This window comes from Lotus japonicus, chromosome 3 (genome assembly GCF_012489685.1).
Source record: "Lotus japonicus ecotype B-129 chromosome 3, LjGifu_v1.2".
NCBI lineage: Eukaryota > Viridiplantae > Streptophyta > Magnoliopsida > Fabales > Fabaceae > Lotus > Lotus japonicus.
The window spans coordinates 34,710,782-34,782,870 of NC_080043.1; the positions used below are offsets into that span (position 1 = coordinate 34,710,782).

Below are 72,089 nucleotides of genomic sequence, written 5' to 3' on the forward strand. Positions count from 1 at the left end.
CATGAGATTTTCTTTAACATATTAAGAATTTAAGGAATTCAAATTACTAACCACCAAATATTTTGCTTCAGTTTTCAAATTGGCATTATAATTTTGAAATTGTATAAGGGAAACCCGTCATTCCACATATGAATATGACAATACTTACAAAGCATTACACTCATCAAGGCCAAATTCCACTCTACATGCTGAATTTTCCTTTCTAACTAGAGAAAACTTGTTCTAATTGCTCTTTTCTTTTCAATATGTCAAGATCAATGTCGATTAATCAAGTCACACAATGTTAATGTCCAAAATACACCAAACTTTATCTCTTTACATCTTGCTCTACAAACAACATTGTAAGCTAGTTTCATAACCATTTAAAGTCTAAAATAAATAGTAAAAAATTGAACTTCCAAAATAATATAATTTTCCACGTGTTCAATAGCCAATGCAAGAAGAGTTCATCAACCGGATCAACAGCTTATAACTGAAAATACAGTAACCACAATCCATAGTTAATTTGACTTTTAACTTAGTAAACATTCTAAATAGGAAGTATAAAATATGACTTAAATCACAACCAATGGGATTCAAACAAATTGAACATTGTTCAGTCACTGTATCACCCTATATGACAGACCTAATTTATGCATCCTTTCCTTAAATGAAAACAACCATGTAGGACAGAAATTCAATTGAACTTAACAATATTTAGCTCTTTAATTAAATGGGTATATGGAAACTCTTGATTAACAGATAACAACAGGTTAACTATAACAGTGTTCCATATTTTAAGTTACTTAAGCTGAATAAGACGACATAAAAGCATTCACTAGCAAACTCAATCTGATCAAAGGAACAAGCAATTAAGACATGGAGTTGGTTTGTTTTAGTTGAGTTGTATTATGTTGTATTTCAATTGCTATGGTGAGTGATTGAGAGAAAGTGAGAGGGGTCTCATATTTAGGGGGAGTCCTAAATAGAAATACATTGGTGGTATTAGGTAGGGAGGCTTTGAACAATGTTTGTTCATACAAGACCGGGTGTACCAATACTATTGATAGTGGATTTCCTTTCTCGGGTGAAAACCCTCCGGACATAGGTGGTGTTGCACCGAATTGGGTTATCAATCCTCTGTGTTCCTTGTTACTGTTTTCAGTTTTTACTGTGTTAATTTCTGTGGTTTAATTTTTGTCACACATTGTCTGAAACATTGTGTTTAACATATCTCCTGCATGAACGTGAATTTTCCTTAGGAACTTATCTTGTAAATATACCAGTACCTGGCAAATAAAAGAGAAACACTGAAGGAAGAGAAGTAAAAAAAATAAGCACGAACCAATCAGTTTAAAAACATTAGCAAACTCATTTCAAAGATGAAATACGCAGCATTATTTCAAAATATGTACTGTAACATGTCTGTTTCCATGAAACCAAACCAGATAGTAAGAAATTCCATAATGCAGGTGTGACCCATTTGTTCAAACATCCAGATTTACGCAAACAAGTTTAGATCAAACTACACTTTGGTCTTCACCAAGTTCATTACCGAATCAGCATATTCTTTAGGGAAAAAATATTGCAGCTATATTTTTCAAAAGTTGAACAAGCCATAGAAAGAATTAAGATAACCTATATTAAAGAAAGCAAGTTTAGTCAATAAAACTTGATATCGTGCTGTCACTTTACCATTTATGCAAAACATGTAATGCACAAGTAATAGTGAAAAACCCGTTATTAAACTACTTATGCATATTAAAATACATTGTCACATGCAAAATTGGAAACAATGTTTTCTCATGTGTAAATCACAAAGCAAGCAGCAGGGAAAAAAGGATACCCAGATCGGAAAAAAAGTTTCACATTCAAAAAGATAATTCTAGTAAGGATACGAATCAATCCCTAATCAACTACTAACCATTAAAAATAGGCAAGTTACGACAAGGAAAGATGGGACCTGAGACATAATTGTGGTTGCAATAGGGCAAAAACCTACATTCAAGTTGAGAAAGAGTCAACCGGTGCATTCAAACTCGATGCGAGGGATGTGAGTCAACGTTGTGCTCTGCCTTTTCTCATTTCTCTAGCTCTCCTGGTTGCTCATTAAATCACGCACCCAGAGGGGGAGAAGCGAGATCGAGGATAAGTGTCAAGCGGTCAAAGGAGCGATGTCAATGGGGAAGCTCTTCACGAAATCATGCCCACAAGAAGAAGAATGCCTCTGAACCTTCTATCTTCCTCCCCTTCACTTTTTCTCGATGTCGCACCACCTATAGACTCCATTCGCAGCTACATCAGGAAAGGAAGTGGTCCTCTTTTTCAATCATCTCATCCCAGCAAAGAGGTAGAAACAACTTTTTCAAGGCAATGATTCTTTTGTGGAAGTGGGGTTCGATTTACCGTTCCCTACCAACAACACCAATTGTTCCAGTATAGAAACAATAGTGAGTAAACCAGATCAGACCCTTACAGAGGTAGGAGAGCCTTAAGATTTAACTGCTCTATTATGTAGATGAACATGAAGATTACAAGAGGTTCCTCTCCGTTTTATAGGGGTGGGAGTTGTAAGACCCAAGATTTTAGAATTAAATAAATAATTAATTTCCAACTCACGCCTAGGATTATGTGTAAGCGTGAGAGGAACTTGACTTGTGTTTGATGGTTGGATTAGTATTATCAAGAAGAAAATTTAGGAAACGACATAGAATATTACTAAATTCGCTATAGGTTATAGCACGAGCTTATTCACTTCCGCCTTAGGGCGAAAACGTTAGTAAATGGCTAATTTGCTCTTAAAGCACTGTAGAAACGACATTCAAAAATATTCAGAGGAATATAAGAATTTCTCTTATTCCTTTCCACGACAAGTGTTTCGACACGAAACCCTGGAATGTACGAATGATCGATTTCGATTCTCGGAGGTTTGCCGAAACTGAATCCCCGATAACTCAAGAACCTTAAAGTAAACTGTCGATGAAGACTTTTTCTATTCGGAGCTTTAAATGAAGATTCCACACGCTCACACCCATTTCTTTCGATGTTTCCAATATTTCTTCAGAAGGAAGTTTTGTCATCCGACATCAACTGCAAAAAGTAACTTTTCGGGTTAAATCGATTAACACCGTTAGTGAATCGTTTGCTTAAATTCCAAGAAACCTGTTTCGAGTTCTGAAATTCTGTCGCCGGATTCTCTCTTATAATTCACAGAGGAATGTGCAGGAAAAATCGGAATCGCGAAATATTCATTTTCCCGCGTTTTTCATTTCCTATAAATAGCTTGAAAAAAAAAATCACCACCAACACACTCACACGGCCGAGAGCTTGAGGAGGAAGGAGGGGAGAATTGATTTTCGTTGATTCTTGTCTGATCGTCGCTCTGTTCGTTGCTACGCGTAGGCCTCGAGGTACTGATGCTTTTCCTTACCTCTGATCGTAAATTCTGTCGCTTTTCTCTATGTCTTTCTGTGCTCAAAGTTTTGAGCTTTTTGTAAACCTGTCCAAATAACTTGATTTCTCTGTCTAAACTTATTCCCTGCATGCCCAAGAGCGTGTTTAGCGGATTACATTTCGCCGAATCTCGTCGAATCGCCGCAGAACTTCAATTCTGCTCAAAATACCCATTTTATGCTGAGGTTCCGCTTTTTGAGTCAAAAACTCTCGAATGGGCTTAGCGTCAGTAGGATAAGTTGTCATAAACGTCGTGGGTATCGACCTCATCCAATTTATTTTTCGAAATTCTGATTTTGAGTTTCCGAGCAAAAAAATCTTGACCAAAATACCCCTGTTCTAGTTTTCGATCCGATAATTTTTCTGAGAGTTTCCCTGGCCTATATCGCCTAAGAATACCTAGGAATTGATTTAGATCGAAGAAAAAGTTCGGAAACCCTATTTTCTAAAGTGGCCGAAACCTATTTGTTAGGGTACCGTGTCCAAAAATAATTTTTGGGTCTCTATGACCTGAGCTATAGCGTAGCTCTTTCGATTGTCGAAATTTTGGCGTTGGTTTCGTGACATTCCGAGTTCTGTAGCTCAAGTTATGCGTGTTTTAGCAAATGAAGTTCTGTTGTCAATTTGTGCCTAAATAGGAACTCTGAAGCTTTAAAAGCTTTCTTTCTGGTTTCGATTAGTGTTATTAGATAGTGTTGTTTCTAGTGGGGCTTGTGTTGACGATTGTGTTTCCTTGCTCTAGGTTCGCAATTTCCATGCACAACTTCTATTCACGAAGGTAAGGGTAACTCGGTTTTAGAGTGTCTTTGAGTCTTGCATGCTTTTATCGCACTGCATGTGTTTGAGATGAAGATGTTTATATTGAGTGGCAGATGATTGTGATTAGTATGTTGAACAGGGAAAATGTTTTCTGGAGGCTTTGGCCGAGTGAACTTATTGAGACGTGTGTCTCCGTTTTCTGAGAGGCTTCGGCCGTTTACTGGTTTCTGTCATTACTGCTTTCTAGTTGATATGACAGGGTTATGTTTTCCAGCACTGAATTATTGATTCATTGCTCAATAGAGCTTGATGTGTTTGTGTGAATGTTGTGATTATGGATAACATGTGGTTACTCTGAATTGACTATTGGATTGGGAGTTGTTGTCTGACTTGGCATATAAGGCTTAAGGTGAAAGTGGCGATGAGGAGGTGTGGTCCTATCATTGTCCCGCACTGTGTGGTGATATAAGAGGCGATGAGGAGGTGTGGTCCTATCATTGTCCCGTCCATTGTGACGCTAAGTGGCGATCAGGAGGTGTGGTCCTATGATTGTCCCGTCTTGTGAGACGCTATAAGTGGCGATCAGGAGGTGTGGTCCTATGATTGTCCCATCTTGTGAGACGTTATAAGAGGCGATGAGGAGGTGTGGTCCTATCATTGTCCCGTCTTGAGAGACGATATTGATCGATCCATTTTGATAGCAGCATATAGTCGCATTATAGGACACTAACATTCGATGGTACATATGTTTGATTTAATGTTATATTGTTCAATGAGGTATTTGATTTAATGTTATATGGTTGAGGTTCTTGATATCTGATTTGATTTCATGTTGTTGGATATATGTCGTCATCTATCTTGAAATAAGTTGCTAGTTTATGTGCCACGAAATGCACTTAAATCTGAATAGCATGCTTTTCCCTTTTATACGTGGTAATTGCATGGAGTTAACCCTTTCTATTTGCTACTTGTTGTTTGGGCGCTTAATGTTATTAGGCGATGGAGATCCTTTCGCCGAAGCTTAGCTGCTCGAGTTGGAGATCGGGTTGCAGGCGGTGGAGTAGAGGTGTAAGAAGCAGCTTTGCTTCTCTTATTGTGGACTATGTTTGAGTCTCCTTTTCTATATGAGAACTCTATTATTAAAGCCTTGCTTCCGCCACTGTTAAAGTGCGCATGCTTATTCTGAACCTTACTTATGGTATTGTAAACTATTATTACTGTATATCGGGAAACAGGTTATTTAAATAAAGTTATGATGTGTTTCCAACCCTATGGTATTTAGTCATTTTCAAAAAAAAAAATGCCCTTGGATTTTAGGGATTGCAGAATAGTCCTTAGTCTTTGTTAGGTTACTTAATGTGATTCCTCAGTTGAGAAATTGGGGCGTTACAGGAGTGTAAACCCAGATACATGGATTTAGGTCTTGATGCTAAAAGGCTCATACAAACATAATTCAACCATAGAGGGGAAGGGTCTCCTAAGCCTATAAAGTGCATAGATCGCCAACATGGCGTAAACAATAGATGAACTGCCAACATGGCGTAAGAAATACATAAATGGTGTGGAACCTCCTATAAGATGAAGGAATCTTGATGGCTCGCCGGATAGGGACTCGCTCGCCAGGTGACAGGGTCACTCACCAGTTAATGATCTTCAGTCACGCCTCGCCTTCGCTCCTTGTAGCATCTTTATGGATCGTTTTTTTCTAAGCGGGTCCAATATTATTACGATGGGGTTCGCTCAGTCCATTATGCTACAAATTAGGAGGCATGGAACACAATTAGGTGGTTTAATTGTTTGCGTTTGGAGGTGTGTATCTTGCGGTCAAGAAGGAATTGTATGAATGGGTGGTGAGAAGTAGAAGTTCAGATCATAAAGCGAATCGAAAGGTGGTGGTGAGAAGCAGAAGTACATATGGGGTGAGTCATAATCAACAGAAGGGTATACTTTCACACAAGGAATGCAATTAGGTGGAATGATGTGATTTTGCATCTTTGAATGGTTTCGAAAGTATTGAGTGTCTCCATGACTTTTTTTGTTCTAGTGGGCTTTCAAATTTCAAGATGAAGATGCTTGGGGAAAAGGAAGTGGTTTTGGAGTTTCAATCTAAGGAAGAGTTGGAAAGCATGCTTGTAGATGCATATAGTTTTCTACGGGAGAGGGTTGATTATATTAAGCCATGTCATGATTCTTTAGTGGGGGCATGTTGGGGCTTGGTGAAGATTTTTTTTCGTAGAGCTGGGTAAACCTTTTGGGAAGCATGTGTGTACAGATTCAACTATAGAAAACAAAGAGAGGCTTGAATATGTGCAGATTCTAATTCTCGGGAAGATCCTTTCTTCTCAGTTTACTTCTACTATAATGAATTTTAATGGGAATGCCCTAATAGTGGTTGTGGAGTAGGAGATTTATTCTTTTCTAGACTTTCAGGATTGATGGAAGAGGAATGCAAGAACAGTGGTCTCTACGAAAAGTAAGGAAGATTAAGCTTCAGAGGGCTCAGAGACATGTGATGACCATAGAGAGACAGAGAGAGTGCGCATCAACATGGAAGAGGACGAGTATGAGAGTGGGTGCGATGGGGAACAAAAGCTTGAGGTTAAGGGTAGTGCGATGAGGATCAACAACTTAAGGATGAGGGGTTTCAAGGGGATGACGAACAAGTCTCTCACTAAGAAGGCAAGGTGCCTTCGGTTGCTTGCAAGACTTAGCAAAGGTTTTTCGGCAGAGGCAATGAACATGACTTAACACAAGAGGCATTTCTGCAATTGAGAGAAATTGCAATTGCTGAGTGATTGATTATATGAATCAATAAAGGGAGCTATAACTACTCCATAGCCGTAGAGGTAGGCACAATTTGTCGAACTGCGGGACCAAAGTTTTATGTGCTTGTTCTTATCGCTTTACGTTCTCGCTCTATTATTCAGGAAGCATGGTTATTCACAAGAACTTACTAAATCCATTGTTTAGACTCATAAAAAATTAAGATGGTCATGGTGGAGAGTCTTGAACATTTTATTGTGACGTGTTGAAGGAATAAACATTACCTTACGAGTTGTTTGTAAGAGTATCCGATTAAAATAAAATAAAATCCTACAAATTTTTCTTAATGTGTCATGTTATCTTGTTTGATAAATTTTTATAATTTTTTATTTAGTCCCAATATTTTAAATAATATACCGAAGGATATTAAACTCTCTCATTTTGAAAGGGTACCAAAGCAATGAAAAAATCCCCAAGTTAGCCCTGAAACCATCTTCTCATCCTTAATAAGGCTACCCAAAACTTACCGACCTGGTTCGAAACTGTGCAATCCGTGAGTTTTTTCATCACTTGGGTCAGGACGATTCAGTAGCTTGTTTACTTGGTTCAAGGGAGTGGGTTGGTTAGGGTTAATGTGGTTGGTTTTGGTTTGGACTCTTGCCCGACTAGAGCATCTGTGTAAAAAGAAATTACATCAGCCCAAGCACAATCATAAGGAAACCCAACAGCTTATAAAACAAAAAAAAAAACAAAAAAACCTAGCCTTTTAAACACTCCTATTTCCTTTCTAACCCTTGCGTCGTCACATACCTTCACTATCATCACTCACCACTATAACCCTAGCGGTGCCGGCTAGCGCCACTTCTCTTCAACCCTTCACTTCCCTTCGCATTGGTATCGTTCTCTTCAACAATTTACTTCTCTTCGCACCACCACTTCTCCTCTCTTCTCCAGATCTGAAATTACCTCTCACCTATGGATTAATTCGTATCATCGAGTTCTTCTCTTCATCTCCCACACTTTTATCTCCCTTCTATGTCGAAGAACATCCTTTATTGCATGCTTCACCATCATCAAGTTCGAAGGGGGAGCTGAACAAATATAAGGGGGAGCTGAAAGCCCAAATGGTTGAGCAACAAATAGAATATTTTTATCAGAAAGTTTCAATCTTTGTGTCTTTCTGGCGAGAAAGGTTAATTTCTCTCCCAAATGTTCTTCTTTTTCGTTTTCATTCCGAAAATGATCAACTTGCTTGCTCATTTGCATGGATCAAATGCCATCTTTGCAAGAATATGAGCAGATCGATAAAGGAAGCAGATCCCCAAAATGATTAAGAGCAAAGGATTGGCAATCACTACTACAGAAAAGGCTTTTCGCCACGGTTCCGCACGCCCTTTAGCCACGGTTTAACCGTGGCGATAGCTTGCGTGGCAATTGCTCAATTGCCTCGGTTCAAGGGCGAATCGTGGCAATTGATTCGCCTATTACCACAGTCGGTAAAGGATAACTGTGGCAATAGGGTCCACATATTGCCACGGTCAAGCACGTAACCGTGACAATATGAGGCTTTTGTACCACGGTTTTTTAACCGTGGCAATATGTTGTACACCTGGGCTGTGCAATTACCACGGCCAGATTTATGTTTTTTTTTTTATTTGATCTGGTCTATGCATAAATTGCAGTACATTTTTTCAAGAAAAATAAATTTCATAAAATCTCATGTTGAGAACAACATTCACATATTCTAACAGAATTACTCAAATATTCCAGCCTTGAATAACAAAACAATACTAAAATCCATGTCACTTTACTAATTTGTCTAAAACAATACTAATTGTTGTTGAGAACATACTCTCTCAAGAAATTAAAGCAAGCTACATCAGTTAAAAGCATGAATTAACAAAGTTTTGTTGGAATTAGAATCGGATCTAGCTGCATCCAGAAAGACACGAGTGAGAGTAGAGCATCTGCAACAACTTGCCATAATGCACACTGTAGCAGAAAAACAGCAGTCCATCACCAACAGCACAGCAGAAGCCGAAACAAAAATACTACAATGCCAAATTTCAACAGTGCAAACACAATTGAGCAACACTATGTCAAAGCCACTACTTTGTTTACATGCACTTTGATAAAGCTAAAAATTTTTTTTTTGAAAGCAGAAGTATTATTAGAAATAAAAGGTTCATGAGAACAAGCCTCTCATGAGAGCCATAAGACAAACCCACCCAAACTAGGATCTTTGTGTTCAAATACAATCAAAGGAATGGCCTCATCAAAACCTTCAGAGGAAAACCCAGTGGGAAAAACCAATGAAAGAAAAAGAGTACCCAAATCCAAGAAAGCAATCAAAACACCCAAAACATATATCCTACCCCATAGAGTACGGCAATATGAACATATAAACAATGGTCTGCAATTCTCAAAAATAACAAAACTAGCCTCTACAACCTTTCCTACATTCTCACCACTTGCAGCAGCAAACTCATATGCAATGTGTATTGCAATACGGCCACATGAATTCAGCAACTCCAATTCTCTTTACCTCACTAAAACTTGACAGAATTTCCTTCCATATAAGTCAAACTCACACCAGAAATTTTAGTCCCATATGCAGTACTATGCACGTCATAAATTTGGTACCAAAATGTCCTGCCAAAATACTAGCTAGGTCCACCACCCATTGTAATACCAAAGCACAAAAGCAAACAGCCCCATAGCAGTAAAAACCAAAGACCCTCAAACCATAATGCAGCACCACAAGTGACAAAACCGCAACCGAGTACACCAGGTCCCTAATAGTCCCAAATAGGCTGCGCTGATCTCTGTCAAATTCCTGATTCAACAGTAGCCTTGAGAAAACAAGCAAAAAGCCTTCCCCTTGAGCCACATGACATGGATAGCTAAACAAACGAAGCTATTAAGCCCTCCCCTGGCAGCTTCCCCGCAAAACGGCTAAGAACAGTTTTTCCAATGCAAGATAGCCTTCTTTACAGCCTCCTTCTTTGTCAAACCTCATAAACCACAGACGTTCCAAGTAATTCACAGCCCTGGCATCTCAACGGAGATGAGGATGGTTTTGTCGTATCTGAGCTTCCAAACCTCTAAGCATCAAGGCTTCCGAACCTCTTGGCTTCAAACCCAGCTGTTTTCCAATCAACCACGTTCGTTGTGCACGTGTCGTGACGCCGTCTTCTCCCGGAACTGGTTCCAAAAAATCAACTGGCATCGGCTGAGGCTTGTTCTTACTACCTTTTGGGCGACCCCGTTGAGAGCTGCTTTTTCGTGAAGAATTTGTATCTGGGGTAGAAATCAGTACTGGCAACACAGGAGTAACTGTTTCGTCGTAGACATGAGACGCACCTTGTTGCTGAACAGTCGTTTCTCTCTTCACAGCACACGCAGGGGAGGAAAAGCTTGTCGTATGCATCTCTTGCCTAATTATTTGGTGAGGAGAAGTACGAACAAACACCTGTTGTTGTTGGCGTGAAACTGTTTCTGTATTTCCAAACTCCTTACTTGCAAAAATAGGTTTATCCAAGCAAGACATCCCCTGATTAACGATTAAAGATTTTTGATAAGCTATTGGGGAAGCCAAACACATCCCTACACAATTCTGTTGATGAATAAGTCGTGGGTTCCATGGCTGCCAATTAAAATTTGAAGTCAGGAACATATCTTGAGTATTGAAAGAGTAACCAGTAACAGCACAATTTTGGGCAAAATCTTTGACACAATTCTGTTGCTCTTTACTCAATATTTGAAATTCCTTATCAGTTTTTTCCTGATTCATTAATGAATTTTTCCATTCCTCAATTTCCTCCACTGTATAACCTGAATAAATTAAATCTTTTAACTGTTTCCCCTCTTCCTCTCCTGCTTTCACATTAGATTTCAAACGTTGTAATTCCTCTGATGCTGAGAACGAAAAAGACTCCTCCTCCCCCACACGCGTTTTTGCTGAATTTCTCACCTCCTGCAATTTCTCCTGGTCTTCCGTTCCTGGATTGATGGCCGTTATTCCTGCGTTTAAAACTTTTAGACTCGGTTTCCAAAAATCCGCTGGCGACTCAGCCTCAATCTCCGCCACCCCGATAACATTCACGTGTGAATTCAAATTTTGAAACCCTTGGGATGGTGCTAGCATGACACGCGTGAAACCTGGAATTACCACCTTCTGTAACAGTTCCTGGTCTTTCGTCCCTGAATTGATGGCAGACGTATCTGAAACAAATGCTTTCTGAATCACATGCGAAAATTCCGCCTTGCCGTGGTCACTCGCCGGCGACCCAGCCAGCTTCACCACCTCCACGTGACCTTCCTCTGATACACCACCAGTCGCCCCTGCTTGAAGACAGCCAAGGCCCTCCATTCTATCATCCCTGTACACTTCATCTTCTTCCTCTGAATCAACGTCAATGGCAGACTCATAATCTTTGTCATGACCAAATTCTGGGGTGGTAACCACACCAACATTCACGGCATCAACATCTAAACCACCATCTGCATCATCGTCATCTGACACATAAATCTTCACCGGCGTTGACGGCATATCCTCGACGCTCCCATAATCATAAGTCGTGTCGTCCTTCTCAACCAAAATAATACATGAAGTCCCGCCGACGTCGACAGACATAGTGAAACATTGCAATAACGGATGATTCATACGAACTAAAATTCTGGCAAAATCAGCACGATGACGCGACGAAGTTGCAAAATCAGACGACATATAGGTCCCCAACCTATTTCCCACTGCCGTAAAAAAGGAATCAGTCCACAATCCCAGCGGAACTTGCCATAACCGAATCCAAACAAGATGTGTAGCCCCAAAAGTGAGCAGTGTACACGGTCTAACATCAGAGAGCTTTTGTTCCAAAAAATAACGACACTCTGTAATCGTGACCTGCATCTCATCCTTATTCTCAAATTCCAAAATCACTTCATTCGCTCCTAATGGGATGAGACGAAAATTAAACAAGCCGATCTTACTGAATTCCTCCTGCAACTCATCTAACGGCATAGCTGCAAGAGTATGTGCTTGAGCACATCTTTGAACCCACTCCTCATCCAAATCCGATGCCAAGAAACTCAACTGACTACTTTCAGACTTGTGATTAACCTCCTTTGGCTTATCTGGGATGTCTTTTTTCTTCATAGCTGCAACCTGTCCATTCGTAGGATGCTGAGCTTTTGGACTACGATTTCTCCCCTTGATTTCATATTGATATCCGCCCGGAGACGGAACCTTGAAACTCCGAGAAGGTCGCTGATACTTTGCTTTTTGTACCATTAGAAAGTTCCCTTCCAAACGCAATCCATTAAACATCTTGATCGCCCTCCAAGCTTCATCATCATGCTGAAAGCGCACAAAACCGAAGCGACAGCGCCGTTGGAGTTTGTTTTTCTGTTGAATGAAAACATCACGCAATCTCCCCGCTTTGCCAAAAATTGATCGAAGTTTTGCCAATGTAATTCGATCACCCAAGCCATCCACAAACACAGAGAAGGATACTTGCTGCTCATTCGAATCCTGCTGCTCATTCGAAACTTGTCGTACACCTCTATTTTGGACTGGTTTCCTTTGCTGCCTATGCCCTGAGTTCACGAAAAAAGCTCCTGGCCTTGAGGTGCGTTGAGATCCCCCATAACCAGAAGAGTTCCAATTCCAGTTCGGCACATCCCAACGTTGTTGGGGGCGCCAGCTCCCTGAGATCTCCGCCGATCGCCGGCGTGGCTGAAACCACCGTGCCGGAGGCTCCCTTCCAGAGCCTCTCTCTCTAACCTCTCTCTCCATCAGCAATTTATATATTTAATGATAAAGCTAAAAATAACCAAACCCTTTTTGTTCTAGGAAGAAACATGTAGCAAATAAATCATGGAAACGGGTCGTTTGAGAGGGAGGAATGTATATTAGTTAAATGCAAAGCACTAAGTAGTAAACCAGAAGTAACATGGAAAAAAAGGGAAATGCATGTCACCTGTTTAGGCCTTGTCATTATTGTAGGGCTATGAGTTGTATATCCTTGTGTTGCTACTTTGCTCTGTTTGAGTTGATTTTCCAAGGGACCAAGCCTTCAAAAAAGCAACACACGAGGTAAGAGGGAGGGAAGTTATGTATGTACATTTAGGAAAAGAAGGAGAAAAAAATGGTGAAGCAAGCAAGCAAACTGATTGACATGGTAGAAAAGCCATGAACCATGAGGAAAATGGGGGAAATGGCATGGCCAAGTTATTCCCTGACTATAGATTGTTTTTTCCATCTAAGAAATGATCCAATTGTAAACCACTACATACTTTCAATTCCCCGATGCCATGAATCATGTGGAAAATGGGGAAAATGGCATGGGCTCAAATTAAACACTGAAACAAATTATACATGAATAGGATAAAAAAAACACTAGTAAACTCCAAGACCCTGAAAGTTTTCACACCTCACAGTCATTTGTAAAACTGAATCACTATATCTCACTCAACAAAAATGAGAACATAAGACAAAATAAGCAACCAGTGGACTAAAATCAATAAGAAAATGACTCACAGAAGTCTCAGTTTCTTCATGGTTGGTAAATAATGAGGGATATTTTGGCTCAAATAATTGCAAGCCATGTTTTTGCAATAAAGAAGATTCATCAGAAAAACTCACTGCTGAAGACACAGGGTCACATAAACAAATAGAATTCACTGATGAAGGAAAAAATCATCAGAACAATAGGCTTACATATGTGTGGCATTGGGTGGCAAACTATATGGTATCTCACCAACTATGTTGTTAGAAATCACATCCCTAAATAAACAAGAATATGGAAACAAGTAAGTCACATATGTTTACAGTGAAACAGAACAACTTGAAATATATACACAATTACTTACATATGCTTTAAGTTTTGTAGATTGTGAAGCAAGCCTCCGAGATACCTAGTGATGTTCAATCCTTGAATTTTGCTGCATAAAGACAAAAAGTAGGTAATTAAGGGGTTCATTAATTAGTGGCAATGAAGGGTATATTATAAACCTTGTACAAGTTAATCTCTCAAAACAGAATTAGTTGGAGCATAATAACAAAATTAAACCAAACTGATCAACTAGCAGACTAACATGTAATAGCTTTCCTAACCAATTACATAACTGTGAAGACTAACTATATTACGTCCTCTAACACACTCCAAAGCACCATGATAACCTCCAAAAGCATATTCACTGCCATAATTTTCATAGTAGCCATATCCACTGTCAATGCAGTCATGACCAAGCTCAGAGCCATGGCCATGCTTAAGAGTATTTACTGATGTTGTTGTCATCATAGTTCCTATATACATCCTTCCTGCTGCCGTAGCCAACACCATGGTCAAACCCATGAGCATAGCCACTATCATAGGCTCATAGCCATCCCCATAGACCTTTTCTTACCCACCTTCACAGTTTTTTTTTCAGGCAGTTTCTGTTCCATCTTCTTAATGTCTTATGTTTGAGTCCTGTGTATAAATAAAAGTAAAACTCTAGCAAGGAGCGCTAGCTCTACTAGGATGTGAATGTACCCTGCTTAGATCTAACTGAACGTGATAATCATTTTAAGTACTTCAATTTTGAACACTTTTTGAGATGTAATATGAATATGATCACCTTGGTGTAGAAGTTTACCATGCTATCATCTTTTACATCATTGCAGAATCCAAATTAGAACCCTGCAACAGCAACCACACTTTTTAACAATCTCTGTCCCCTGTGAGAGACAACATTATGTGCTATGTCTGTTTCATGACTTTCATCTGTCCCTTGCCTTTCTCCATTTTGGACCTTCCTTCATCCGAATAGGCAAAAGAAACATATTATAAATAAATGCAAAATTTACTATGACATGCTAAAACTCAAAGCTTCCCCAACAACTAAAAAGCCAAAGCCATATCAAAGTGAAAAAAAAAACGAAAAACAAAAAATATGTTCTTGAATGAATCATTACCAGGACTGTGGGAAGAACTGATAGAACTGCCATTGAAGTTCTGACCCAGTTGCTTAAGAGCTTTAGCTTGCTGATTTAGGATCAAAGTGCACAATTGCAGCTCAAATAATTTCAAATAGAAATTCTTAAAATAAAATCAGACCACAAATATTTAAACTTTCATATTTGAAAACTCAAATGTTGGCAAATTTACAATAAAATAGACTAAGATTGGATGACTGAAAGCATGTTATTCTCAAGTTTTGAAACATGAAAACAAGAGCTGTTTTAGTACAGGACTTTAGACCATTCTATAGGAAATGGAACATGAGCACTCAGTATCCTGTGAGGAAAATGAAATGCTCAAGCAAGAGTTAGGGTGCTAGTTCTAAATGTAAGTATCTATAGTGTGAACAAGCAAGAGATCTGCTTTATATGGAAACAGAAGTCTAATGAAAACATGAGCAATGGGATAACGAAGACATGCCTTACTAGTAATGCTTTTGAACAAGTGGAGAGTTCTTACCCAAAGGTAGCACAAGTCTAATGAAAATCAGAAAGAGGTTACAAACATGAAATGTTCTTTACTAGTAAAGATAGAGACAATGTGCTTCAGAACAAAAGTCCAATGAAAATGAAAACAAACACAAGAGCACACCTAACTAGAAAATATTAGTCAATGTGATTCTGAACGGAAGTTTTTAAGAAAATGAGAACAAGAGGTTACACACAACGTGCTTCACCAGCAAAGATAAAGTCAAAATATTTCTGAACAAGTCACAGTTCTTCCCCAAAGGAAATGCAAGTTTGATGAATTAGAAACAATATAATTTGGCATGAGGACGAAGTTACAAAGTAAACTAGGAAACTCATAAAGCCCCACTTATTTGGCTGCTCCTTCAAACAAAATTTGGTTGATGACCCGATATTTCACATTAAATTTAGTTGGATGAAACCCAATATAGATAAAATTTAATTTGTCTACTCTACACTATAGAGTTGTTTGTTTCATTACAGGTGTATAACTGATGACCCAGAGCATGCTAAAGGACTCCACACAAGAATGGCAAATGAGCTCAGAACTTTGAAGTAATTTACCCAATCAACCAAACTATCCTCTTCATAATCACCAGTGTTGTCTACCAGCCGTCGTCCTGTAATGAGCTCCAATAGCATGATACCAAATGAGAAAACATCAGATTTCACAGTTAATTTGCCACTTGATGCATACTCAGGAGCCAAATACCTGTATAAGAAACCAAGTGATTAGACCAATTTGGTATTTGCAGACAGAAACATACACATATAATGATATAAAACTTTGTGAATTGTTTGGTTTATTAGTATTTTACCCAAATGTTCCCATCACACAAGTAGAAACATGTGTTAGTGTCTTGATTAAACTTTGCCAATCCAAAATCTGCCACCTGAATAGATAAAACCAATAATTACCAATAGGAATCAAGAGCCACAATTCTTAAAATATCTCTAGCTCATGAAATTTGATATACATACTTTGGCATCAAAGTTGTTTTCAATTAGAATGTTTGCACCCTTTATGTCTCGGTGAATGATGCGAGGGTGACCTGATTGATGTTTCCCATAAGTTAATAACAATGATTTCATCCTTTTAACAAAAAAAAAGTCTACACAAATTGATTATTTAAGAGAAGATAAGCATGCATATCACTTACAATCCTCATGTAAATAAGCAAGTCCTTTGGCTGATCCAATCGCAATTTTGAGCCTGGTGTCCCAGTCCATCAGTTATACACAAGGATCGCTACCATTCCATCCTTGAAGCTCTGGTTGGTAGTTCAAGGTTCTGTATAGGTCCTGGAGAGCAGCCACTACTCATAAAAAAGAAAATTACAAGAAATTGATTAGTAGTTTCAAAAATCAAACACTTTTCGACTGAATTGATTCAAAGAAATTCCCAAGTATATCTATGACATTCACACACTTCAACAATCGAATAAACACAGATACGAACCTATACAATCAATTTCAACTACTCATATCATCATATTCAAAAAAGATTACAAAATTTCCTTCACTCCTTCTCTAACCTTGGTCCCTTGAAACCCTAGCTAGCAAATAAAATAGCCGTGTGAGAGATAGAGGGAGGGAGAGAGTGTGAGAGACAGAAATGCATACCTAAAACGACTCTAGCATGACGATGATGGGCGATGGCGCGACGAAGAACAACCACAGAGAACGACGCGATGGAGAACAAAAGAACGAAGGAGGAAGACGCGACAGAGACCTGTAGATGATAGAGGAAGAGTAACGAGCTTGACCTCACGAAGAGGATAAGCGAGACCATGGTACCGTCGCCGTGAACAGAAGAGAGGCTGCGAGGTCGACCTCGAGAAGAGAGAGCTTGGGTCTACCGCCGTCGTTTTGAAGGGTTGGAGTGTGGAGAGTGGGATAGAGGGGAGAAGGTTTAGGGGTATCTATTGTCACGGTCCCTTAAAAAAATAATAAAATATTGTCCCCTATTACCACGGTTCCGCTTATAACCGTGACAATTGAGCTTTTGCCACGGTTCCGCCTATAACCGTGGCAATTGAGGCGTGGCAAAATGTCATTTCTGTAGTAGTGAATAGTCAGCAACGTCAAAATTGATTTTTTTTCTTGTTATAATTGTTATTTGTACTTTTTGAGATTAGCTTCATATAATTCTTAATTTTTGTGTGTTTTCCTTTCAAGTTTGAATCTTTTTATTTTGCATGGTTTTCATCTTGAAACCTCTTCAGTTGTCTTCCATCTAGTCCTTATCCGCCTTAATCTGCCCGGCCCTGTCCAAGACTCGTATACCCATAACCCATCGTAAGTGACAATGCCATCGAACAATTGATCGTCCTTTCAAATCTAACGTTGCGAACCAAACTCTCCTGTACCCAGTGATGGATCCACACCCATGTAAGTGGGACAATTTCCCCCACAAAATTTTAATATAAGATATGTATGTTAGTTTATATGCCAACCTGCCCCAGCAATTTTCGAAAATTGCCCCCACTAGCTTTAATGGGTGCTCCATAAAACATATGGTATGACCATGTATATTGTAGATAAAATTTCAAAAAGTGCAACCGTTGAAGATATGTGCCCCGTCAGCAGTAAATGCAAGCAACTACACTACCACTATGCCAGCACATAGAAATAAAAATACAAGTTTTGTATAACAAAATAATGGGGTTGTCTAAATGACCCATGATAAAGTTTGGGTTAAATAATCCATTATCCAATCATATTGGAGATAAGTGAGTTGGAAATAAATTAATAAATAAAATATAGAAATTCCACCTCACTTATCTTCAATATGATTGGATGATGAGTTATTTAACCCAAACTTTATCATGGGTCATTTAGACAACCCCCAAAATAATTTATGGAAAAAAGGAACAAGTATCCTTACTGAAGCTGCTGCTATTAGAGTAGTTATGAGCTTTATTCATTAATATCTTATTTTCTCTTTAATTTTATTTCCATCCACTTTTATTTCTTATATCTCGAATGAAAAAAAGAAGTGAACACTTTGCTGCTGAGGAATTTCTCATACTCGAAAGAGAAACGAAGCTTCGTGTTTGTGAGTCCCCTTTTTTTTAACTATATGAAATCCACACTTTGACACCTGAGATTCCGTAATGAGTAGATACTTCCACAGAAGCATAATCGATTTTCTAACAACTCTTTTTCTTGCTCTTTTGGTGTCCTTTAATTATATCTTGGCCCGTTGCGCCTGTTTGACCAATGAGAGTCCAGACTGGAGCTCATCTGATTCATTCTTTCGTCTCTTAATTTTTATCGGATTACATGTCTTATTTTCTATTTCTCTCTTCTCTTCTTATATAACTTAGGTTGAGTGGATTTAGATTGTTAAACAAGTCTTATTGCTTTTTTTTTTATAGGAAAATTTTAGTTGTTAGTAATGTTAGTAAATTAGTTCTCCTCAGGTTCGAACCCTGGACCTTTCACCCTTAATCCCACCTCTTATGTCCCTCACTCTTACTTGAGCTATCTTCGGGGACAACAAGTCTTATTGTTAGTTTTAATAAATAAAAAAGGTAGAACAAAGAGAAATCACTTCCAGACTATCAGATAAGAAGCTAGTAGCATGTTTGGGAGTCCAACAAAGACTCATTCTTGGGTATGCATGATCGGCTCCTATTGCAAGCGAGTTCAATTATGCCAACATAGCTCCAGGAGTGTCAAAAGATCTCACTGAAGAGGGTTGTCAACAAACTTAAATTTTACTGAGCAAAGAGAGATTCAAACACTCATCCTATAGGAGGACTATCAATGAAAAGTACAACAATAAGCTATGAATACATTTGACAATCAGATGCAAATCCATATAAGAGATCAATGGAAAAAATGAGAAGATCATTCAATGTTCTTAAAATGCGAAAACTCATAGAAAATCATTATGATGTATATTCATATTTTAAAAAGAGTTAAATATATACGCACTGACAGTGTAAAATTTGTTTACACAAACATTCAATTAAATCTCGCCAAATTAGAAAAAAAAAATTAATTAAAATTAAAAATGAATGTAACTCTTTCTCCTATGTGACATACATTAATTGGATGTCAGTGTAAAGTTATTTTACACTTATAATATATATTTGTTAAACTCTTTTAAAATAATACATATGCTCTATTTTTAATACTACATAATTTATCTATATACTTCCCTCCACAACATAAAAGTATTTGATCTGTCTCTGCTCGCACCCGTCAGGCCTAATCCTTAAGTTTTTCACAACATAAAATTAAAGTCCAAGACTTTGACTTTTATGTCACGAAGTGCTGCTCGAGGTTGACGGTGAAGGTGGTGAAGTTTTTGGCCCAATGTGCTGATCAAGGTCGTTTCCATCTTCTGATGGTGTGTTTTACCTGTTCTCCTCTACGCTCGCCTTCGTGTCGCCGTGCTCTGCTCTCTAGGTGCGGTTTTGGAGTCCCTTTTTTCTGCGTTGGCGTAAAGCCTGCTCTCTCTGACACCAAGTTACAGTGAGAGCTCTGACTGTGTTGGTAGATTTCCTCCTAAGGATCTTTGTTTGTTGCGATTGCGAACGTGGCATTGGGGTGGAGTCTTCGGTGCGTAGCCGAAAGTTGTTGGTTGCTGCCCATTTTATGTTTTCTTGCTTTGTTTCTTGTTTGTTGTTGTTCCCCTTAGGTTGTTTCCAGCTCTATGGAGCTTTGCTAGTTTTCTGTTGGCAGGGTTTTAGTTTCCTCGACTTGTTTTGGTTTCTATTCTGTAGGTGTCGGACAGCTTGATAGGATCCATTTGTTGGTTAATCCTGTCGTTGTCTTTCAACTTTTAATGGGATCCTTTCAAGTGGGTAACTATGTGGGGTTTATAGCAAACTTATGGGCTTGCGGTTTTATTGTGGTTTTTGGGAGGTTCTTGTCGTAGTGGCTGGCTAGGTTATTGTATTATGTTGAGAGGGATTGTTTCTCAAATTATATATTATATAATATATATTTTGTTTAAAAAAAAAATTGTTCACAAATTATCTTGGCGCAGGGATAATTAACATTTTTTTTTCAATAGACAAATATTAGTTGTTAGTAATATTAGTAAATTAGTCCCTCCTCGGGGTTCAAATCCTGGACCCTTCATCTCACTCAACCCTTATGTCTCTAACTCTTACCACTAAACTAACCATCGGGGACCGACGCAGGGATTAACGTGAAAAATATAAAGATGGTTCGTATACTACTTTTTGTATGAATTTTAGGTAGATGAGCGCCCTACTTTTCGTAAGAATTTGATACAACTTACAAGTACTAAGTTGAGAAAAATGTGTGAATATCATAAATGAAATGAATTAATGATGTACTCTAAAGCAAGTAAGAGCGAGGCGTTATATATGGCAGGTGAAGCTTGAATTGCGAGAGAAGGTAGCATTAAGGTTTTAGGTTAATGAAAGTAGAAAGTGCAGTGCAAATAAACAGAGGCGTCAGTGACAGCCAACACAGGCACATGCAATGCAATGCAGCACCGACAAATGGGAAACCTGCCAAGTTCAGCAATATTGCTTCTTCAATTCAGGATAGTTAGTTAGTTTGCGTCAATTTATGGATTTGGAATTTTGATTCTGCATTTATTGCTAGCAGCATTGTTAGTATTTCATTTCACATCATGCTTAAATATATAGTACTACTATGCTGTCAAACACACACATGACACATGAGAATTGAAGAATTAAGGCAGTGTTGATTTGTTCGGTTCTATCTATCACACCAAATGCATTAATTTGTGGAGAATCTCGTGTTAAGAGGAAATGAGAGGCCAGGCAATGTACATTATATTGAAAACCATAATAACCCTCCAAACTTACATGGCAAGGCAACTATATATCTGCAGTTTCAGCACTTGCTGGTCGCCACCACGGTGCTTTCTCAGCATGTTCGTTGGAATAATTTGCCGGATCATATGGAACTGAGAGTATTCCACATTTTGGGGAAACCGTATATTATGGAAACACTACTCCCTCCATTGCTTTGTTTAAAGTTATATTCACAGTAGTAATTGATATATAACTTGACTAAAACACGTTTATTTAAATTTGAGTTATATTAAACGGAGAGAATGATAGCTATTTATTAAGTAATTGATGAGAATTCTGATAAATAAAAAATAAAAAAGTTATAAATCTATACAAGATATGTAATATTAAATGATGGTGCAAATGAAAAATAATTTTGAATTTCTAAAAAAATAACCATTTAAAAAATAAATAAAGCACTTAATTAATTAACAAAGGTTTGAGAATGGAGAGTAATAAATAAGAAGGAATTGATGAGAGTATAGACTACACTAGTAAGGGTGTGTTTATATTTCAATTAGCGCTTATTTCAAGACAAACCAAATCTGACTCTTTGAGTCATTATATTGAATGTGATTTTGACTAATTAACTTGACTATAAATAAAATCACACACTTTATGCTATATTTGACTGAGTTTTTTTTTTCTTTTCTTAAAAGCTACTTTTAAATTAACGTTCAAAATAAGAGTTCTAAGAATAAAGTAAAAGTTGTTTAGCCAATTTTATTTTTTAAAATTATTTTTAATGTAAAATTTATTTGACAGTTTGTAAATTCACGATAATGGGTGATCGCGATGACAAAACGGTGCAAGGATCAAGTAGCAGTTGCGGTGGAGGTTGGTGTTACCTAGTGGTGGTGGAGGTGAGTGTTACTTGGTGGCGAGATGGTGAGCGGAGGTGGTAGTTGAGGGTGGCAGCAGTAGTGGTGGTGGAGTAGGCGGTGACAGTTGTGGTAGTGGCAACAATGGTGGCAGAGGCAGTGGCAATGGCAACAGTGGAAGTAGTGGTCGTGGATGTAGATTAGGTGGCAGTAGTGATGGCGGATGCGCAGTGGCAGCGTTGGTTGTAGAGTGGTGGCAACGTAGGCAACGATGGAGGAGGGTGTTACTTGATGGCGACAATGGTATAATGACGGTGGCAACAACAGTGGTAGTGATGATGGTAGAGGTGGTGGTGGTGGTGGTGGTGGTGGTTGTGGAGGGTAGAGATGATGACGAAGCCAACAGTGGAAACGATGGTAGCAACGGTGGTTGTGGTGGAGGGTGGAGACGACAGTGGTGGTAAAAGAGGTGTTAACAATGGTGGGGGTGGACGTGGAGGTGGTTGTAGCATCTAGAGACAGATCTAGGTTAAAGACCATGAGGGAAAGTGCCCTCACTTGGTTTTGAGAACAATCATTAGAAAAAAAAATTGAGTGGTAAAAGGTATGTGGTTTTTGTGGCTTATTTGATTGAAAAATGCCCTCACTTGTGTTCCACATTACTAAATGCTCTCACTTGAGTAGTAAAAGTATGTGGTTTTTTATGATTTCTTTGGTAAAAAATGTCATCACTTGTGTCCCCTTTGGTAAAAAAATATCCTCATTTATATTAATTTTTTTATGAATTTATATGTATATATTGTTGTCACAATATCAAATTTCTGGATCCGTTCCGGGTAGCAGCGACAGGGTGGGGGTGGAGAAGGGTGGTGGTGGGGGGAAGAAAGGTGGATCGGAAGGGAGGGGTGAATGGTGGGGAAGGAGGTGAAGGGACGAGTGGCGGTGATCAGGGAAGATGGTGGAATAGTAGGGAGAGAGGTGGGAGGAGGAGGGGTGGGAGAATGGTGGTAGTGGGGAGGGTGAAGGGAAAAGTTGGCCATTGAATCGCAGCGACCAAATTGTCAATCACATGGTCAAATTGACATTAATTAGCATTTAATTTGCCACATCAAACTCAACATTAGTGTGAGTTGATGTTTGCGACACCAAAGATTAAGGTGATCTACAATTTGCAACATTATAGACTAAAAATGTACTCCCTCCGGCCTCAATTGTAAGCAAAAAACATGGAAAAACTTTGGCCTCAAATATAAGCAAAAGTCATAAAATTCAACTCTATTTAATATTTTCTTTCCACAAATACCCTTACACATGCATTTTGTCATTTAATTTGTACAACTTCCTATATTTGTATTACCGAGCCGCTATAACTCATTTCCACACACATTCCCAAGTTAATTTATGCTTCCAAGTTTCTTACTAGTACTATAAAAAAAAAGACTTACTCCTACACTACTTAAAAATGGCAGCGTCACTTGTACCAAAAGAAAAATTGGCAGCACCACATAATTTGTTTAGCATGCCTTCATTTGACTTGGGCACTTGTGATGATGAGGATTTCTCACAATTAATTGTTGAAGATTCATTAGAAGTGGTTCATCTTTGTATGTTTTGATTTTTTACAAGGGAAACATCAAAAGGCATATTACTCTTCACGTTACTGCATTAAATATGTGAGACAATTAATAGTATCATAACGGAACCAAATGCACCCTGTTTAATTTCATTAAATTTTGGTGTTTAAAACTAGAAGGTTATTTTAGTACTTTTAACCCATAGTTTATACAAAATTGGCTTAATTGCACATTTGCTCCCTCATCTTTCACAATTGTGTGAAGTCACTCCCCCATGTTTAAAATGAGCAGATTCCCTCCCTCATGTTTCAATTTGTGCAGCCGTTAGCTTCCCATCCAATTTCTAACGGAGTTGCTATTTTCACCTCTTCCTTTTACTAACCACACCCCTCAATCAGAAATAAAAATAAAGAAAAAAAATAAAAGAAATAAGTTAAAAACAGAAAACAATATTTTTATAAAAGGAAAAAAAACTAAATTCATCTTCATCTCCTCCCCATGATCTTCATCTTCTTCATGGTAAAAAAACCCAAAAAAATAAAACTTAAAAATAAAACCCCACTCTTCCATCAAAATCTAACAAGTAACAATCCCAAATTCCAGATCTGACAAGTCATCACATTGCTCAGATTTTTATCTTCATCCATGAAGCAAGAAAAGGGAAGCAAGGAGAGTAACAAGATTTTCGGTTTTGCTGGCTGAAGAAGATGAAATTTGGGGGTGGGTAGATGGTGGTGGTGCGTGGGTTTGTAGGTTACGAGGTGGGTTGGGATGGGTTTCGGTTTTGCTGGCTGAAGAAGATGAGATTTGGGGTGGGATTGTGGTGGTGGTGCGTGGGTTTTCTTTTCCCCCTTTCTACTGGATTTTGGTGGTGCGTGGGTTTAAATGTCTACCATACAAATGCAAATCTGGTGGTGGTGCATGGGTTTGCATTTCTCACCTAACAACGTTGATGTTGCTGTTTTGTTTCTGTTTTGATTGTATGTTATATCTTTTGTTTTTTTTTAAAAGTGGGTTTAAATTGCTTTTATCAAGATTTATTGGGTTTATGATTTGAGGATTTTTGGATGGTGTTGTTTGCTACTTTTTATGAAGATGAGAAGATGATAGAAGAATGATGAAGATTTTAAAGATAGAGCAAGAAGATGAATAAATCTGGAAAAAAAATTGAGGTTTATATTTTTTGGATTGAAGAACTTTGAATTTCTGGAATTTTTTTAAAAAAGATGAAGATGATAATGATGGAAGAAGATGAAGTTGTGTATGAATATTTATGGATTTTCAGAAATAGTTAGTTTTTGAAGATAGAAATTTATAATTTAGTGTAGGTGGTGCAGATAGTATAAAGGGAGGGTGGAAATAGCAACTGTCGTTAGTAATTGGATGGAAAACTAACGGAGGGATCGAATTTTCACAAATTAAAACATGAGGGAGAGAATCTGCTCATTTTAAACATAGGGGAGGGACTTCGCACAATGGTAAAAGATGAGGGAGCAAATGTGTAATTAAGCCTACAAAATTAATACAAAAATTCAACTTCTTAATAAGTGTGCAAATGAGAATATTTGCTTACAATTGAGGCCAGAGGGAGTATTTTGTAAGTTTAGAGACTAACTTGACGAATAATCATGTTACAAATAAGTGATTAGTTAAATAATTAACAATTTATATTATTACTTATAGAAGGAAATCAATTTTAAAAAATGTCCACTTGAATTAATTTGAAACAAGGTCTTTTTTTTTTTTTGAAAGTAAAACAAGGTCATTCCTCACATTAGCGTATCCTCTACTCTTTCATCTTCACTTGTGCTGAAGAGAAATCAAAGAATCCAATTGAAGTTTTTGGCTATTCAACTAGGCAAAAAGTCATTGCGCATTAGCAAGAAAGCTTTTACAATGCATCTTCGTCCTCATCATAAGCTATAATTTTTATCAGTATATACGTGAGTTTTCCCTTTTTTCTTTGAATATATAATTCTCAAACTTATTAGCTATTGACATTATTGTATAACCATATATCAACATGCATGAGTCCATGATAATATGTTTTACTTATACAATATATCGATGAGTTCAATAACAAGTACATTAACCGTACAGGAAGAGTAAAGTTATATACTAGTATATGCTTAATCATTTTAAGTGTTTCTTTATCACATTTCACATTATGCGTTGGGCGCGCTATTTTCTCATTTAGGTACTTTATGTTTAATATGTTGTATAATATAAAACATAAGAATATTATATCTAATAGGATAAGATTTGATAAAAATATAACATTACACAACGTTTAGTCATATAAGATATAATTTTTTATATTGTTTAAAATCATACAATCAAATATTTAGTGGTTGTGGAGAGTGTTGGTGATGGTGGTATTGATGATAGCGACAGTGGTGGAAGTGGAGGGTAGTAGTTGATTTGGTAGTGGTGGACTGGTGGTGGCGGTAGTGGTAGTGGTCGCGGTGGTGGTAATGGTGATGGTGGTGGTGGAGGCGATTGCAATGGGGTGTTGGAGTTGGCTGTAACGGTGGTGGTGGCGATGGAGATAGTGGTGGTGGTTGTGGCAATGGTGGTCGTGAAAGTGCGATGGTAGCGAAAATAATGGAGGCGATGACCAAATGTAGTGATTGTGGCGGTAGTGTTGATTGCGGCAATGGTGGTGGTGGTGGCGGCAATGTTGTAGGGCGGTACGTGGTGGTGATGGAGTTGATGGTGGTGGTAGGCTGGTGGCAGGTGGTGGTTGTTGTGGTAGTGGCTTTGGACTGGGTGAGCTCTGAAGCCAATAAAAGGTCTCACCCAAGAGGCGAGCTTGTCCATAACGACACGATGAGAGGCGAACAAAGGTCACCAGACTATGACTAAAGTAGACACTTAAGATATTTTAGGGAGCGTTCGTCTAAGGGTGAGCTCATACTTCGTATGGACTCTCAGGCTGAAAGATTATGAGGTTCAAGAGTCCACTATAGAGATAGGCTTAGGATTTTGACCACGCACTATAAAAAGGAATGCCTAATCTTGTATGAGTGACTTTTTGACCATTTACATATAGCGATTAGGTTATTACAAGACCTTACTTCCACAAGGATTTTGGGTCTATGTTGTTCTTATTACTAACAAGCGTTAACAATTGGCGCAGTATGTGGTTGGATCGGGAAACACACTCCCAAATTGCGTGGTTGTTGCGTTTTCTTTTTACCTTATTCCGTTGTTTTTCCTCGAGCACCGGTTTGTAATTCAGTGATAGCAATTACAAATTTTATTTTAATATTGGCTATGAGAGCAATCAGAGTGGGTAGGAAAAGAGAAGTGTGGCCTCTTCAACTGATATATCATCATAGCGGGACAAGGTGATGCGTACAACCATCATAGCGTAGGATTTTATCGCAGCAGCAGCGGGCGAGGTCCCGGTCAAAGAGATCTTGTCCATGAGGAGCTCGTCCAGGAGGATCTTATCCAAAAGGAGCACGTCCAGGGATAGCACTTTTAGGAGCAGCCAGTGCTAGAACTAGTTTAATAGGGACCGGGTAGGGCAGATCGAAATCTAGAGTCACATGCGTGACAAGAGCAGCCTATGTCGGTTGTGCTGACACTAGCAAAGTAGACACAAATCTACAGTAACATCAACGAGATCCAGCACCGTAATGAGCATTTGTAGGCTCAACTGGATTTTCTCAGTCACAAGCGCGACCATTACCATGAGGGTTTGCATGAGTTGGAGACAATAGTAAACTTTCAACCATTCTCCACGACGGTGGAGAACGTTTAAATTTTGGATAATATAAAAACATTTTCATTGGAGTCATACAATAGTGATTCTGATCCTGGACCTTCTCTTATACTTGAACACAAAGATGGTAATTAGTGCAGCAACTGACTCCGTCAAATGTAGAAAGTTCCCATCGACCTTCAAGGCAACAAGCATAGCATGGTTCACAACCTTGCCTTCGTGATCTATTGCTCGAACTTCTCATCGAAGTTCCTGATGCAGTTTTTTGCGCATTAGATCCAAAAAGTGGCTATCGGTGACTTGGTTAATATTCGCCTGCAACCTGGTGAGACTCTGAAGCAGTATGCCGCTAGGTTTTGCAGTATTTAAGTGAAGGTAGAAGACACGATGCCAGATGTTTGTATGTATGCCTTCAAGAATGGATTGCAACTAGACACGTAGAATAATAAAATAAGTAGGAAGCCAGCAGGGGATATGGCGAAGTTTCACTCTAGGGCGCATGGTTTCATTTTAGAGGAAGAGGATGATTTTCAGAAGCGGTAAAGAGACGACATTGAGATCGTCTCTTTGTTGGCATCAATTAGGCCAAGCCAACCGCCTATTACCTCAAGGAGAAATGAAAAGCGCGCAAAGAAACACGAAGACAAGGCACCACAACAGGCTTGCCTTAATTGGCAATCCCCTTACACTCACTGAGCTCAGACAGATCGTCGACCTTGGCAACTGTCATTGATTTCACCAAGGCAAGGCAGGGAGAACCCAGTTTTGAACACTAGCTTGAGCAAATTTTTTTGTGAGATCAAGCATACTTACTTGATTCAGTACCTTCCACCTGCCAAGAGGCCGCCACCAAACATAGATACCAAAAAGTGGTGTGAATATCAAAAAGCAATAGGACACAACACTAATGATTGTTGGACATTGCGGAAGGAGATAGAAAGGTTGATTAGAGTCAAGCATTTGCAGAATTATTTTGGTCTGAATATAGAAAGGAGGTCGGCATTAGGATTCAAACATGGAGACTATGTGATAACACTCCCACCCAACGTTCAACAAAAGAAGGGTTAGGTGAGCCACCAGGACTTGTGTCGACCATAGCAGGAGGTTTTGTCGGGGAAGAAGAAACAAATATAGTGAGGAAACTCTATCTGAAAGTGTTGCATTCGGTCCAAAAGGTGGAGTTTGGTTTTAACCATCCATATATAATATTTACAAAATAGAATTTCAAGGTATTATTGCCACACGAAGGCGATCCCATGGTGGTGCAGTTGCGGGTGAACAATTATGATGTTTGGCGAGTTCTTTTGGATCAGCGGAGCTCGAAGGACATAATTCATGGAGTTGCATTCGAGAAGATGGGCTTGAATGACATTGACCTGCAACCTTATGTGGAGCTCAGTGCGTTTGGTCAAGGAGAATAGACCAAGATAATTAGGGTCAAGTACCTAGTGCTCTCATGTGTTGCTTCGTATGATGTAATTATTGGACATAGCACCTTGAACAAGATGTGTATCGTGATTTCAATGAAAAATCTTGTTGTCAAGTATCTTTTGGTCAATGGCGAAGTGGGAACCTTGGAAATAGATTAGGTTTCAGCCATGGAATGCTATAGTGACAGTTTGACTCTTAATGGAAAAGAGGTTGCTAAAGTAGATCAAGAACTTAGACGGAGTAAAATTGGTGGAAGAAAACTTGGACTTATTTTCTTGGACAGTGAAGGATATGCTCGGGATTAATCCCAATGTCATTTGTCATAGGCTCGCCTAGAACCTAGGGGCGAAGCCGGTAACCCAGTTGAGAAGAAAAATGGGCGAGGAAAAGGATTTTGCAATCCAGTTGGAGACAACCAAGTTGCTGGAAGGTCAATTCATTCGGGAAATCTAATACCCCACATGGTTGGCGATTGTGGTGATGCTTAAGAAAGCAAATGGGAAATGACGCATGTACACAAATTGCACCGATTTAAACAAGTCGCGTCCCAAGGATTCTGTCCACTTCCAAACATTGATAAGATAGTTGACGGGGCGTCTGAGAAAGAAATGTTGAGCTTAATAGATGCGTATTCATGATACAATCATATACGGATGCACCCGATGGACGAGGATAAGACTGCTTTCATGGCCACAAGAGTCAACTATTGAAATAGGACTATGCCTTTGGGGCTGAAAAGCGCAGGGGTGACCTCCAAAGGTTGATGGACCGTGTATTTATAAATCAAGTAGGGCGAAACATGGAACATCTACGTGAAGCATCTAGCGTTTGTTAATTAAAAAACAAAAAATAACAAAAGCGGAAGCACCCTAGTCTTTTACTAGTTATTTATTTACCATTTATATTTGTTGCAATAGTTTCTATTGTAACACAATTATTCGTATTGTAATCCTAGTATACCCAATTCATGTGGAGGTGCCTTTTCCTTCATAAGTTATGTTTTAAAGTTTTTTCTTCGAGAGGGGAAGTTCTTCCTTTGCAGCTCGTTTGTTTATTTTGAGTTATATATTGCAACGCACGGGTTTGTTTTTAAGTTATGTGTCTATTATTTGTTAAAATAATTTGTGTAATATGAAATATTATTGAATAGTAGATAGTTAAGAATATGATAAAATATGTAATGTAATTACATTAATAAAGCTCAGTAAAAAATTTATTGTACACTAATTTTTTAGTATATTTTTCTTTAGTATAAACATTTGGTACTGGTCATCCTTAGGATATACCTACAGATTCGAGATTTAGTCATAATTAAGGCTTCTCATCCCTCCTTCAGAGTGTATTGTGTGGGGATCGAAGCACATATTTTATATTTTATGTTTCTTTAATAAAAATTAGGCTTAATACATCAGAAGGCCCCTGAAATTATAAAGGGAATCAGTTCCAGGGCCTGGAAAAATTTCGCATCAAATTGGGTCCCTAAGAAATTTTTTTTAATTCAATTAAGGTCAAATCTCAATTTTGTCCTAGTCATCAGTGACACCTGGCTTTTATAATTTTTTTTTAATTAAAAATTATTAAAAAAATAATTTTTAATTCCAAGTCAACAAAATAATCAGAAAAAAAAAATTTAAAAACTTAATAAAAACCTAATCTAATAATCCTAAACTAAACAACCTAATAATCTAATAAACCTAATTTAAAAATCTAATCTTCAACACCATCATCTTCATCATTCTCATCTTCAACACCCAACACCTTCATCTTCTAAACCCAGCAACATCCACCCCACCTGCAACCTCAACATCCACCTCCATCACCATCCCCAAACCTCAACCTCAACCTCCAACCCCCACCCCCAAACGGCCAAACCAAAACTCCACCCAACCCCCAACTCCACCTGCAACCGAAACCCCATCCCCACCCCCACCTGCAACTGAAACCTCCACCGCCACCCCCACCCGAAACCAAAACCCCAAATCTCCAAATCCACCACCAGGCGATGCAAGGAGAAGGAGTGATCGAGAGAGAGAAAGAAAATCCCAACCTCCATGAGTCCCAAAACCCCGATTTAGAGGCGGTGGCGCTCCATCCGACACACCGCTGCAGCCACTGCGTGAAGCTTCTGTGGATGTTGGATGTGGTTTGCATGTGGGTTTTAGTCTCTTTGATTTTCTCGATCTGGACCGATTCTTTCAGATCTGGTCTCTTTTGTTTCTCTTTTTCTTTGTTTCTTGATCTGGTTTCTTTTTTAGATCTGGTTTCCTTTGTCCTTTAGGTTCTGATGTGTTTCCCCTTTATCTTTTCCTGGAGTTGAACACAAAATGGGTTGAAGTACATATAGCATTCTTATATATGTCAAATTTCTTCAATTCTTTAGGGCCAGTAGTTGATTAACAAATCTCATGAACTATGGTTCTATAATGTCATATTATATCAACCCCATGTTGAAGCAAAGAAGCAGAAAAAGCAAGCTTTTGTGAAGAACTTTTACCAGAGTTTCAAGGAATTACTGGAACTTCCAATTAATATTCAAGATTTATTTTGTAGGATATCAGTTTTTGATGTTTGTAATTTAACTTCTCTTTTTGTTGATGGTTTGAAACTCTTTTTTCTATAGATGCATCTTCATAAAAAATCCTTTTTTCTCAAATCTGGTTAATGAAGCTGGATTTTTTTGGAAGATGAAGCTCAGATCTAGTTCATGAAGCTTGGAGGTCGAGATTCTGGATTGAGGGATGTGAATTATGAGCTGTGGTTGTGAGTTTAGTTTAAGTTCTGGGTTTTTTTTTATGAAGATTGGGGAGGGACCGAGGATGAAGATTGATGAGGGAGATGATGATGATGAAGATGGAAGATGAAGCTGATAATTGGGGCCTAATAATTTGGGTCTAAAACATATTCCGGTCAAACCGGCTTGTGTAAGGTTGCACAAAGAAAAAACTTGTGCATATGTGAGTTGGATTTAATAAAATTAAGTTTTAGAATTTTTCAATTAAAAAAAAATTAAAATGCCACGTGGAAAAGCTGAGTAGGCTAAAATTGAAGTCACTTCAGCATCAGCCACACTTTGCCCTTAATTGAATTAAAAAAAATTTCTTAGGGACCCAATTTGATGCGAGAATTTTCCAGGCCCTAGAACTGATTCCCTTTACAATTTCAGGGGTCTTCTGATGTATTAAGCCTAAAAATTATTTTCAATTTATTTGTTAATTATATGTTTAAATAGTAATGCACTCTCAATATTATGTAAAACGATGAAAATATATAATTAGAGCTGAATAATTTAGTCCGTGTTTGTGTAAAGTCATCTATAAAAGTAAAATGACTTTTATAGAGTTGTATTTATCTCTTGCTTTCATGTTTTGGCCATGAAAGTAGTGTTTTCAGTTGAAATTTTATGCGAAGTGTGCTAATGAAATTTTAATGTCGAAACATATTCTTAGTGACACATATAAAAGTTATATTATTTATTTCATAATGAGTATTTAATTAGTTAATATGTAGTTTGTAAGAGCATATATTTTTTAACTTATTTATGAATTAAGATAATAATTTATCTTATTCGATAAATTTTTATAGTTTTAAAAAAAGTAAAAAATTATAAAACCTCATAAGACAATTTTGCAAACACAAATCGTTCAACCTAATGAATGTCTATTACAGTGGTTAAAATTAAATCTTTGGATCCCTGAGATTTCGTCATTAAGGAATGCACTTTATGATAGACCTTTAGCTTTCACTACACTTGATAGAACTTGATTCCCTCAATAGATGATACATGTGGTTAACACAAATAAATTATAAGGACTTAGTTAAAACAAATTTAAACTCGTGTACCATAATAATGTGCAAAAGTGAAAGTTGGTTAAGAATGATTGTTATTTTTTATCCATGAAAAAACATTGTAGCTATATCAAATATAATTTCATTTAGGAAGTTTATTAAATACTTCATTGTATACTACATTTTTAGTCTATTGTAGATGAGTGCAACAACGATAAACTCATAGAAGGTTATGAACTCATATTAAATATTATTAGAAAACATATTTGAAATCAAAATTATAAAATTAAACTATTTTGACAAATAAATTTAATTTAATTATTCTATTATTTTTTATAACTAACATGACATGCATAACATATATATTTAATATATATCTCCTAATTTAAACTTAGTTTTAAATATATTTAATTTATTTATCATCATATATATAGTTAAATAGAAATATTACTCTATAATAATTTTAACTATCAATAATTATTTAACAAAAAATATTTATTAATTTTAAATCTACTTTATCTAAAATAGGGATATTTTTGCGGCTTTAGTCTCAAATAGGAATATTTTTGCAAAGAATTAAGCAATGTGGAGGATCAAAAGTGCTAATTTTTTTATTGGGGACCAAAAGTGCAAAATCGTGATAAGTGAGGGACCAAAAAAAGCTATTAAGCATTTATAATTAATTAATTTTAATTCTTAATATTTGTCAACTCAAGTATTTTTTAAATTATAACTATTATTATTTAATATAGGTAATTTTGTGAATATTTATTGTAGGTAGTTGAATAGCTTTTAACAATACAAATTTTTTTCAGTTTTTAATCTTATTATTTAATATATTTATTACAAAGATAATTTGTTATTACTTAATGCACTATAATACATGTAATCTTTACTAATGTATTTAATGTAATGGTTCAAGTGTGTTTTACTTGTGTTTTACTTATATATATAAATTGTTCGCATAGGTGGGAAACAAGAGGGAGGGAATGAAATGAGCATATATATTACTCCTCTATATATTCTTAATTTTTAGCTTTGACCGCATGGGATTCTTTACTTAAGATTCAAGTCCATAATGATTAATTATAATTTTCTTAGACAACATTTGATTCTTTTGACCATGAACTCAAACAAACCCAACATAGACTTGCAACATAATCCACCCACTTCATAAAGAGGCATCTGATTCATCTATGATTCAATCAAGAACTTTAACAAACTACAACTAACAAGAAAAAGATCAACCAACTTACAACATAATAATTCCACCATTAAAAACAACAGAAACATACATAATAATCCATTAGAAAAAGTAAGCTGCGGGCTGCATGCACCTTAATTTGCAGCCTCCTCAGCCCCCCATTCAGTTAAAAAGCATTGCTGGGCAATAAATATACCAGCAACACTACCAATTACCCTTTTAGTAACACATCACAATCACACTCACAAATTCACCCCTCTAAAACATAAAAACAAAACAAAAAGTTACTACCTTCCACAAACACACCCTCCACTCACTCACTCATATATATTAAAGTGATCATCTTTCACTTTTCCTATCTACTACTTTTTCTTTTGTCCCTACCCACTTTACCCAAACACAAGCTTCAAACTTTCCCGGGAAAATAGAGGAAAGTTGAAGCGGGAAAACTAAACCAAACAAACAATAAAACATTTTCTTTCTTTTTAATTTTCAGACTCTGAAATTCTTTCCCGTGAAGGTTTGACCAAACTGCCAATGAGATGGTGCCACGTTCCACGAGGTTGAGGTGCGTCTGTCACTACCCGTGACCCTGAAAGACAGTGCCTGGCCCACTAAATCAGAGTTGGATTGCCAATTTTGCCCCCAGTTTCGGCTCATGCTGTTCCAACCAGAGTTGGCTCCTTTCACACTCACGCGCACGATATCACCTGCACCTGCGACGTTGCTGATTAAAACCAAGTTGAAGTAGCGGAAACCGTTGATGGTGAATCTGATTCCACCCTTCTTTCTACATGGGACCCTGTGATAATCAAATAAAATAAATCAAAAAAACTTGTAAAAATATGTTAAAATAGTAAAATTAGACCATAACTTAACTCATGCTTAAACTGGTTAAATTATTTATAAAAATTATGAGCACAACATATATACTCCCTCCGGCCTCAATTGTAAGCAAAAAACATGGAAAAAATTTGGCCTCAAATATAAGCAAAAGTCATAAAATTCAACTCTATTTAATATTTTCTTTCCACAAATACCCTTACACATGCATTTTGTCATTTAATTTGTACAACTTCCTATATTTGTATTACCGAGCCGCTATAACTCATTTCCACACACATTCCCAAGTTAATTTATGCTTCCAAGTTTCTTACTAGTACTATAAAAAAAAAGACTTACTCCTACACTACTTAAAAATGGCAGCGTCACTTGTACCAAAAGAAAAATTGGCAGCACCACATAATTTGTTTAGCATGCCTTCATTTGACTTGGGCACTTGTGATGATGAGGATTTCTCACAATTAATTGTTGAAGATTCATTAGAAGTGGTTCATCTTTGTATGTTTTGATTTTTTACAAGGGAAACATCAAAAGGCATATTACTCTGCACGTTACTGCATTAAATATGTGAGACAATTAATAGTATCATAACGGAACCAAATGCATCCTGTTTAATTTCATTAAATTTTGGTGTTTAAAACTAGAAGGTTATTTTAGTACTTTTAACCCATAGTTTATACAAAATTAATACAAAAATTCAACTTCTTAATAAGTGTGCAAATGAGAATATTTGCTTACAATTGAGGCCAGAGGGAGTATTATTCTCGACCCACTTATTTATTTGTTTACTTGGGGACAACCCTAGTAAAATGCTCCTACATTGGAGTTGGAGTAGCATGAATAACTGTTGAATGTTAAAACTTCAAGGTTTGACCATGAATTTTGGCAATTTAATATTTTATGGAGCCCCACAAAGTAGCTGCCATTTATTTTTTGAAGGATGTGTGCGTGACTTGGGTACTCTTATTTTCAGGGAAATTCTTCATTTTCTCTAGGAAAATTATTAATGCTATATCTTCATACAAATTCATCCATATAGTAATGGAGAAAATAATAAATGAAAGCCTAGTGGCTAGTGCATTTGATATAGTTTCGAATGGTGAAAAATGTTTAATTCTTTATCCATTTAGTACATATGGAGATTTATAGAAGGATGAAGCAAGAGATCAAGAGAATACTATATCCTCCCATCCTTTTACAAATGCTCCTCCATCCTAAATCAAAAAGAATAATATTTTTCATACTTCCAAAATATCAAGTGTATTCACTTTTTATCTATTATTTTCTGATTTTCTCCATTAGTACTATGTATATAGCTTTACTCTTTTATCTTCTACCAAAAAAGCTTTACTCTTATCAATGAACCCTTCAAGATCTGAAGATGAATTCACCAATCCAGTGGAGTAATGTCATAATTTCAGAAGACTTCTATAAAAACAAGTTCCATTTTACATAGATTAAACAAATTAATTTTCTAATCTAAATTTTTGACATATATATAATATGATTTCACAGAAATTGAAAAATTAATTAATATTATTTAAGTGATAAAAATTTTAAAATAATTAGTTTACCAGGGAGCTAGCAATTAAAAAAAGGTAACTAGCAATCAAACAAAACAAAAATGCAGAGTGAGATTTTCCCTCGGTTTCCTTCTACTTTCTCACTAATTTTCCCAGCAACCAAACAGGAGAAAAACAGCGAATCAAAAAAAGGGTTTACTGAACTCACCGACGGTAAGTCACCGGGACGATTCCGGCGCGGTACTGAGCGATCTTGAGGAACATGGGCATGGCGAGGTCGAAGTGGGTCCGTGGCGGGTTGCACCAACCGCCGTCATCACTGGGCTGAGCCAAGTTCGGAGGACAGAAGTTAGTGGCGGTGACGATGATGGAAGGGCTTCCAGGGTTACACCATCTAGGGTCTTGGTCACACTTGATCTCGAAGCACGCGCCGCAGCTGAGGCCATTGTTGAACAGTGCAGTGCTCAGAGCAGCAGTGTTGACCCCATACCCTTGGCTGTACAGATTCCCATACCCACATGCACCCCCTGAAATAAAATCGCAAGAAATAGAAATGTTAGGGGAAAAAATTGAAACTTGATGGGTAAATCGAACATGGGTATGTACAAATTGAAGAGTTAATGAGAGGGAGTTTTTTTTTGTTTTACCCATTGTTCCAGAGGCATCGCTTCCGCCGTAGAAGGTGGCGTGGGCGCTCTGCCAAGCGCCGCCGGTGTAAACGCCGGGGATTCGAGCACTGGTTGTGACAAAAAGGGTGACCAGTGAAGCGGCGCAGAGAAGAACCATTTTGGTGGTCATTGCAGAGAGAGAGAGAGTGTGTGTGTGTGTGGGTTGGGGAAAAGGTTAGTTAGGCTTAGTTGGTATGAGGAGAATGGGAATGGGGGTTATGGGGGGTACTTATGGAGTGAGGCAAAGGAGTAGGGGGAATCTGCAATAGTCTGAAAAGGGTTGTCATCCAATTAATGCACCTTTTCTCTCTTCATTGTTTTTTCTCTCTCTCTATAGTTAATGGTTATTGCGTGTTTGCTTGAAAGGAGCTTTTGTTTTCATTAAATAATGGAGTAATACAATTTTGTTGTTTTGGGCAAAAGAATGGTTTATTTTTCTATTTTTACAATAAATAAATGTAGGTGTTTAAGACTATTTTCAATGCTAGTTTTTAGATGTGGGTTCTTAAATTAATATGGGCTAATAATTAAATTAGTCTTTGAGTTTGTAAGCGAGTTTGATTTTAGTCCCTTTGAGAAAAAATAATGTTTAGTGGTGGTCATTTTTACGATTACTGACGGTTTTTTTACCGCACTTAACATCATTTTTTCTTAGAGAAACTAAAATCAAGCTCGCCTACAAACTCAGGAACTAATTTTGACCATTAACTCAATTAAGAACTAAGAACTAGATTCTTAAGCATTGGAGATGGCTGACGTGGAATTCATAGTTCTTAAAAATAAGAACTAGTTCTTATATAAGCAACTTTGCTTTATGAGTTTTTAGCATAAAAAAACATTTTTTTTCTCTCATTCAAATTGCTTTTATGAGTTTTGTTTTATTGTTTTATGAAAATAAAAAGTATAAATAATGTGGTATTGTAAGACTAGATGAATAGTGCTAAGAACTAAGAACTCGTGATTAGAGTGAAATATGCAAAAGTTGCTTGAGAGTTGCTTAATCACATGTGCTAGTACGAGCTCACATGAATAGTGCTTAAGAACTCACCTATAAGAACTAGCATTCTAAGGTGAACTATTCACTAAGAACCCCTTATTCATTGTTGGATTGTGATGAACGGTCTAGAGTGTGCATCGGCTATATGACGAAGTAGTTTTATAATAAATCTAGTTTAGCCCATTGTCGATGTTCTAATTCGTAGTTTTTCCTCGTGGAAATTAATTAGGGTTATGCCCCAAATTAGGTGGAACGTTATTGCTTGTGTTCATCGTCGTCAGCTCCGAGATCACCTACTATGAGGGCGAAGAGCTTCTCTACTCAAAGCTTGCTCTCCTTCTTTCTTTTGTTCTAGTTCTCTTTAGACTGGTTTGGAGAAGGGAGTGGCTATGGTGTGTGTATTAGGTAAGGTAAGAGATTTGTAGTGGAGAAAGTTTCCTAAATCCAGTGAGGTGGTGGTTAGTTAAGGAGGTTTTCTAGGATGGTGCAGTGATTTGGTTATGCGGTGGAGCGGGTTTCTAGCATCCTTCAAGAGGGAAGGGAAGGTGGTGGTTGGGTGTTGGTCGCGTGTGCAAAGGAGGCTCTATGTGGTGGCTTCTAGTGCGATTGTTACAACGTAGAAGAATTGAGTTTGGTAGGTCCACTGTGGTTCCTAGAGGCTGGGATTACATTTGACAGAGGCGAGGAACACGATATGCATCGTTTGCGGTAATAGAGCTTGACGAAGGCGATGTTGGGTATGTGGAGGCTGAAACTTCTGCAACTCCTGACGCAATTTGAACAAAAGGGATGATTGAAATCTCTATGGTGTTCTTAGGTTGTGTGCTATATATTCCCGTCAAACAAAAGGGTGAGATGTGTGCGATTGGAGAAGATGGTTGCATGATTGGGTGCGCGTCAGTGATCGGGGTGGTACGATGAGGAAGTTTGTGGTAAAGGAAGGGAAAATGAAGGAGGAGAGATTGCTTGTACTGGGGCCGGTCGGAGAAGATTATTATAGGATAGGGTTGCGAGGCGGTGATGGGGGGTGGTACAGTGGGGTCAACATCAGGGCACAAATAAATAAAGTTGAATAATGGTTAAAGGGTCAAGTTCCGATTGTACAAAAATTTTGCCTCGTTCCTATTTTCCCTTATGTTACATTTTCATGTTCTTTTATCTCATTTTTTTATTACATCACCAATTATATCTCTCACTTTTTACTTTTATTCATATTTCTCTCTAGAATTGAAGATGATCGAAATAAGGTTTTTGTCAAACGAAATGAAATTATAGCTTTTAACTTCCCAACAACTCTGATATTAAAAGGGAATAATAATTCATAAATGAACAATTCTACAATGCTTAAACATACATCATCATGACAACTCTTAGTATGCTCGCTAATAATTCATACTCACATCAATTCCATCCCTGACTAAAGAGAAATATAATGGAAAAGAGATAATATAGGGAGAGATTTGATAAGTGGTGAGATATAAAATAATATAAAAAAGTAAGTGAAAATGAAATAGAAAAACATTAGGAAGTGAAAGTATTGAAGTGTTGCGAACACATGAAACATCAAACCACACACTAAGTGTGAACAACATATTTTCCTTGCTTGAAAGGGGTTTTTGTTTTCAATATGATTAATAAAAACTTGGTATTTTTTGGCAAAAATAAATGGATTCATACATTTCTTTTTGGAGAAGAAATGTTAGGGCCATACATGAAGGGAACATGAAATTGATGTGCATGTGGACTACACATGGGCCACCTTCCTTCATGTTAATTTTGTTTGGTCATTGAGAGGGAGGAAGGTAAGGTGAAGACTTGAAGCACAATTTGCAGGAGAAAGCAACGGTGGTGGCACATGGATATGCATTCTTGGATTACGTAACCGCGATAGCTAAAATTGGAAGCTTCTGTTCTTGATTTCATACTGAAATCATATGATGGATTCATTGTTGTCTGTAATTTGTAAAGTGTAAACAAAAGTGATATTATGGGTTCATACTATGAAGATAATTTTTTATTGTTCTATACTTTCAATTCAGTATTTAAAATTAGAAATATGTGTTTTGGATCAAAACGAAATAAATACCATGACATCTAAGCATGGAATATAAAACAAGATGGCAATAAAAATTGTATGCTGTGTGTTTTGTAGTTATTGTATTGTACACACCGACACCAATATTTCTCATACAACCAAAGTACAATTCCTTGATAAAGGGTACGGTTTGTTGATGTTTTATTTTGTTAGTTTATGGGGTGTCCTATCTTCTCAACAAGTAGTATCAAAGCGGATGATTTATGTGATTATGATGATTGCTCCTTGTATTGAAAGTTTTCTTGGCAATGGCAGTAGGCCAATCAGAGTGTCCCATTGACGCGTGAAGCAAACGGTGGTCTATAAGTATGGATAACTTCCGTGAGGGGAGCGTGATAATTCAAGTGTGAATTAGAGTCTGACACATTGGTTAAATATTAGTGAAGTGAAGATTTTATAGCAAAAGTAAAACATTAACTCAATGCTTAAAATTTTAGGTATAGATATGGCGTGGGGTTCTACTTTATCTCCCCAACATCAATTATGGGTTAAGATGTGGGGAGTATACAAAAAAAAAAGTTTAATTTGGCTTATTTAGATAAGTCCAAACCGATTGACCCCAAAAAGATAATTCAAATGATAAGAGCTGGGTGAAATATAGATAGAGGAGGGGAAGGCCTGGAGAAGTAATTTATCATTCCGATGTAAAAAAAAAAGACAAGTCCAAACCGGTTCAGGACCATCGGTTCTGTCCGATTTTTAATGATTTAAACCCGTTTGCTTGGTCATCTGTTCTCATTGGTTCTGAAATCAAACGCTTTTTCCTCTAAGTGAATTGGTCATTTGACTTCTTTCTAATTTAATTAGTGAGGACCGACAACTCCAATCCGATTTTAATATCCTTCTCAACTTACAGAAGTGTTTTATGAGTGTAAAAAACGCATTATATCATATGATACATGTGCTGACTTTCAAAAAAAATTCAAATGATACATGTGCTCCGATGTTTCAACGAACAAACTCTAATACAACTTCAACCAAAAAAAGAAACAAACAATAATAGAACATATTCACATGCAAACACTCTATTTGCAATTTCAACTGTATTTTCCCTGTGTTTGTGGGTTTTGCATGGTTTTTCCAACCTCAAAGTCTTGTACTAGATGTGAATTCACAACTTCTTGATCCTCCCCACATCTTATCATCTTTTGTTAGTTTTTATTTTTTTTAGCTATAAATATATCTTTTTTACTTCATTGATGCATTATTTTAGAATTAAAGTAGTGTGCTTTAATGTAGGTACTTGCCTCTATTCCAAAATATAAAGAATATGAAATGCACTATGCAGACTTACATCAAAATTTTGAGTAACATTAGCAAAATTGGGTGTTTAGAAGCGCTAAAGTGTCCTAACTGCAATGGTACAAATTGCAATTGTTGTCATCATTCCACACTCCCAAACTTCTGCTTATTTATGGTATGCGTTATTGAAATGAAACGAGTGAAGAAAATAGGGATGATGAAAAACACGTCTTTAGATGGAAATGATGGAAAAATGAAATTAATCCTAATGCACATTTTATTAATTCATTTTTTTGACGGAATTGAGATGAAGAGATATGAATGTTAATTTTTCTAAAATGTACATATTATAGAAATATTAATATTATTAATAAAAGTTTGTAACCATATGATTGAAAATACATTTTATCAAAGGAATTAATCACAACTAATTTTTACTAGAGGATATTTATCATTTAATACATATACATTTTTCTTTCCTCTTACTTTACCTTCCACGTTCTAGCTATCTTTCCAAACCAACTAAAAAATCATTTGACTTCCTTTCTTTCTCTTGCCTTGCCAATTTTTTCTTTCATCCTATTTTTATTTCACAACTAAACAAAGTAAAAGGGAAGGATAAATTTTTATTTTCAACTCAAGAGAACAGTACAATATTTATGAGCATAAATAAAGGATTAGATCATTAAATATATGCTAAATCTATTTTTTTCATATTTCCTTTAAATTAAAACATTTATTAAAAAAATTGGCTCATCTTTCTCTTCTCCAAAAAACAAATTAAATGAACATTTTTTAACTAACATGGTTGACATATTCATAGTTAAATTAAATTTACAACAAAATCATAATATTCTACATCAACATTCTTATGTTAAAATAACTTTTCAAGTAGATGTGTATAAAAAAAATTGTAAAGGCCAGACATATACAATACTGGGTAAGAGTAAATTACTTTAGAAAAAAACCCTCATAGCCATGAATTTTCAGGGAAACAAGAAGCTCCTTCTGATGATATATTTCAACCACTAGCTATTGTCACAGACATCTTATCAAATAAACAGAATGGGCAAGCTACAAGAGGGGGAGCAAAACCTGGTAAATTTATGTCACTGTATGGGTTGAGAAAATGAAGGTAGTTTGAAGAACTGCACATACTTGCAGCACGATGAAGACTGGATATGTTGGTTCGTATCATTCATGAACTTCTGTAAGTAGCTAATGAGTTTCATATGATACTGAGGAAAAAGAAGTTGATCCAAACATGCTATTAAACGGCTTGACAAAGTTCCAAATGTTGAAATTCTGCCGGTGGAGCTGAAGCACCATCTCTATTCCATTCAAAAGACAAGGAGGCTACACCTTACTAGCCAACCTTGGTGGGAGTTAATATGCAGAAGATGTTAGTTGACAAAAATTTCCTGCATCGCCCTTTTTGAATAAATCGCTGAACGTTGAAAAAGTCTCTTCAAGAACGTATCTTGTGTCACCCTTTTACAACCTCCTTTAGAAAAATAACATCATCACGTGGATGTGCTTCTTCAACCTTAACCATTACTTCATCCCCTATCTGAGCTCCAAGAGAAACCCAGGCAGAAGCTTGAAATCCAACCTGTAAAGAAAAATCACCTTGAGGATTCAAGAGAGCAGAACATGTTTTCACCACATTAAATGGTGTAAGAATGCTGGCAAAAGAAATATGTGAGGTTATCCAAACACGGTCATAAAAAACAAAGAAAATGACATGTTAAAAAATATTGTCATTTATCAGTTCTATGAACCAATTTTCAAAACTGTTGTGTATTCTCTTTCAATTCACTGGCCCAGTATGAAGGTATCCCATTGGTATAGCCATCGAGTAAGGATAACTTCTGTTAATACATCATCTTTTTCTTTCAGGATCCTAAACCAGTATCGATCACTAGCAGATCTGGTTGTTTTATACGCTGCCATTAGTTTTCTCACTTTGACGATCAACAAATGGCATGGAATGCTAAACACATTAGATAGTAGGAATCATCAGCTGCTTACCTCAACCAAAAGCAGAGCTGCAATTCGATCTTTCAAAAATCTAAGGACCAATGCACGATATTTTTTCTCTTTTGGTTGTCTTCGTAGATATTCTAATATCCAATATCGAAGACTACTATTGCAGAGTTTCCTCACAGTTCTAAATCTGTCATTTACAACTGCTGCTATCCCTTCAAGTTTACCAGGTGAAAAGGGTAGAGGCTCACCTCTAAGGAATGCCTTTACCTGAACATTTCAGATGCAACAAAAAACAGAAATGGAAAAAAGTCAGAAGAAAATATAAAGATGCAGCATAGCGTATGAATTATTCTTCATAGAGAAACACTTTCACAAAGGAAGTTAGGAAGCAAAACTCACGAGTAAAAACTATCATTACAGTATCCTTTGCAAATTCAATCACATCACAAACACGTTACGTATGAATATGATGACCAATCTCTTCATAAAGAACAAAACATGATATATGCCTTCAAATTATAAAATTGAAAACAATGTACCTGATAATGAGCAAGAAGATCCAAATATCTACGGATGGGAGAGGTAAATTGAACATAACCAGGAAGTCCCAAAACCCCATGGCGTGCTGGCTTCCTGAAATCAATTTCAGCAGCACGCATTACTTTGACTAGGGCAAGACTCCTAACAGGCCCTTCTGGAAGATGGGAAAATTCAGAAAGATTTATATCTGATTGGGGTTGTCCCCTGTAGGGTAAAGGAATCTCATTCCGAGATCCAAAGGTGGCCATAGCTTCACCACAGAGTATCATCATCTCAGAGACTAATCGCATTGCTGGATCTGCCTGGCTTTCCACATAAAGGTTTATTGAAGGCTCTGCATCCTCTGGATTAGACACTTTAATACGAGTTTCTAATGATGCTGTCTCAACTGCACCCTGAACAAAGGAAGGCAAGGGAAATGCTAATATATCAGATGCTAATAATTCTCAATAGCATTAACTAGTTAAATGTGTTTTTAATAAGCAGCTAATTCCACATGCCTTTATGGATCCACAAGCGTGGGTTTCAATAAGTTTGCCATATTATCCACTCAAGCATTCAGTCAATGCAAGATAGTCCCATAAATTCTTAGCATATTTTTAACTCCTTATCTTGAGTATAATTATTTTTTTTTGAAGTCTCAGCCTCTCACTACATTTTAGATACTCTAACTAGCCATGAAGCTTGTCTAAGAGGACTCGAAGTATGGAAAACAAACATAAAACATGGCATTCATTCAAGCATGCTATCATTTTACAATATTTGACTGACAAAAAATATAAAAACAAAAAAAATATGAACGCAATTTTCATCACTTGTCAAGGTGTAATGAAATTTTAAGAATGGACCACAGCTGCTGGATACCCAGGCTATATAATATAGCTACTATATAATTTAAGTAACAGTTGCCAGGTTATGCTTTATTTAGGCAATTCTGAAAACATGCAAGAGCTATGAGTTATGAATCAGTGATGGACTTAAGTGGAGATTAAGATATATTATTTTTCAAGTAGTCTCTGTTTCAATAACAAAGTTCCAAACTTCAGCACATTACACGATTTAAGCTAAGAATCAACTTCTTCTAGACCCACAACGGATCGTACCCTTCCCAGGACTCTGCCAAAATAGTAGGAGTGATTTAACTTTCATCACTAGCTTGCCCATTTTTACATTAAGCAAAATTTTATACACCTCTAAGTCGAAAGAAGAAACTAAAACCAACCTGCTGACGGCGCCAATTTAAACGAAGGGTTGCAGCCTCAGACAAAATTCTGAGTTCAACCTCCTCCTTTAGGTTCAAGTGGAGTAGCTCAGATGCGCTCTCGTAAGTTAGCATGTATGTTGGTTTAATCAGTGAGTTCAACACTGAACATTCTGCAATGCTGTTAAACACACCCAGGACATCATCAACAGAAGGCCATCTCCAAAACTAATCAGCACAGTTATTATTTTACTTCTACTTTGGATAAAAGATGAATTAAATAATGCAGGGTTAGAGGAAAAGACAAGTTCTTAAAATAAAAGAAAGAAAAAGAATAGAAAGAGAAAGCATCAGCTCAACATCAGCCATCTCTTAATCCCTTTGTCCTTCGATCTCAACAATAGAACACCCCCTCCCCAACCCCACAAAGAAAAGAAAGAAGGCAAGAAGGATAGCATGAACAGTGTGGAAAATCACCTATCTTGAGCTGAAATTCAACTTTTTATCATAAGAACTCTAGTCTCCTATGTCATACAGGCTCTGATATCAACTTAAAAAGAAAAAAAAAAGTCAGATTCTATTTCTGATTAAAAAAAGAGGAGGGTTCAACTTACGCTCTTACTAATATTACACTGTTACACTAAATATAATCCATTGATCTATGCTTGAACTAATGATTCTAATTTTATTTAAATTAAAACTCACGTGACCACAATAAACATAACCCCCAAAGCTCCAACTCTTCTTTTTCTCGCTCCTGGTCCTCGGTGTGACTGCTTGTTGAACACCACTCAACCTCCGCGTGACGGCCTAACTTCTCATTCCTAGTCCTATGGTGGATTCAAAAACCAAAAAATCGGGATTCGAATACAAAGCCTCAACCACTATCAATGATTTATATTACTCACTCCATCCATTATGCAACACAGAATAAAAATCTTTGCCCAACCATTCCCAAATCTTCAACCGGAAATCAATCCATGCTTTGCCCTATGCATCATGTCACCTTGAATAATCAACCCAATTCACAAAAGTCTATGAACCATGCTCGTTATAGCCCCAGGGACCTTAATTAAATGAAATCAGATAAAGAGTAATAATTCTTCTCATTATTGAAGGAGGTGAGTTTCACATTATATGGCCACCTTCTTCCAAACTGAGTGCCCTGTTTCCGTGTTACCCAAATTGGAACGGAGAGAAAAGAGAGGGTTGGTTGAATTGATTACTAACATCACATAACTTATTAATTTGAACAATCTGGGAGCGTTAGATTCAAAAATATCAACGGATCATATTGAGTGTAACAGTGTAAGAATAATAAGAGTTAAGTTTAACCCTCCTCTTAAAAAAATTTCAGGGTGATTTCAATAAATATATATATATATAGGCTACACCTGACCTAATTAAGGAATTACAAGGGAATGATATCACGTAAAATCTTTACAAAGATATTCAAATATGTCCTAATTACAAGAAACTATGGAAACAAATCTCTACAAATTATGGCAATTACATCACACAACAGTTATTAATCCAAGTACACTTCAAAGAGAATGCTACATATGTAAGCCATGAAACATAAATAGGGGTGTGACCACATTTTTAACCTAAAATTTCAAATCTTCTACCACACCCGTTATTTATTGTGCATTGTTGCATATAGGGCTCAATGAGCCATTGCGTATTGCACAAGCCAACATTCAAGATCGGTAGAGTAATATTTAATATAGACTAAACTAACGAGTAACAACAATATAAAAACATACATTAAAAACTTTTATGCCAAGAAACACAACCTAGTCTCCTAATTACTCCAACATTTAGCTTTCACCCTCATATCAAATGCATCAGCTCAAACATAAGATACACCATCAAACACCAATGGAAGAGACAATATTTCCAAGCTAGATTAGAGCGCGAAGCTCAACTTCACGCTTCAGCAAGGGTCCTAAAAGGTTACCACCCGTCCTGCAATCTAATGCAATACTACTACTGTGTCATAAGGTGAATTACCACACACCATGCAATCAGTGAATTTAAGTTTACCTGCCATCCTTATGCAGCACAACTGATACAGTAACAGCATTACAAATTTCTCCTTGTCTCAAACTCATAGCTTCCATGGCAAGCTTTTCTGGAAACATAGAATATGTAGCAGTGGGCAGGAAAACAGAAGTTCCTCTTCTCATAGCCTCCCTGCATGCCATGAAGAATGTTAGGAAGGACTATAACACCGAACATTTAATGAAAATCTCTTTGAAACTCAACCACATACCTATCCACGACACTTCCAGGTAGAACATATCTAGTAGCGTCTGCAACATGTATCCAAATCTGAATCCGTCCATCTTGCAACTTTTTTGCACTCAATGCATCATCAAGCTACATATCATTGGTCAGTTAGCAAAATAACAGGCTTACTAAAATAAATGCTCCAACACTTATAAGAATTTCAACTGCCCCAAGAAAAGAAAAAGGGATTGATTGTTCACCTCATCAGCTTCGTCAACATCAATGGCATAAACCTTCAAATCAGTAAGATTCTTCCTATTAACCTAACCATATTGAAACATAGAATAATTATCTAACTACAAAAACATTAAGATGTGTACAAGTAATGATCAGAGTAATTATAGCCGTAAAGGAAAACAACAAGCTGTATGAAAAGCTTGAGAGTTCAGCCTTTATAGTAATTAAAAACAACCTAAAGGCTGTATAATACACATTTTTAGTGAAGAATCTGTTTAATCCAGCCTTTTATATGAAGTTAAGTACATAGACAATTAAACATTGAAAAAGTAAGATAGTAGGTGGATATTTAAAATTTCCAAGTTTAGCATGGGAACTGCTAATCATCTAAAATTCCTAGGTGTCATGCCCTTGGTTGATCCCACATACCAGTTCTAGATATTCAACTATTAGTTTCCAAAAATATTAATTCCAAGTTTTGTATATTTAATTTATAAAAGACAAAAGCCTTTCCCAGTAGATGGGATTAGGTACATGGATCAAATAATGCCATCTTGAAAGTATCCCATGCAAACCATATCTAATAGCAAACTATTTAAATCTAAATCCTTTTTAATAGTTTATCCTATAGTTTTTCTAAATCTCTCCATGCCTCTAACTATTGGGTTACCTTTTACTTTCTTTATATAGGCTTCTACAAGTCTTCTATGCATATGACCGAACTTCTAAAGGAGAGCTCCCACCATCTTTTCCACAATAGGTGCTACCTCAACTTTCTAATGCATCAACTCCGTATCCTATTTTGTCTTATATGTCCACTCATCCATCATAACATACTTTTTTTTTGAAAAATAAAGGATTATATATTATTATCCACAAAAAAACCCCTAAGAACAAGCTCTTAGGGGGCGAGAGACCCCAATAAAAGAGACACCCGACGAACAAAAGAAACCCCTCTAAGCCGAAAATATCCCAACCCGAACAAAAGCAAAAACAAAGCCCGAGAGAAACAAACGAAAATCAAGTCTCGAAATGATCCTCATACAACTTTTCCAAACCCCGAATAGCATCAATATCATTTCCCTCAAACTCTAACCCCAAGACTTTGCCAACAAGCCACGTCTTTTTCGAACGCGTGAAGTAACGTCCTCCACTAGCATGATCAGAGATCGACAACGACACGGGCGAAGACGAGAGACCTACCTCATGCTCACCCCGAACCTCTTCACAAGCCGAGTGAAGAGCACGAGTCCTCTTGCAAGAAGGATCCTTTCTAGGACGCCCGCGTCGACGGGGAGACTGAAACGGACCCTCCAGAGAAAGCCCCTCCTCAGGCGCAGGACCAGCGACCTCCACCGCCCCAGCAAACAAACCCGGAGAAAGAGGAGGCAACGGCAAAACCACCTGAAGCGGAAGAGCTTCTTCTGCAGCATCACCAGGACCTGTGGTGACCAAATCAAAGGACTCGTTGCTCTCCGGAAGCCCAAACCTGAGCCTCACACCCGCTAAAAGCGAGGTATGGTTCTCGGAACAGCCAAACTCCTAAAGGAGGGGGCAGCAGACAAGTTAAAGCGAAGTCCAGCACAGTCTTGAAAGATTCTGCTCCACCTTCCAGCCGAAAGACCATGGAGAAGAAGAGAAAACAAACCATTCTCCCAGAACCCCTGCATAACAGCTCCTAACCCAACACTGGCCCAACGCACCATCCTAGTCGAATCCATCAAAAGACCTCCTTGCACGGCATCACCTCCCCCTACTAGATCGCTCACAACACTGGCCACACGACAACCCGTGCCCAAAATCTCTGGAAAGAGGAACCTGTCTGGAACTCTGCAACCCTCACAACCCAAAAACCCAACACCGTCGAGCATCCGCAGCTCATCCTCAGAAGAAGGAGAAGACAAGCAGCTAGCCTTCCTACGACCCAAGACAATATCACGCCAGGAAAGAGGGGTAGGATAATTACCTGCCTTTCCTTGTTGGACCGAATCAGAGGGAAGCTTCCCCTGCTCAGAAACGACCTGCGCCCCCCTTCCAGAATTGCACGATTAGGGGAAAGATACATGAGAGAGATGCCAAACACCCTCTCTAACCCTAGAAAGAGAACCACTTCTCTCTCTAAACCCAATTCCTAACTGAATATCAGAATACCCCTAACTCTCTAATGTCTGCTATTTATAGGCTACATGCCTCAATAACATTCTAACTAACTCACTAAGTATGACTAACTAACTAACTAACCCCTAACCTTGAGTTCCTATCAATACTCCCCCCTGAAAATTCACCTTGTCCTCAAGGTGAAGGACCAAATACAGCTACAAAAAGAACAACTATTCCACAGTTCTAATGTTGACTATTACAGCTGCCACCAGGATCTCAATAGCATAACATTTGCAAAATTCACTTTGACCCTTTGAAATGGGTGCTGTTCCCTGCTGCCTCATGTAGATGGCTAAATGGAAAATACCACGTCCACCTGGATCCCACTGCCGAAAGCACCAAACTCCAGCCCTGTAAGTATTGGAAAGCATCTTCCAATAACCAGCCAACAAATTCACAAGTAGTGAAGTAATTGAATCAGCCTCCAAAATTTCACCAATATGTTGAGATTCAGCAATTTGAGAATTCAAACTTTGAAACCCAGTAACTAAATCAGCTAAGACATGTAGGTTACATGACCAAGCACTTGTTTGCCAATGGAATAGCAATTCTGGAACTGAATACCACTCCAACTTATAGCTTAGCCTCCTTTGCAAAAGTTCAGCCATGTGTGATGTGTTGGGCCAACCCCCAGAACAATGAAAACAGATTCTGATTTGGTTCTTTAACCTTTGAAGTAGCAACCTAGTGAAATCTGCAACAGCTAGGCTCCTCAAACTAATAACTCCCAAACCATTTTCCTTCCCACCACCAGCTTCAACTTGTAAAAACTCAAAGACTGTAACGTAGCAATTATTAAGCTGAATTAGGTCCATGAAATCCAAATTATTTTGGGCTTTTGATGCCTCTCGAACCTCTTCTGTCATTTGGACTTGACTCACTCTTACTCTACCATGGAATTTCACTTCAACAGGACACTTGTTGTTGTTTGGAACATGTGTGGCAGACTTAACTGTAAATGGGTAAATGAGTAAATTCATTTTTTGCTTAGAGTATGAGAAGGTAGGCCAACATACCAATTTGTCTTCTCCATACTGTTGTATGACCCAATTCCTTTCATCTGAGTTTTGGGCTTGGCCCATTGGCTTTGGAAATCCAAATTTTTCCCTCAGTACTCTGCGTGTTTCCCAATTCCATCCCTCTGCACGTTCTCCTTCCTTCACAGCTCGACCATCCAGCGGCGCCAAGTCAAAGCCGCCACCACCACCCCACAAATCTGGCGGTTTCGCCGGTGGTGGAAGTGGCTGCGCCACCCTCCAACAACTCCATAGTGGACACAACCTTGCCCCACCTTCCTCCGTGACAACTCTCTCCCCTTCCTCTGTTGACTCTGAACCACCCTCTGTTTCAAGAATGGATTTCTGAGTCGACTCCACCACCGTTGAATCGGTCTCCGTCGCAGTTTCCAAATTCACCGGCGATACCTCCGCCGCTACTCGCTCTTCCCCCTCCGTCGTCTCTAATTCACCCTCTGTTCCAAGATTCGGTTTCTGAATCGCAGAGGTTGAGTCTTCCTCTTCTTCAGATGCTTGCCCAGCCACCGCTGCGACTTGCTCTTCTTCTGCTGCAGTCCCGGTCCCTCTCGGCGATGCTGCCGCTGTTCGCTCCGCTTCAATTGCAGCCTCCGATTCTCTCCTTTCTTGTTCAATAAAGATGGTTTCTTGAATAACCTCAGAGAGAGAATGAAATTCACAAGATTGTACCTCTATCCGGATTTCTTCCTTCAATCCCTTCAAGAAAGTGCCTATCACAAATTCTGGATCAATTTCTCTGAGAGCACCCACGTACCTCTCAAAATCTTTCACATAATCTTCCACCGTTTCATCTTGCTTCAGAGAAAGAAGCAACTCAAATGGATTCTGAATCTTTGAGGGCTGAAACCTCCTCACCACTGCAATCTTGAACCCTTCCCATGATGGATTCGGATTACAACGTTTCCACCATTGAAACCAGGTAAAAGCTCTTCCTTCTAAAGCCTCCATTGAAGCCTGCAACTTCTCTTCTTCTGAAACTCCTCGCAGCACAACCTCCAAACGTTGTATCCATTCCAGAGCTTCATCTCCACCAAAAATTGGAATTTCCTCTGAAATTCTCAGCTTGCTCTTTGTCTCTTCCATAACGCAGCAAAGAAATTGTGGTTAAGGCACCAGATCGGTGCTCTGATACCAATGATAGAACCCTGATTTTTATTGATAGAAAACCATAATTCCCAATTGGGGATTAGGGGAAAGATACATGAGAGAGATGCCAAACACCCTCTCTAACCCTAGAAAGAGAACCACTTCTCTCTCTAAACCCAATTCCTAACTGAATATCAAAATACCCCTAACTCTCTAATGTCTGCTATTTATAGGCTACATGCCTCAATAACATTCTAACTAACTCACTAAGTATGACTAACTAACTAACTAACCCCTAACCTTGAGTTCCTATCAACCCACAACCCGAGGTAACCTCGCCATGGAAACCGAAAGAGAGACCTTGCCCAACTTAAACCCATCAAGTCCCTGAATCGCCTTCAACGCCTGCTCTCGAAACCCATACCGTACGAAGCCAAAACGAAAGAACCTGCCAACCTTTCTCTGTCGTTGAACAAAGAGGTTGATAACCTCACCAAACTTTGAGCAGATACCACGGAGGTGAAGATAACCGATGCTCTCTTCAATTCCATCGATGAACACTGAGAAAACCTTCCTCCCTCTGTCGTGGCTTCCGCCCGCTCCACCATCAGCTTCGCCGTCCAGCTCACCGCCGTCTGCCTCTCCGTCCACGATGCCCTCGCCACGAGCAGCCGACAGGCCCTTCCGATTTGCCGCAGCCGTCTTCACATCGCCAGACCCAGGAACCCTAGCAGAGGGGTTCAGACGCATATTTACCTGATTTTCACTCTTGATGTTCATTCCCATCATAACATACTTATGTATGAAACACTAAATTTATTTTCTTTTTTCTCCTTACCACTTAATATTGAGTTCCATAGAACATCATATAACAAGTCTTATAGCTGTGCAGTCAAATTTTCCCTTAAGCTTAATTGTACTTTTGAATTGGAAATAACACTTGAAAGTACTACCCTTCATCCATCTTGCTTGAATTCTATGGTTTACATCTCCCCTATTTCCCATCTAACGTAGCAAATAAATAAATATATTTAGATACCATGCAAGTTATAAATTTTATATAGCGCACTAACCATCAATGGTGAATGATTAATTGTTAAAAAAAGTATTCATAAAAAATTCCATCACTAACAAATATTCTACCCTGTCTTAGCAGTATATGACAGCATAAATCCCTCATTAAGGATAAAAAGTTCAATTAGTATGTATCAGAAGCCTAATTCAACCACAAAAGCTACCCCAAGTGGTGATAATTGTCCCCAAGTTTTAAACCCCTTGTGCTGACTAGATATCTAGAGCGTGAACTGTGAAGTTTGCATGGGTGGTTTTCTTAGGAATGCAGTGGGGCCAGACTTATTTCACTTGGAAAGCCGTGGGGCTGGACTAATGATGGGATTGGACATCCGCGGGTGGCCCAATATCAGATCTAAGATTGACTCTCATACTAAATTAGAATTTGGACTAGGCCTAACTCAACCCAAAAACTAACTCGAAAAGTGAGAGTTGTCAAGCTTTTATAAGGACTACTTGGTCATATCTCTAGTCGAGTGGGTTTTAACAGTAAGCATCAACTTTATACTAATATAATAAGTAACAGAGATTTTAAAGGAAGGGAATGGACACGTTTATAAATGGTGTGTAAAATTCTTCATCATATCAGTTCCATCTATCCCAAAATATCATAATAAACAATCCAGCATTAAGAACATCCATGTAGATCTCCTACTTGCAATAGTATGAGGCAATTGAAACACACCTCGTCAGGATCATACGAGTCTGATAGAAGATGAGCAGCTGATATGATCTCTTCTGAGTGATCAGTGGGAATTCCCAACTTCAACAGCTCAAGATTGACATGTACAGGAAAATACCCAATATCCACCAAGAGATTCACGGCTGAAGATGCTGTTTTTGCAAGACCCATTTCCTTAAGAATCTGCTAGTGGCATAGAGGAGGAATCTATTAGAACAATAAGAAAGTCAACTATAATTACAGACATAACAATCATCACTCTAGACATGCATTAACAGGGTAGGCTTTGTACAACACGTGTACTTGACCCAATTCATAAGTATAAAATACATTTTTAGAATTTGAACAGTGGTTAAATTCATCCCATTGCTCTTGATGTGTGATTGCCCAAGAAAATATGACTACTGTGGTTATATTTCTAGTCAGTATGGGACCTTACCACACCCCTCACACCCAAGGTTGGACATCTGAAGTGCGATTGTAAAACTCTTTTTTTTCTAGGAAAACCATGGGGCCAAGCTGATTTCTTCCGATAGTTACAGGGCCAAGTTGACTTTTGGACGTCTCCCTGTGGCCCAATAACAAATCTAAGATAAGCTTTTATACCATCTTAAAGTTTAGACTAGGTTTAACTCAAGCCCAAAAGTTAGCTTGTGAAGGAGGATTGTCAAGCCTGTATAAGAACTACTTTGGTCATACCTCTAGTTGATGTGGAATCTTAACATACATATACAAGGAGTCTAAATAAGTTCAAGAATCATATTAGAATTGGACTGGCCTAACTCTATCCCAAAAGCTAGCTTAGGGGTGAAGATTATTCTGCCTGTTAACATGCCCACTCACTCCCATGGCTGAACATATGGAGCGTAAAGTTTGTAGAACTGGACATCTTTAGGTGACCTATTTATGTTTGACCTAATAAACTGATCTAGGATAAACTCTTATACCAACATAGAACTCTTTTATGCCTAACTCTACCCCAAAAGCTAGCTCAGGGGTGAGGATTGCTCTACCTTTTATAAGGATTTATTTGGCCATATTTCTAGTCAATGTGGGACCTTAACAAATCACATTTATGGAATACTCCTCTCTTCCCTATTTTATCATCTCTTCATATTCCTTGCATACATGAAGAGAACCCCCAATTTCTATGATACAGAATTAAATCAAAAAGAGCTATGTTTGAGGAGGGGAAATTTACCGCCCCAGCTGTTTTCCTTTGTTCGTCATTTTTACATGAATCAAGAGCATATGCTTGAAGTGATTCAATTCTGCTCCAATTTTTCTCCTCATTCACCCAAGAAGATTTGGAAGGTTTATCTTGTCGAGGCATTGATTTTGCAGATGCCAGCAGCTTAATAAACTCCTGAAATTCATTCTCAGCAGCCTCCTTTGCAATTTTCCTACGAATAAGCTCCTCAACCTGCCCTTTCAGAAACAAGCTTTAAGATATATATCTCCAGACATCTCAATTAACTAGTAAATCAAACCAAAAGATAACCTCAAAGACGATGGAAAAGTATCACACTTTCATGGCTATTCAACTAAAAGTTCATGTATTATTAGTACTTCAAACGATGAGCAAAGCACTAGCAATAGATATATTTCCTACAACTACACGCCTCTCACAGCATATTCTTAACTATCCAAAGGAAATTTTCCTCTTTTTCTAAAATAATAATGGAAGAAAAATTGGAGAATGAGGAATCCTCTTAAACCAGAAAGAATATAATCAATGAGGAAAAAAAAATTAAAACACTAATGTGGCTAAGCTTCCAATTCCCTTAGCATATTTTTTAGGAATACCTCCATAAAAGCACAACATGCTCTACACGAATAGAAGCAAAGCCTAAATCCCAAATCAGCTTCGATGCCAACGAAAACTCGCATGAGAAAGAATAACAGTAACAATGTTGGACATATTATTGAAGCCAAAAGGAGTAGTACTTCACCTTGAGAAAAAATTATGCTGTATAATAATGTTTAAGAAAAGTAAAGAGTAGGAAGAGAGAAAATATTGTACGAGAAGATGAAAGAAATCTGTATTGAATAATCTGATTGGTGATTACAGAGAATAGCTCTTGTATAAAGGACCTATGAGATTGGCTTATATGAGAAGCTATAGTAACTAACTATCTGTTAGAATCTAACAATAAACTACCTCTAACAGAATACAAACAGCTATAGACGGCTGGCACCATGGCATAACAGAACTATAACCGAGTCTAACCATATACATTATACTCTAACAAATAACAAAGTAATCACCAAGTGGTCACAAGTATTGGCTTTAAACTACTACTTTGGAATCCCATTTTATAACAAATCCAAAACAGGTTCGTAAAAATAAATTCGAAATAATGCAAGGCTCTCCCCAGAGCTCATATATATACATGTTAGGAAAATACACCAAAGAAGGGCTACATAACTTAGAATTACATGTGTAATGAAAACCTACTAATTTTTTAAAGCTACTGTAGACCTGAAAGTAATGTATCTACCTGCTCACTTGGCCGAGGTCCATAAATGGAACGAAATCCTTTAGTCTCGAGCACACTAAAGTATACTTCATCTTTTGACAGCAAGAGGTGAGCAGAATAGCTCTCAAGAGGCTCAGCACTACCAAAAATTATCTGCAGAACGAGCAGACATGTAAGGACACAGAAAGCATGTTTGACAAACAGTCCAGAAATCACATTACCTCAGCCAACTCTTCAACTGTTACAGACTTATTCTTTTCAAGTAGCTCAATCCATGCGAATTCAAGTAATGATGGGTCCTGCATCACATCATCCAGCATTTACTTAAAGACAGAAGTAAGAATAATTTGGGATTTCTATTACCAACCCATTGTGAAACTGACCATGTTATCCTGAGCTTTCTGAACAAAATCTGCGATATCTGCTCGGTCAAAATTGTCAATACCAGGCACAATAAATGTCACTTGTTGCGGCTTGATTGAAGAAGAGACACCATTCTTCAGCCCAACAAAACCAAGGAATAGTCAGACAACAAAAAATCAAGCAATATTTGAATATTATAAAACTGCGAGAAGTTCCAACACCTAGCAACCTATTAAACATGCCGCATTATGTTGATTCTACTAGAACCTGATCAGAAACCATCCAGTTCTTCTTGCCATCTGGTCTCTGAGCAACTGCAAGCAATATTCTTTCAGAATCCTTCTTGAACTCCAAAAGCAACCCTTTTTGCAACGAACGGTTTAGAAGTCTATCTTCAAGAAGCTCTCCGTTGAACAATCCTGTGCTGTTAAACCAATAAATTAAGATCGAAACTGAAACAATGGGAAAGCTAGGGGGAACCAAAACTAGCCTTGTACAAAAGAAAATTGTTACGAAGCCCGGAGTTAGAATTGAAAGAAACTATTACTATTGTGAGAAATTTCCTCCAAGGGTTTCCTCTCACAACTGAGCCACTGTTCTGGTTTTTCCCAACTATACAACTGAATTGATGCTTCTCCAATATCACCTCCCTTACTTATATCTAATTAATCCCCTCATAGTAAATACTAACTAACTACTACAACATCCCCTAACTATCATAAATCCTCTAACTAATTCTCCCTTTTTTTTTTGTGAGCTCACAGTATCCACCGCCAACAGCAATGACTAAACACTCGCTGCGGCCCGCGGGTGCTTGCATTAAACGGTAAATGGCTGACCACAATATGCATCCTAACAATACCACCCTTCTCAAATTCAACCTTGTCCTCACAGAATTTATTAATTTAATCACCTTTTATAACAAAATGACAAATTATAACGAATTTTAGTATTCATCTTCATGAACTGTAACTGAGCCAGTGATTTCAAGTTTTCAACTATACAATCCACAACCACACGTTGGGTGCACAATTTCCAATTCGCAATAGAGAGAGTGAGAGGAACGTACTTGGAAGAAGGTGCGGCGGCGGAGACGACTCTCTTGCGGCGTTTGCGCATGGCTTGTAGCTCTTCAATGACGCTGTCAAAGAGGCTCTGGATGGAGCGCCGTTGAATCCGAGCGCCATAGCCGGAGGAGGAGGAGGAGGAGGAGAAGAAGAGAGGGTGAGGACGGCGGTAGCGGGAGAAGAAGCGGACGGCGGTGGAGAGAGGAGGAGAGTGAGGACGGAAGAAGCAGCATGTGTTCACTGCTCGAACGGCCATGGTTGAGTTCAGAGGCTCATGGAGTGATGATGAGGTTAAGATGGAGGAAGTGGAAGTATTGAAGGAGAGTTTTGTCTAGTGAGTGGTGCAGACTCAAGCCTAGGTGATTTTAATGTCCCAATGCATATATAGTTTATTTTTAGTTTTTACAACTATATATACACATGAGATAATCATCTTCAATTGGTGCGTACCGAAAAATGATTTTTTGCAAAATATTTTACTCATTTATTGTCATCTCGAGCATCATGATTTTCCTCTTGTAACTAAAAAAAATCTTGAGCATCATGGGGTTAAGTTTATGGCTGCCGAATGTGATGATACTTTTCTTTGGTATAGTAATTTTTTTATTGTAATTTCAACTTGAGTGTGGTAAAATTCAAATGTTTCTATATTCCATGGGTGCGTACCGAAAATGAATTGTTGGAAGAGGTTTTACTCACTTGACGTAATTTCAGAATCGGGAGTTTATCTCATGACTTGACAAATGTAAGGATACATTAGGAAACAAAAAAAAAAATTGTCCATACTTATACTTTTTTTTTGGTATATTAATTTATTCTTGTAATTTCAATTCGAGTGTAGTGAAATTCAAATATCTATGTTAGAATGTGGCTATTAAAAATTGAACTTTGGATCTAGGAAGTTCAAAAGTTACTTCGGTCGACACTCAGTTTGATATTTAATTAGAGTTGCCCATATTGCTGCAATATAATTAAATTAAAATTTGTAATGATATAAAAAAAGCAAGATATAGAAATGTAATTAGAATTTTTTTTTTGAAAGGAAAATATAATTAGAAGTTTGTTGAAAAATGTTTACATTATATATGGCATTGCTCCACTACTCATTCAAATGGACAATTTTAACACCCGTGCTCACACAATGAATCATAGGAGATCAAGCTAAGCTAAGACTGAAAAAATTAACTCAACTTTGAATACAAAAGTGAACATGACTTTTCTGTGGGATTTTCCGTACACCTTCATCACTGAGTACATGAATCCTAATTTATTTTCCACATATAATACCCTTAAAAATGAGTACATAATTCCTAATTTATTTTTCCACACATATAATATAATACCCTTTAAAATATTAATATTCTTAAATTGTAGGTAATCATAGCGATGCTGCCAACGCCCATGATTTGGCTAACTATTATTTTTTTATTAAGGGGTTGAGCATCCTACAAGGCTTTCACAAACCTTAGAGACACCAAATCTTTAAAGACGAAGCACGCGTCTTTTAAAAGGCCAGGTACTATTTTCATATGAAGGGGCCGACCATCATGTCCAAGATAGCCTAAGAGAGTCGTCCAGAGTTGTGAATAACTTATTTCTATGAAAATTATAAACTTTTTTCTTGAATGCAATCTTTAATTAAAAGAATACTCACTCAAATAGAAGTGATTGGCATGACACACACACACTAATACATTAATAAGTATTTTATTAGGTTATACAGTTAGGGCACCGAAATCTTGTCATTCCAATGGATACAAGAGACTTCTCTCTCTATATATATACCTCTAAAATGTGTCTACAAAATTTAGGTATCTAAATTAATTCAAGCAAGTAGCTTCAAAGTATGGTTTTTTGGTAGAAATGCATTAACTTTTGCGTTAAATACTCAACCAAACATATACTAAAAGGTTGTTTGGTTTACCGTAGAAAGTATGAAAATGGAAAAATAACATGAAACACTATTTTTATTGAAGTAACAACTTCCTTTTATAATACAAAGCATCTGCAAGTGTAACTTTCATCTGAGCACACAATAGGTTCCAAAAAAATGCATATCAATCAGTATTATATACACGAGGGGATAATAAACAATATCGTAAGGGTAAAGTATGTTTTGCTTTTTTATCTTATTTCCTGAATAAGACAAAAGGTATAAACTAAAGAGCACTGTAGTATTTCACGAGAGCCTAGACACTATCAACAAATAATCATCTCATTCCATAGATAATCTCTTTTTGTCAAAACTCAACTACAAAGCTGAGTACACAATTGCTGGATCTGGGAACTAGTTGGATCTTGCATGTAGTATATACTGGATTTACCATTGCTTGAGCATGTTACGTTCAGCTGATTGCCAAGCTGGTCTGACTGCATTTTTGGTATTTCAACAAAATGAATATCCAAACCAAAGCAAAAGTGAGAAACACAATCATCAGAAAAACATCAATTTGAGGCAGTGAGAACTAAGAAAGACATCTTTTAATGGTTAAACTTACTCAGTACGAAGCATCTTTGAACATCACAAAGCAATGTGTAATGAAAACATTGGGATAGTTGATAGTCTTAGAATTCAGACTATGCCTAACTCTACCCAAAAATCTAGCTCAGGGGTGAGGATTTCTCTACCCTTTATAAGGACTCATTTAACTATATCTCTAGTAAATGTGGGACCCTAGCATGCCCACATCAATGTGTGACCTTAGCGCCTCATGCCCAAGGTGGACATCAAAGCGTGAATTTTGCAGGATTGAACATCTGCAGGTGGCCCATTTACGGGTGGTCTAAGGGAGGGCAACACCTATAAGTTACTGTTTTGGAGATCAACAAATTGTTTATAGTTTATTATAAGAGATTTTGAACTTTGCCATAAACTCTCAAGAGAAATCTGTATTCAAAACATAAATGTTAAATCCGGGATATTCTTCAAACAAGACAGTATAATTATAATATTCATGAAATAGGGATTCCAGATGTTTAACCTAGTCATAAAATTGTGAGCGAAAATTAAGTAATTTCATGGGATTTGATGATAGTATTCAGAAGAAGAGACTTTCAGGTAAAATGCTTACCAAACAATATGCTGCCTCTGTACGACAGCTCCATCTTGAAGTTGGAACACAAGACATATAATGGCACCAGGAGCAGTGATCATTAGCATCAACACCGCGGAGAAGTGCAACCAGCCCAACAGAAAGCCTGTCACATTAGACAAATTAACATGGACAGAACAATTGTTCAAAATGAAAGGATGAATGAAAGAAAAGAATGAACACAAAAAAGATGATGGACCAGGCAGAAGTTGCAAAGCAAGAATCAATTTTCATATAACATACATACACGTAATTGGTTAATTACATTAATAAAGGGAGAATTGTTTCCTGGTCTACTTGATAACCAACACTAAACAGTATCCACTATCATATTACATTCATAATTTCACAACTTCAGTTGAGAAATCCTCACATATTTAGAATTATATGAGCAGCTAACAAATCTTGTTTCTCTTGCAATGAACTAAAAAAGCATGCTTCCAATTTGTAGAATTCGACTTACACATCCGACATATATCTTCTATAATCTGCCAGTAACTTCTAGAACTAGGTCAAGCTTCTTTATTCCTTATTATTTCAGGCAGACATTTCACTCATTATATTCAGTGACATGTAGAAACTTTCCTCTTCGATATTACTTCTGCTTATCAAGGCAGCAACATCAGCCATTCTTACCTATTACAGCCCTAAAAATGTTGATATTTGTAGGTAGCATTCTAATATACCATCAGGGCTTGTAAAACACTTCCCTAAGATGTAATATACTAATATTTGTAAGAACACTCAATCCACTTATGTTACCCGCAATGTTGTCAGGATCGGGATCCTTCTTAAGATTGGTCAGGGCGTAAAAGATCGTAAACCTTATGATCGGGATCGGATCGTAGATCCTTTAAGATCCTAATAAGAATGCAAATATATACTTCATAAATTACATATACATAAAAATTTACATACATAAGAAAAATAACTCATGATTCACATAAAAAATCACACACAATGACATAATTAATTCATAACAGAAGAATCATAATCCAAGGTGCAAGTTCACTGTATTGGTTCAATGGTACGAGACCTAGGGAAAGTTGGAGGTTGTCGTTTAGGGATTATCACTTTTATTCATTTTTATTAAAAAACCTTATCATCACTTTATGAGTTTTGGCTGAAATTGGACTTCTTTTTTTTGAAATTCTGAAATGGGACGTTGAAATGGACCAAAAATAGAAAGCCTAAGTGTGAAACTCCCTCTCTTCAGGGATCACAAGACGGGATCCGAGGGATCCTTGCTTCGCGGATTGGGATCCCGGTGAGATACAATCCATTCTCCAATCCTGCAATAGATCCAGATCGTTGGGGCTTTCTCGGATCCTAAAATCGTAAGATCTTGGGATCCAGATCGGGATCTTAACAACACTGGTTATCCGCTAGGATCTGTTTTGCAGAACTCTTACCGAGTTTTGTCGCCCGAAATTTAAGATGTAATATTTCTAGCAATAAGTTGAAATTTCAAAATAATTCATTTCATTAATGACACTTGAAAATACAAGTTTGTCTTCTCTCCAGCTGGCTGGTACTCAAGTAGAAATAGCTGTAAGTCTTTCAAAACTTCATATAACTTATCATCTTCTTAAAGAATGTTTCTTTTCATACCACTCATCTTGTTTTACCACGTCATCTCTCCTATTAAGCATATGAATCTTTATCTAGTGATAGTCCCAAAAAGGCAAAAACAATTATTTAAAAAATAATTGCAAATCTGATAATAATTAAGATCATGAAACCGAATTTTAAAATCTAATAAATGTAAGACAAGATTATGATGGGTTTGTTATGCTTTTAGATTCTGCCTAAAGCAACAAATTTAGTTTATCACGGTATATGTAAATTTCTTTAGTCTAGTAGAAAATGAATCTAAAACCTCTAACTACTAGAGTTCAACCAAAACTGCATCTATCCCAACTACTTTGGAAAAGTCCAGGTTTCTTGCTTTATGTCCACAGGGTTAATTATGCTAAAGTCTCCCCTAACTTATTTTTTAGCTAAAGCAACTTGATCTCAGGTAAAGTGATGCTTTAGATGCTTACCCAACAATTAGAATGATCAGAGAGAGGACCCATAATATGCACTGATATGTCTTGAATTTACGCTTAGGTCGTCCCGGAGAATATTGTAGGGGAGCGTATCGTTGGTTTACCAATTGTAACTGAGGACGTATCAGAAACACAAATCCAAGAAGAAATCCTGAAAGAAAGCCTCCTATATGAGCAAAATTGTCCACGTGTGGGAGAATCCCCAATGCGAGATTGACAACAATGATGAGCACTAGGGTGAAAAGTGCTGGAAACTACACATGAAAGGAAAATCGTAATTGTCAGTAGTATGCTTTTAATTTCATAATCTTTCCTTTTGAGATACAAACTTCAAAATAGAAAAATGTAATATGCACCTTATTGTCATACATAGACCAGTTAGTGATGAGTTCCGAAAGCATGCCTCCGAGCAAGCCAAAAAGTGCACCAGAAGCACCGACAGAAATGTTTGACTGAATAAAAAGAGCAGAAAGCAAACTCCCCCCAAATCCAGATATGACAAATAGCAATCCAATAAGCACTGTTGTACAGCTACACAAAAATTAGTAAAAAACTGAAAGCTAAAACCAGGAAAGCAATACATAAGCTCACCGTGCCTCTTAGAAGAGAAACTAAAAGAAATCATCCTCAGTGTCATTTTGATCTATTTACCATATACTAAACATTGCAACTTGTATTACTCGTCAAATCAATTTATTTGAAGTTAAAAGTTGTGCTAATTTCAAATACTCTACCATGTGTTAATTTTTCACCAGCTATCAATTACTATAAGACTTATAGGCTATCCTTAAATTGTGCTAGTTGACAATTTTCCAGAACAAAAGACTAATTTCGTACTGTCTTGTTAATTTTACCTATTTACTTTCTACTCACAACCATATTAAAATTTCAAAATTTTGAGTGATACAAACAGAAGAACAATTAGCAAAATTCCAAAAACTATTACTTGTCACTAGTACATGTTATTTATAACAAAGTTTAAATAAGATTTTGGTTCCTCTGTATCTACCAAATTTTGGTTTAAATACCTCTTAACTTGGGTTTTGGTTTGTGTTCCTTACTTATTGTAGTGTGTTTGGCTTTGTGGTGGAAACACAATCTAAAACACAGTCATCCCAGAAAATATACTTTGTAGCTTCTCCCCATAATTATTTATGAGGTTCCCAACCGCATAACCGAACACACTACTAATGGTAAGCCCTTTTGGTACTTGTCATTATGGCATGCCACTCAACGCTGAACTAGGACTAGGCTTCCATTCAACAGGTCAATCGCTAATTAATATATGATTATGGCAGGAATCAAAAGTGTTTGGTTCCTATAATAACCAAATTTTGGTTTAAGTCCGTTTTAATTCTGCGTTTTGGACAATGTTCCTTACTTTTTAAAAGTAAGCACTTACTTTCAGCCCCTGTCATTGCCAGTCTATGGTGAGTTAGGAATCCATTCAACATGCCAACATTCACTTGATCTAAGATGATAGCAGGAACCAAAAGTGCTCACTTTTGAAAATCAAGGGACAAAAACCAAACCTCAAATTTAAAGAGCCGACTCAAGTAGACAAGTAGTTCTTAGGCTAAACTCCTAGAGAACCTGATAATTGCAAGATACATAGAAAATGTACTAGTCTTAATTTTGAACATGTGACACATACCAAACCCAAATTCTTGCTCTAGCCGAATTCCAATGAATAGAATACCCAGCATATTTGACAATAGATGGACAACCCCAGCATGTAGCCACATACAAGAGATGAGGCGCCAACCCTGGTGTCTGTGGACCACTCTATTCACATCAAGAGCCCCCATCTTCTGCAACCTAAGCAATAAACAAGCACAATTTGTACAACAACCAATTCACAATTTGAACATTCTCTACCAAACAATGAAAACCAAACCTCATCCAATTGAAATCAAAAGAATTAGGAGTAAAAAGTGAAAGACTCACGTCAATGAAGAAGGACCCAAGAGGGGATTCTCCTTGAAAGGCTGAAAGGAGAAACGACCCAGAAACCTTGCAACACATGAGACAGAGTTCTTGGGGCAATTGTTGACATACATGGTGATGATGAAAACAACAATGTTAGCAACAACAAAAACCGGGATCAACCAAGACCACCAATTCTTGTCATGCTTCTCCTCCCTGTAGTATTGAATTGGGATTGTTGCAGCCCCACCTTGTGGTGATGGGTCAGTGACAACCTCCATTGGGTGCACCATGGTGTTGTTGCTGTTCCTCCTAGAGTTCATCCCCAGTGGAGGTGGCACCCCAGCCATGGAGAATTGAAACTGTAGAGTAATACAGAGAAAGAGAAACAATGGTGTGGTGAAAATGGGTCTATAGAGGGAAAAGATGATGGAGTCAAAGGATAGTGGTTGTTTGTTTAGCTAACAACTTTGCTTTGCTTGCACCGTTTGGACTATATTTGTTTATTGCTACATTTTCTTCTTTCAAACTCTTGGTTTTGGTTTAGTAAAGTTCTTCCTTTTTTTCATGACTTTTTTCTCATTCATTTTCATCTCACCTTTCATCTCTTTTTTATATAGTGATTACATTATTGATTTGATCACATACTTTTCGTCTCTTCACCTTTTTGTTTTGGATATTTTATTTCTCCACCACATCTCTCTTCCTACTCAAAAGAGGTTTGAAACCATTTAATTAAGATAACAATTCATTTGCAAGTGGCCAAGCACCAAAAAATGTGACAAATGGCGACAAGAAAATGTATTGATTGTCAAATAATAATGATGAAATATATTATCACTTAGACTTGAAGAGATTAATCTCATAATTGTTGGTTGTGAGGATACCTTAAAAATATTAATATGTGAAAATTATATGTCATAATAAATATGTTATCTTATAAAAAAAATTTATTATGTGGAAATTTTAAATGATAACAAATATTGTATATTTCTTTTAATAAATATTTTTAAGGTTCTTAGAAATAAATTGATATTTTCTTCGTTTATTTTTGGTACATAAAAATTAGGGGTGTAATCGGATCGGATTGGTTTGGATTTAGAGTGATAAAATGTCTGAACCAATCAAACATGTTCGGTTTGAGTTGGTTCGGATTTCATGATTTTTACTTCTAAATCCGAACTAAAGCAACCCGATCTCAATCGGATTGGTTCAGTTCAAATGGTCGGATTTAAAATAAAAAAAATATTATTTGGAAATATGCACGAAAATTATTCTAAAAACGTGAAAAGTTATAAATAATATAGAAAAATTCAACATTTTTAAAGAACGGAACATTCGATAATGACATAATCCATATAATTTAAGTAAAACTAATATCTCTAAAACAAATATAAATATGTAATGTAATGGACTGAAATTGTTTGAGCTTAATGTAAAAAAAAATCAATTCATTAGGTTGGTTCGGATTGATCGGTTTTTCAATCCCCAAATTTGATACCCGAACCGATGGTGATCGGATTCAGGAAAAAAAATCTGAACCGAACCAATGATCCAATCCAACCCACCATAATGTGTTCATATCGGTTTAATCGGATTCGCAGATCGGACCATACCCGCTTACACCCCTAATAAAAATAGTAGAATAGAGAGAAAGCATCTTTAAGCTGTCGAGCAGGGCACCAGTAATGTGTTAAATTGCTCTCGCAATTCTTACCCGCGTGTGATAAAGATTAAATGTTTCCATAAGAGTGTAGCTCCTAAGAATCAAACTCTCAACCTAAGGATTCAAACAATCACTTTTATATGGGTAGTTTTTAAAGTCATAATAAATATGCTATATATTATATTTTTAATAAATGTTTTCAAGGTTCTTAGAAATAAATTGATTTCAAAGTCTAAGAGTTGTTCTTCATGCTTCTTGTGCTCCACCTTCGATGGATCCTGGTCTGTTCAGAGCTAGAGGGTTGGTCTTTGAAGAAGTGAAGATGGATTCGGGGCTTGGTAAGAGGTATTGTTTAGGGGAAAGAATTCATGTTGTTTTCCTTTTCCTTGAATTAGATTCTCGGTTTCTTGTTGCTTTAGAAGTTTCTACCGAGGAGGTAACCTCGCCAAAGGTCGAACAACTTCACGGGTGTGATGTGGGTGACGTCATTGGGGTGGTGGAAAACGTCGATGTCTCTGGGCCTGGGTGTAAAGCCCCGATTCTCGAGTGTTAATTAGTAACATTTTCACCAATTTTAGAAAGAATTTTCGCCAATTAATTACTCCTTAATTACAGTCAGAAATGCATTTAATTAATTACTGTCAAAAACTCTTGAATAAATAATTCTTTCCAAATCGCTGTCACAAAACTGTAAATAATTTCAACAAATATTTAATAGAAAATCGCTATAACATTTATTGAATAATAAAACTTGGTTACACCGTCTGCAAATTATACAACAGAAAAATAAAGATAAATGTACTACTTTTGTCTCTCGCCCCGCAAATACAATTTTTCTCAACCCATCCCATCTCTATGCTCCGCTGAATAGTCTCAACCTACTGCTCCGGCTTCTTTGCGAACTTCTCCAGCATATGCGCCTTCAGGCTATCATATATGTCTCCAGCCTTCTTATCAAAGTGTTGTTGTGCTCTCGCAGTGAAGCTCCTAAACCGCAACTCATCCTCTGTTGGCTCCATATCCTCTCAAGGGTCACCAGTCACTTCTGGAAGTACCTCTTCCTCAGGTTCAGCTCGAGTCTCCTCTTCCATAGGCTCTGGTTCGCTGGGTTCCTGTCCCTCTAGCTCGTCCAACAGTTTCTGCCAACATGCTGGGTCTACAGAAGATCCACTATTAGAATCTGACTTGCACTCTAACGGGTCTGTCTCCATAGCAGATTACTGGTTCACAGACTCCTCTGATTCAGCCGTCGCTGGTGTCGCAAATCTCTCAGGTGCAAACGGGAGACTAATTTTTCCATTCACTAACTGGGTCTCGATCCACTCTCCTTGCTGGTCGTAGAAATGAAAGGCAGCACTTCCGACGTAGATTCTTCGGACTTGGTTCTCGTCGGCAGCCCAAGCTCCGTCATCATCCTCTCTATGCAGAACGATCTCGCAGGAATTCGCCATCATCTTCTGATAGCTCATCTGGCAGCCACATAACACACAATCGCAGGAGGGGTCACTTCGACGCTCACACAAAGCACATCACATCACCCAACCACCTCAACACCTTGGATCCATGGCTCGTAATCGCTATAGATTTTAAAATCCATAATTCACAACACTTGCAAGCGAATCACTTCTCATATGTTTAACCTAATTTTCTAAGGTTAAGAAATTATCACCTCTTAAGTTTAATTCTCGGAATCAAACAATTAGCAATAAATAAATAACTAATTCAGTCAAGCATTCACACATCACCATCACCAAACATGCACACAAGCATAAAATTAGGGTTTCATGCATAGTTCACAATTTCACACTCAAGCGTGCATAGATAGAAATCAATCAACACAATCACATACATGCATAGGTCACGCATAGCATACATAAGCATATCAATACTATCATGCCAAATCCTAATCACATAGTCACACAGTTCATGTCCTCATCATCTTTTCTTTAAAGGAATTCGCATCGGTTTTCAAGAAAGCAAGTTGAAAGCATGAGAAATCACTTGTAATTCAAGAACCTCGAATTTTCAAGATTAGTATGTCAAAACGTCCGCTTTTTCATATAGGTGTCTCAGATCCGAGTTCGTTTAAAAAGGGTTAGAGCCAAAATTCAGAAAAACGAGGCAAAACCCTAGATTTGGTCACGTGAATCCCCTTCATTGTGACAAACCATTTGATCAAGCTTCATTTAAGGAAAAGATGAAGATAGGAACATGACACACATAATCATCACATAAGAATCATAAAGACTCATCACACATGCATAAAGACTCATAAAGATTCGTCAAACATGCATAAAGACTCAACAAGAATTCATCAAGATTCAAGAAAATTTCACATAGCATGCATAATCACACAAAACAAGTAAGCATGCATATTCACAAACTCCAGAGACCTGAATCCTGGAAGCAGTTCCCTCACCTTAGCCTTAGTTGAAAAGAAGAAAGAAAGTCAAGGTTCCTCTAGCCTCTTAGGGAAATTCTCCTCCTTCCTTGATGATCCACGAATTCTTCTTCTCCTTCCCTCAAGATCACGAGTTCTCTTCTCTCTTCTCCAAGTGTTTCACAATTTTTCTAAGTTATGGAGGCTTATGATTTATTTTCTCTAAGGTCGAGTATTTATACTAATCCTCAAGACTCATCAAGAATGATCAAAATCTCTATCATGGCCGCCCATCACCTTCTTCACGTGATAGATTTTTCAAACTTTTCCCTCATCTCCTATGATCATTCCAAATTTAACCCTCATAACAAATTAACAACCTCATCTTTTTCATAATTAAATAAATCTTGATTAAATCTTTTAATTAGTGAATCTTTCAAGTATGATCACCTAACAACCTTAACAAGATAACAAACTCCAACAACCTCATTTCCTCCTAACAAATTCGGCCATCTCTCTCCCTCTAGGACTTTCTAGAGTTTTCCATTGCTCCATACTTAGTCAAATTCGGCCATGGAATAATCTTAGGCCAAATCTTCACCAAATTTCACAACAACCTTAAAATCTTAATTTGTTATAACTTCTAACAAACAACCTTAGTCTCACAAATTAAATATAACTAATTTAATTCATTTAAGTTCCCTTAATTTTATTATTCACAAATAATAAAATTTCTCCTCACATATGATGCAAAATCACGCCCAACACTCCCCCTTAGGGCATCATCTCGAAATTTCTCATCTCATGCACTCTTGCATAACTCATTTCTCAATTACGCATTATTTCTAATGACGTAAAACTCTACTGATTAAAATAAATCACAGCGCAGGCAAAATGCCCGAAATCACACAAAATCACACAAGTCACATCAAAACAGTAATCGTAAGGTTACTGTAACCTCAAAACAGTAATTCTAAGGTTACTGTAGAAATTAAACAGTAACTCTGATGTCATTGTCAAATTTAAACATAAACTCTAAGATTACCGTATTAGCTTGACAGCAACTTTACAGTTACCGTAAGCTAAGCACACATCGCACAGTAATTTCTACTGTAATTATTTTGAATAAATATAAATATATTTAATTAATTAAATAATTGCCCTAAAATCCAGGCCTTACACTGGGTCTCGTTGTAGAGAGGGACTTGGGGTGAGGCTATCTTTGCCTTCCCCTTTTTCTCAACCTTCTCCACCCAAAGAGCTTGTGAAAGTCCCAAGAGCAAGAGGCAAACCTAAGAAGATCAAGGTTAAAGGAAGCAAGAAGAAGGGTCGACCGTCATTGTGCCTTTGGATCAGCGACAATGGACGACATGAGGTGGTGGCAACAAGAAAATAGTTGATGGTCCTATCGAAGGAGCTATCAAATCCTTATGGCATGATGACTCGCATGAGAAGTTTCATTCTGTTGGGGAAGCGTCTTGGCTTGACGTACGATTATCCAGAGGTCATTGCCCATGGTAAGTGTAAGACCCTGAAATCAATAACTAGATTATTTATTTATATTCGTTATATTAAGTAATTGAGTATTTATATTCTATTATTCTTTTGTTATTTTCTTACTCGAACCCTATTATGAGTCATGAAAATTATTTATATGATAACTAAGTTCAGTCTATGACTATGGATGATACTATAGTTAGCTTAAGTAATAGCACGAGCCATATTCGCACCCGACTAAGGTCGAGAGTGTCCGAAAAAGGCTATATCCGCTCCTAGAGAATTGTTTAATAGAATTTTAGAATTGAAGGGAGAATAAGAACCTCTAGGTATTTTTCCCATGACCAGTGTTTCATTACGAAACCCTGGACTGTACGCTTGTTAGGTTTTGTTTCCCGGAAGTCCGTCGAAGCTAGACTTTAACTTCTCGGGGACTTTAATTAAGACCCTAAATAAAGAGTTTTTCTATTCGAGACTTCTGACGAAGTTTCCCTCAGTGTTACGTCATTTCTTTCGACGTTTGCGATCTTTTTCCAGAAGGGAGTATCTTCATCCGACGTCAACTACAAAAAGTAGTTTTTCGGTGTAAATCGATCCATACTGCGTTTGAATCATTTCTTCATTTAAATGACCTCTGAAATGAGTTTCGACATTCTGTCGCCGAATACTCAATTTTTATCAGCAGATGAAAGTACTGAAACGACCGGACTCGCGAAATCTTCTTTTTCGCATTTCCCCCCTCGCCTATAAAAAGGAGTTTCTTCTCATTTTCCCCATGTAGGCCGCGAGCCTAGAGAGAGAGAGAGAGGAGGAGAGAACTTCTTCCAGTCTTACCCGATCATCCTGATTTCAGAAGCTACGCGTAGGTGTAGAGGTAAGGATGCCTGATCTTACTTCTGTTTCTTCTTTCTGTTGGGTTTTCTCATGTCTTTCTGTGCTCAAAGTTTGGAGCTAAATGTCAAAATGTTCGAAAGCTTTGATTTTTCTTTTCAACTATCTTCCCACTAACCCAACATGCTTGAATCGCTGTCGGTTTGTTCGGATTTTCACCGAGTCGTCGTAGATCTGAGTTTTAAATCCTGAAACTCATTTTCTCTGTGAATTTACTTTTTGATTCAAAAAGTCTTGATCTTGCTTAGTGCCTTTAGAATTAGTTGCTATGAACGCCCCGATCTACGACCCTGTCATATTTGTTTTCAAAGATTTTAACTTTGAGTTTTGAGCTTAAAGTTTAGACCCAAAAGCACCTAGTAGCATAGAAATTTCTAAAAAATTTCCGAGCATTGTTTTACCCTAGTTATCACCTAAGAATACCTAGGAATTAATTTAGATCGAAGAAAAGTTCGGGAAACCCTATTATTTTTCTATGGCCGAGACTTGTTGGGCTTGTAGCGGGACATGAATTAAATTCTGGGCAAACATGGCCTTATGGTTATTGTTCTATCCAAGAACATAGAGATGAGGTACGATACCCATGGTAAGAGGATTGTGGAGTGAGAATCTAAAGAGAGTGAGAGCGTAACCGCTTAGAGAGAAAAGGTAACTGAATTTTAAGTTGTTATTTCTCAAATGAGCCAAGAGTCCCTTACAATTGGTAACCGCTCCATATTTATAGATTCGAGGATTGGGCTTGGCGCCCTTAACTCCTTCTAATGGGCCAGTTGGGCCTTCAGGGAAAAGGCCCAACTTTCTGGCTTTGCGCGTCGCCCTAGGCTGGCGCGCCTGGGCGAGGGACCCTAGGGTCTCGCCCAGTCCAATTATTGTAGCCTTACAGTTGTCAAAATTTTGGCTTTGTTTTCGTGTCATTCCGAGTTCTGTAGCTCGAGTGGTGCGCGTTTTAGCGAACAGAGTTTCTGCTGTCCATTCGTGCATAAATGTCAAACTCTGAAGCTTCGAAAGCTTCTTTTCGGGTTTTGATTAGTGTTAATAGTTTATATTGCTTCATAGTGACTAATCAAGGATGCTTTGCTTAAGGATTGGAACGAATTGAGCTGAGGAACGACGTTTTGGAGCAAGTTGTGAGGTTTCACGACGGAGGAGGACGCTCCAGGGAACTGGTGGAGTTCAGGAACTTGAATTTGGATCGAATTGCGGTGTCGAGCTTGGATGGAGAAATAAAAGGTAAGGGTAACTCAGTTTTAGAGCGTCTTTGAGTCTTGCCTGTTTTTAATCGCACTGCTTGCGCTTGAG

The 72,089-nt window shown here is 37.5% G+C and overlaps 4 protein-coding genes across 6 annotated transcripts; all 4 read right to left on the reverse strand.

The window, feature by feature from the left end:
• Positions 1-15,892: 15,892 nt before the first annotated feature.
• On the reverse strand, positions 15,893-16,668 carry LOC130743115 (proline-rich receptor-like protein kinase PERK7). 2 transcript variants are annotated; one of them, XM_057595230.1, is made up of 4 exons: positions 16,585-16,668; positions 16,406-16,476; positions 16,243-16,317; positions 15,893-16,136 (listed from the first exon to the last, which is right to left on the reverse strand). In XM_057595230.1, the coding sequence occupies exons 1-4, from the start codon at positions 16,652-16,654 to the stop codon at positions 16,122-16,124; spliced, it is 231 nt and encodes a 76-aa protein (XP_057451213.1). In that variant the 5' UTR covers positions 16,655-16,668; the 3' UTR covers positions 15,893-16,121. The 2 variants fall into 2 exon arrangements, with proteins under 2 accessions (XP_057451213.1, XP_057451212.1); XM_057595229.1 differs by having other exon boundaries at positions 16,406-16,649.
• Positions 16,669-33,825: 17,157 nt separating this feature from the next.
• LOC130749677 (expansin-A4-like) lies at positions 33,826-37,075 on the reverse strand. The gene is made up of 3 exons (XM_057603050.1): positions 36,791-37,075; positions 36,352-36,670; positions 33,826-34,579 (listed from the first exon to the last, which is right to left on the reverse strand). The coding sequence occupies exons 1-3, from the start codon at positions 36,939-36,941 to the stop codon at positions 34,270-34,272; spliced, it is 780 nt and encodes a 259-aa protein (XP_057459033.1). The 5' UTR covers positions 36,942-37,075; the 3' UTR covers positions 33,826-34,269.
• Positions 37,076-41,965: 4,890 nt separating this feature from the next.
• LOC130749676 (ribonuclease II, chloroplastic/mitochondrial) lies at positions 41,966-57,656 on the reverse strand. 2 transcript variants are annotated; one of them, XM_057603049.1, is made up of 14 exons: positions 57,290-57,656; positions 56,488-56,644; positions 56,241-56,354; positions 56,079-56,156; positions 55,879-56,010; positions 54,579-54,800; positions 53,381-53,560; positions 47,368-47,400; positions 47,151-47,257; positions 46,922-47,071; positions 44,897-45,056; positions 43,674-44,069; positions 43,177-43,401; positions 41,966-42,757 (listed from the first exon to the last, which is right to left on the reverse strand). In XM_057603049.1, the coding sequence occupies exons 1-14, from the start codon at positions 57,541-57,543 to the stop codon at positions 42,632-42,634; spliced, it is 2,334 nt and encodes a 777-aa protein (XP_057459032.1). In that variant the 5' UTR covers positions 57,544-57,656; the 3' UTR covers positions 41,966-42,631. The 2 variants fall into 2 exon arrangements, with proteins under 2 accessions (XP_057459032.1, XP_057459031.1); XM_057603048.1 differs by having other exon boundaries at positions 47,368-47,430.
• Positions 57,657-59,236: 1,580 nt separating this feature from the next.
• LOC130749678 (RHOMBOID-like protein 2) lies at positions 59,237-64,905 on the reverse strand. Its single transcript, XM_057603051.1, has 6 exons — positions 64,378-64,905; positions 64,085-64,248; positions 62,787-62,950; positions 62,425-62,684; positions 60,359-60,485; positions 59,237-59,657 (listed from the first exon to the last, which is right to left on the reverse strand). The coding sequence occupies exons 1-6, from the start codon at positions 64,704-64,706 to the stop codon at positions 59,535-59,537; spliced, it is 1,167 nt and encodes a 388-aa protein (XP_057459034.1). The 5' UTR covers positions 64,707-64,905; the 3' UTR covers positions 59,237-59,534.
• Positions 64,906-72,089: the final 7,184 nt, after the last annotated feature.

Bases quoted from the DNA above. Each gene is read 5' to 3' on its own strand.
- LOC130743115 (XM_057595229.1), bottom strand. The intron at 16,137-16,242 runs GTAAAATACTAA...TTTCTTATACAG, and splicing joins TGTGTGATGGGAACATTTGG to GTATTTGGCTCCTGAGTATG.
- LOC130749678 (XM_057603051.1), bottom strand. From the start codon at position 64,706: ATGGCTGGGGTGCCACCTCCACTGGGGATGAACTCTAGGAGGAACAGC. The intron at 62,951-64,084 runs GTATGTGTCACA...GCTGTACAACAG, and splicing joins AGAGCAAGAATTTGGGTTTG to TGCTTATTGGATTGCTATTT. The intron at 62,685-62,786 runs GTGCATATTACA...TTTCATGTGTAG, and splicing joins GGTCTATGTATGACAATAAG to TTTCCAGCACTTTTCACCCT.
- LOC130749676 (XM_057603048.1), bottom strand. From the start codon at position 57,543: ATGGCCGTTCGAGCAGTGAACACATGCTGCTTCTTCCGTCCTCACTCT. The intron at 47,431-53,380 runs GTGTGTTTCAAT...CAATATGGTTAG, and splicing joins ACTCGTATGATCCTGACGAG to GTTAATAGGAAGAATCTTAC. The intron at 44,070-44,896 runs GTTGGTTTTAGT...TCCTTTGTTCAG, and splicing joins TAAATTGGCGCCGTCAGCAG to GGTGCAGTTGAGACAGCATC.
- LOC130749677 (XM_057603050.1), bottom strand. From the start codon at position 36,941: ATGACCACCAAAATGGTTCTTCTCTGCGCCGCTTCACTGGTCACCCTT. The intron at 36,671-36,790 runs GTAAAACAAAAA...ATTTTATTTCAG, and splicing joins CGATGCCTCTGGAACAATGG to GGGGTGCATGTGGGTATGGG. The intron at 34,580-36,351 runs GTGAGTTCAGTA...TGATTATCACAG, and splicing joins GTCCCGGTGACTTACCGTCG to GGTCCCATGTAGAAAGAAGG.